Below are 72,089 nucleotides of genomic sequence, written 5' to 3' on the forward strand. Positions count from 1 at the left end.
TAAGAATTTTGCATGTCTTTTTATTGTTTTTTCTCCACAATTTATGATAAGCCCCTGATAAACAGAGCCTATGTCCCCAACTACCAGTATATATACCAGATACAAAAGGATCTTTTACAAGAATGCTGAATACATATGATGAGCAAAATTTCCAGAACCAGGTGAGAACAGTAAGTGCATGAAGCAAGTCACTTTAGATGGGAAGCAGTTCTATGCAATTAAGTAATGCATTATCAAACTGGTCTAAACATTGTGTCCCATGTTGTGTTTTATTAGGTAGGAACTGAAACAATCCAATCTAGTTTCATTGTTGCTGCTATTGTTCTCTACTTTGTTTGATAGTTGGGCATTTGGTGGTAAATTTCAGTTTAAAGGGTGATGGAAACTGGGAAAGGAGATAATGAAGCAATTCAACAAAGAATCCATTAACCAAGAATACAATATGCTAATAGTTTTAATTGCTGCTTCCAGAAGTTTTAATAGGAATTTCAATTTAATGATAATTAAATCCACTTTTTCTGAATATTAACTATACTTGGCTTGAAACATTTACAAAAATAGTGAAATAAGCTAAACATAATAAAATTATAAAATAGATCAATATTTTGTTAAATTAATTAAATGCAGAGGCCATTAGACTGATATGGCCATGGTGGCTTACCTAAGCAAACCAAAATCTAAGTCTGCAAATGTCTTGATAATACAAAATCAAAACTCTAGAAAGTTTAGTCATGAACAGTTAACTAAACTGTAAGCTATCAATGAGTCAATCAATAATTTCCTCACAGTGCTTCCACTTTTTCTCTAGAAAAGTCTCTCCTATTAAGATTTTGGCATTTTACATGGACTGTCTGAGCTACCTCTAATTCTTGTAAGAATTTTTTAACAGACTTTTGGCTTTTAAAAGTTAAATATTTTAGAATTTTATTTTTGAATTCTTTTATTCTTGAATTCCTCAACTAGACTATTTCAGAGAAGTTATATTTCTAATGATTCAAATCAGTATTAAATCTTTATATAATTTGAATTACAATAAAACCAAATTAATTTTAATGTATAATTAAGTTAAAATTATTTAAATTTAAAGAATTTGAAAAATTAATTTTCAATTATGCAAATATAAACCTAAACTTAAAATTTAGCTAAATATGATTGTTAATTTAAAATATATTTTACTTAAGTGTTGAATTTAATTATTTTTAATTTCAAAAATATTTGAAGGAAGTAGCCAGAAAACTTCTCACATTAAAAGTTACTAAATTTTGAGTGCTAGCTAACACACTTGGACTAATTTCTCTTGGTAATTAGTAGTTTCCACAAAGCTCCAACAAAGATTTTAATCACTCAAAAGAGGAAGCAAATATTTCCAGAAATAATAACAAGTACCACCACCTCAGATACACAGATGACACCACCCTTATGGCAGAAAGTGAAGAGAAACTAAAAAGTCTCGATGAAAGTGAAAGTGGAAGAGTGAAAAAGTTGGCTTAAAGCTCAACATTCAGAAAAGAAAGATCATAGCATCTGGTCCCATCACTTCATAGGAAATAGATGGGGAAACTGGAAACAGGTTCAGACTATTTTTCTGGGCTCCAAAATCACTGTAGATGGTGACTGCAGCCATGAAATTAAAAGATGCTTACTCCTTGGAAGAAAAGTTATGACCAACCTGGATAGCATATTCAAAAGCAGAGACATTACTTTGCCGACTAAGGTCCGTCTAGTCAAGGCTATGGTTTTTCCTGTGGTCATGTATGGATGTGAGAGTTGGACTGTGAGGAAGGCTGAGCATCGAAGAATTGATGCTTTTGACCTGTGGTGTTGGAGAAGACCCTTGAGAGTCCCTTGGACTGCAAGGAGATCCAACCAGTCCATTCTGAATGAGATCAGCCCTGGGATTTCTTTGGAAGGAATGATGCTAAAGCTGAAACTCCAGTACTTTGGCCACCTCATGTGAAGAGTTGACTCCTTGGAAAAGACTCTGATGCTTGGAGGGGTTGGGGGCAGGAGGAGAAGGGGAGGACAGAGGATGAGATGGCTGGATGGCATTACTGACTCAATGAATATGAGTCTGAGTGAACTCTGGGAGTTGGTAATGGACAGGAAGGCCCGACGTGCTGCGATTCATGGAGTCACAAAGAGTCGGGCATGACTGAGCGACTGAACTGACTGACTGACTCACCCTCACTATGATTACAACCACAATTATTAAATTTATTAAATATAGCTGCAAACTTTTAAAGTATCAGGCTGCTTGAAAATCACAATAATTCTTCTGCTAAGAAAAAAAAGGTTGATAAAACAAACAAAAAATGAAAAAAATTGGGCAGTCACCAGTGAAATCTTGAGCTTCCCTGGTAGCTCAGCTACTAAAGAATCCACGTGCAATGCAGGAATCCCCAGTTCAATCCCTGGGTTGGGAAGATCCTGGAGAAGGGCAAGGCGACCCACTCCATTATTCTTGCCTGGAGAATCCGCACGGACAGAGGAACCTGATGGAATACAGTCCATGTGGTTGCAAAGAGTTGGACATGACCGAGCGACTAAGCAAAATGAAAGCTAAAAAAACATGAAAGAAAAATAAAACAGAAAAGTAAATGTCAGCATTTTTATTGATAGTAAAATAAACTTTTATAACTATTTTTCAAGTATTCCTGGTGAAATTCTTATAGATTCACCTTTAATCTATTACAACATTGGTGAAATAGTAATTTGGGGAATTAATCATTTGATGGCTTGACTTCTAGCTAATTGTTTTTAGTGGATTGAACTTAGAGACAAATAATAAAAGCATAAGCAAAGGTTATGAAATTGAAATCTCAAGAAGAGCAACAGAAATAGAAATGTCAACCACAAACAAATAAATTAGTGAGATTTTAACAGCTTTGTAAAGTCTCTGAACTAATGTTCAAGTCAGAGCTAGAATACATGTGGATGGCTTTCTTTTCTGGTATCTTTTCAGCGTTTTAGTTTTTGTTGCAGGAACCAGAAAGAAGGGTAACTACCACTAATATTCATTTTTCTAAAAATTGCTATAAACTGCCCCCAGATAAGAAGAGCTGTTTTCTCTGGGTGTGGAGGAATAGATTACTTTTATTTTCTTATTTGTGCTTTCTTTGTATTCCATAGTTATTTTCAATTTGCATGTATTGTTTTTACATCAAGAAAATTCATCACAATTTATTGCTGTTAGTATAGAAAAATACTAGGAATAATACCCTGTAGCAACATATACTTACTTCATTGATTTGTAGAAATCTACATTATTGGAATTAACTTATTTGCCTGATGAGGATGTACCTTTTTGTTCATTTGCACACTTTTTGATTGCAAATACATTTTAAGTAGTAGAAGGTTATCATTTCATTATGTTTAAATATTAGTAAAATAGTATGTATTAGTAAAAATAAACTAACTATATGTGGTATAACAAATAATCCCCCAATTCTGTGACTTTATGTTCCTCTTTCACATGGATACTCCATCTGTGTGTGTGTTTTCTCTCAGAGCTGCAATGGCTCTGGTCTAAGTACCCACTGATGGAGAAGAGCTGGACAAACAAGGAGGATCTTTTCAGCCAGAAAGTGAGATCACTTGTGTTTAGTTTTCACGAACTAGAAGCCCACTTCAAAACAAGAAAAACAAGAAGAGTAGCCTTTTCAGGTTTTGAAAAAAGGTAAGTAGACTACTGGTGAACAATAGTAAGGGAATCAAATACGGTTTTTTGTCCTTTCTTTTCCTGGATTATAAGTGAATTCCAAAGTTGACTGCCATCTTGGAAAAATTACTCTTCTGTACTTTTCTTTTGTGTAACTCCAATCTCTTCTTAAATTAAAAATAAAAGGACAGTCATTTGATTCCTTTGACATCTATCAAACACTGAGGATTAAAGGAGGACAAATGAGAGATAATGTATGTAATGCACTTTGACTAGCTCAGCAGGAAGTAGCCATCTGCATTCAAAGCATTTTTTAAAAAATATGCTGATGAAAGAAGCCCTCAAAAGATAGAGCAAAGGAGAAAAGGCAAATTTTCACACTTCCTCATACCCATCACTTCCTCAAGCACCAAAAACAACAAAATTTTCTAATGTTGCCATCTCATGACAATCTATTTTCAGGAGTTGAATTCAGCACTTATGGCCAACCTCACTATATCAATAGTATCATAGACTCCACCTCTTAAATCCTTAGGACACTGACAAGGATATCATCTGCCTCAGTAACTTTAAAAGTCATCATGATCAGTATCAATTCTACCGTTGACTGGCTAGATTTGTACCATACAAATATGTAAATACTCTCCTTGTCTTAATGAAAAATGAGTAATTGGAGAATAAAAACTAGTCCCTAATCTGAACAGGTGAGATTTAGCATATGGAGTGGAGATGTAATTCTAACAGATTTTGATAATGTGAATAAATCTCTTTATAGAGAAAGACAAGAGAAAAACAACAAGATCAAAAACCTTCAACAGGGGAAGAGCTACATGTTTTACCCAAATGCTCGTGTAATTTTATTGTATTGTACAATCCTTCGTATTGTATTTGAAAAATGGATTATTTCCTGTCATATCAGTAAACAAGGATGTTATAGACATATGAGTAAACAAGGATGTCATAATCGTCAGCAATTGCAGCCCTCGAGTGTGATCTGGTGACTCCTAAGGAAACTCAAAAAGCAGAAGAATACCTACAATTTAGCAGCCATCAGATTGCAGTTACTTCCTATGGTGAGCCCTGAAGATTGATTGATTGATTGATATAGAAGGAATGATTTCAGTGAGTCCAGACTCTTGAATCTTCCCATTCATAGAAAAACACTAAATTTCTTAACTTGGGATATCTAGTTTTCTTTAATTAACAATAACTTTATATTCAGACTACCTTCCCTTTCTGGCAAAACATATAAAACCCAGCTCTATCCTTTACCTCCTTGGAGTAGTTCTCTCAGGGTTCCTTGAGATGCTGCCTCTCAAGCTTAAGTCTAAAAACTTTCTGCTGAATAAAACATAGCTCAAATTTAGGTTGTGAACCTTTTTTCAGTTGACACACTGTATTGTCTTTCTTTCTATTTTCTTAAACTGAAGATATTTCATTTGACTTTGTTTAGGAAATTCCATAATTTTTCTTTCTTTTATCTTTAAAATCTGCAAATGTAAGTATTTTATTGGATAAGCATTAATGTTTTTCAGTGATTCAGCATCCTTCATTTATATCATCACAAGAGAAGGACAATCAACATCACAAAATCAAACATTTTGGTTGGTTTTGCAGTGGTCTGCAAATTTCGAGGCCAGATTTATGCTTCAAGACAGGCTACCTATTTTGAAGGTGATGCCATAACCTCCTCATGAATTATGTGGTCACATTGAGGAATTTTATAATAGTAACAAGAAACATGTTTTTCTGTCACTGTGACTTTCTATTTTTATATATTTATTTGTTTTCCATATTTTATTTATGTTTTATTATTTTTTTTAAAACTGTGATTCTCTTAAACGACAAAGTTCTCTCTAACAAGCAGATCCTTATGTCAAACTGACTTGGGAAGGGGCATCTCTACCCATACTATAAAATACAGAAAAACTTTCTGGAAAAGTTTTATATAAAAATAAAATAAAAAAACAAGAATTATTTGAAATATTTAATAACCTTTTCCCTGGTCTTCATCCAAGGAGAGGGGAGAGGGGTGAATTATTAAGAGAGAACAGAAAAATCAGATTGACAATGTGATATCTGATCATTACATTCTTCTGGTTATAATACTAGATGGTGATCATTGGGTAAGAGTAGCTGCATCTCTCCCCCAATGACTCTCCAGATTGTATAGAATAATTTTCTCTGTTTAAGAGGTAAAAAAAAAAGTGTGTCATTCAAGAGAATCTTGGAGAATATGATTTGGGCATCATTAATTCAGAGAAGATCCCAAAGTCCCCCTTAACTCAACTGAAGTTACCTTTGACAGGTTGCATTGTATCCTGAGAAATAATTAACTGATTAAGATGAAGGTGCATTTTCTCTCATTTCCTCACATGTATCAGTTCAGTTCAGTTCAGTCACTCAGTCGTGTCTGACTCTTTGTGATCCCATGAACCGCAGCATGCCAGGCCTCCCTGTCCATCACCAACTCCCGGAGTCTACCCAAACCCATGTGCATCGAGTTGGTGATGCCATCCAACCATCTCATCCTTTGCCATCCCCTTCTCCTCCTGCCCTCAATCTTTCCCAACATCAGGGTCTTTTCAAATGAGTCAGTTCTTCGCATCAGGTGGCCAAAGTACTTGCGTTTCAGCTTCAGCATCAGTACTTCCAATGAACACCCAGGACTATCCTCCTTTAGAATGTACTGGTTGGATCTCCTTGCAGTCCAAGGGACTCTCAAGAGTCTTCTCCAACACCATAGTTCTAAAGCATCAATTCTTCGGCACTCAGCTTTCTTCACAGTCCAGCTCTCACATCCATACATGACCACTGGAAAAACCATAGCCTTGATAGACAGGCCTTTATTGGCCAAGTATTGTCTCTGCTTTTTAACATGCTGTCTAGGATAGTCATAACTTTCCTTCCAAAGTTTAAGTGTCATTTAATTTCATGGCTGCAGTCACCATCTGCAGTGATTTTGGAGCCCAAAAAAATAAAGTCTGACACTGTTTCCACTGTTTCCTCATCTATTTGCCAGAAAGTGATGGGACTGAATGGAATGATCTTAGTTTTCTGAATGTTGACATTTAAGCCAACCATTTCACTCTCCTCTTTCGCTTTCAAGAGGCTCTTTAGTTCTTTTTCACTTTCTGCCATAAGGGTGGTATCACCTGCTTATCTGAGGTTATTGGTATTTCTCCCAGCAATCTTGAGTCCAGCTTGTGCTTCCTCCAGACCAGCGTTTCTCAAGATGTACTCCGCATACCTATAAACATATATATTTCTTTTTGCTTAGTAAGAATGATTCCTTTTTTTAAAATTCAGTTCAGTTCAGTTCAGTTCAGTTGCTCAGTCGTGTCCAACTCTTTGCGACCCCATGAATTTCAGCACACAAGGCCTCCCTGTCCATCACCATCTCCTGGAGTTCACTCAATCTCGTGTCATTGAGTTGGTGATGCCATCCAGCCATCTCATCCTCTGTCGTTCCCTTCTCCTCCTGCCCCCAATCCCTCCCAGCATCAGAGTCTTTTCCAACGAATCAGCTCTTCGCGTGAGGTGGCCAAAGTACTGGAGTTTCAGCTTTAGCATCATTCCTTCCAAAGAACACCCAGAGCTGATCTCCTTCAGAATGGACTGGTTGGATCTCCTTGCAGTCCAAGGGACTCTCAAGAGTCTTCTCCAACACCACAGTTCAAAAGCATCAATTCCTTGGTGCTCAGCTTTCTTCACAGTCCAAGTCTCACATCCATACATGACGACTGGAAAAACCATAACCTTGACTAGATGGACCTTTGTTGGCAAGGTAATATTTCTGCTTTTGAATATGCTGTCTAGGTTGGTCGTAACTTTCCTTCCAATGAGTAAGCATCTTTTAATTTCATGGCTGCAATCACCATCTACAGTGATTTGGGGGCCCAAAAAATTAAAGTCTGCCACTGTTTCCACTCTTTTCCCATCTATTTCCCATGAAGTGATGGGACCAGATGCCATGATCTTATTTTTTGAATGTTGAGCTTTAAGCCAACTTTTTCACTCTCCACTTTCACTTTCATCAAGAGGCTTTTGAGTTCCTCTTCACTTTCTGTCATAAGGGCGGTGTCATATGCATATCTGAGGTTATTGATATTTCTCCCAACAATCTTGATTCCAGCTTGTGCTTCTTCCAGCACAGTGTTTCTCATGATGTACTCTGCATAATTGGCTATACCGTAATACAAAATAAAATGTTTTTAAAAAGTCAGTAGAGCCCCATCTTTCTTTGAGATGAAGAACTTAGTTTTGCTTTCAGCTCCATTTTTGCTACTGTCACATATTTTCACAATTAAGTAGAGATGTTTTTTCAGCATTGTTACAGAACCAAACATTGGGTCCACTTGCCCACCATGCAACAAAACCAAGTACTGTTATTGGGCTGTGATAAAGAAAGTAGAGCCTTTCTTGGCAGGGCACCAAGCAGTATGGGGAACTCCATGGACAGAGGAGCCTGGTGATCCATCGGGTAACAAAGAATCAGACATGACTGAAGCAACTTACCACAAGGAGTATGGGGAGGGGGAGCGTATTACTCAAAAGAATCAACCTCCCCATGGTTTTTAGGAAAGTGTTTTTAAAGGCTATATTTGGGTGTGGCTGAAGGAGGAAACAGACAGAACAGGCACCATTTTGAAAGCAGGACTCCATCTTGGGCTGTACTGTGGACTTTGAGCTGTAAGTCCAATATCTGTGGAGACTGGAAGGAAGAGCCCCAGGGCTCGTACCTAGATTCTCCAGACCCCTAAAAGAATACTTTAATTATTCTGTGTAAACAAATAGAATCATGCATTCTATTATGCTTATTGCGGTATTACACAGGCCTATTGATAATTGTCCACTCTTAACTACCTAGGCTTAAGGCATATTAATCACAACTTAATTTTCATTGTATCTTTCTTTTAATTTGTTCAGACTAGTTTCAGGGAATTTGGGGAGGAGGGTGTCAGTTCAGTTCAGTCACTCAGTCGTGTCCTACTCTTTGCGACCCCATGAACCGCAGCATGTCAGGCCTCCATGTCCATCACCAACTCCTGGAGTCTACCCAAACCCATGTCCATCGAGTCAGTGATGCCATCCAGCCATCTCATTCTCTGCCGTCCCCTTCTCCTCCTGCCCTCAATCTTCACCAACATCAGGGTCTTTTCAAATGAGTCAGCTCTTCGCATCAGGTGGCCAAAGTATTGGAGTTTCAGCTTTAGCATCAGTCCCTCCAATGAACACCCAAGACTGATCTCCTTTGGACTGGTTGGATCTCCTTGCAGTCCAAGGGACTCTCAAGGGTCTTCTCCAACACTACAGTTCAAAAGCATCAATTCTTTGGCACTCAGCTTTCTTTATAGTCCAACTCTCACATCCATACATGACCACTATAAAAAGCATAGCCTTGACTGCTGCTGCTGCTACTAAGTCACTTCAGTCCTGTCTGACTCTGTGTGACCCCATAGACTGCCCACCAGGCTCTGCCATCCCTGGGACTAGACAGACCTTTGTTGGCAAAGTAATGTCTCTGGTTTTTAATATGCTGTCTGGAAAGTCATAACTTTCCTTCAAAGGTTTAAGTGTCTTTTAATTTCATGGCTGCAATCACCATCTGCAGTGATTTTGGAGCCCAGAAAAAATAAATCCACCATTGTTTCCCCATCTATTTGCCATGAAGTGATGAGACCAGATGCCATGATCTTAGTTTGGACATGTACAATTAGGGTATATAAGGTTTTCACAAAAACTGGTCAGCCTTGGCTAAGAGGAGACTCTGTGTTGGGCCCACAAGTTTAATAAACTGAACTCCACTATCTGTATTGTCCTTCTAAGTGAGTTTGTTTCCCAGAACGTGTGGCTACAACATGACGGCTGCAGGATGGGTGTTGAAATAACAGGATGGTGTTTCAGGAATCTCCTTCATCAGCCTTCCAGTTCCAGCCATTCTAGATTCTATGCTTTTAGACTCAGTGTCCTGCACCTGGGTGGTAGAAGGCAGGAGGTTTAATTTCGGAAGAACTCAAAGATATTCCTGAGATTGTTATGTACATCTCTTGAGAAGGAACTAGAACTTTCTTTTATCACTGAACTATTGTCATTGCTTTTCCTCTCTCTGCATTTGTTCACCTCCCTAACTTGTAACTGTTGTGCCTGCTCTCTGAAACTCAGGGAAGACCCAGGAGACTACAGCCTTTTTCTACAGGCAAGAAATGGGGTATATGGAGGGGATTTTGTTCCCAGGATGCCCCCAGAGGGTCCTTCTTGTTTTCAATCTCCCCTTTTTTTTGATACTTCTCAATTTTGAGGGCAATGCTTACATTATAAGAAAGAAAATAAAAAGTTTTAGATATAGAGGTTAAGCGTAAAATGGAGGAACTCAGTTTTGGGGGGACTTGGCTTAAGTACCACATGTTTGGCAATCTTCCCCCAAAACAGAATATATGAAAAACAGAAAAGCATTGCCTTTTTCATGCATAATTGTGAAAAAGAAATTGAAATAAATACTTTCAGTGGCCAGTCACTTGCGCCTGGCACTTGATCCGTAGTGAAGTGGTAAATGGATGCACCCTTTACCCACTTCTCCTTCCTCTTATAAAGGGGGAAAACTTTACCACCTCCAAATATTTCTCACTGGCATCAGGATTTTTTTAGGCTGATTATTTTTAAGAAATAAAAGATTCAGGAAGACCTTTTACCTTTCCTTTAACTGCCTGAAAACAATTTATAAAAGAGAACAGGAAGAGAACTGTCAGTAGGGATAGCTATCTAGAACTAGCTCTGGTCTACTGGTAGAAACTAACAACGCCTGTTTGTTAACAACAAATTCTGTGTCCCTTTGTCCCTGAATGGTATGGTAAACATCTGCTTACTCTTTGCTCTTCACATTTTCATGTAAATTGTCTTTCTTCCCCTTCAAACTGTTTAACTTCAACTCCCTCTCCTTAACTCAAAAAGGCACAGAAGCCTGGATTATTTGACTGCATGTGGGCTTTGTATTCTAATAGAGCCCTCATACAGGCAACATTAATTTATTTTTCCTGTGAATCTATCTTATGTCAGTTTAATGATTAGATCATCCAGAACTGGAAAGGTAAAGGAAAACTTTTCATTCTGGATAAACATTCTTCATTAATATTTCTTTACTTTTAGCTTTTTTTCCTCACCATGTTTTGCTTAAAGAACAAGTACGGATGGTAGTAGAATGGAGCTTAAGATAATAATGGTTAGGAGTAAAATGTTTTATAGTATGCAGGAAACCCAAGAAGTTGATAGCTTGCAAGAAATTGTGCCAGCCTATAGATATTAGGACAGAGAGTTCTCTAATTTGTGACTGTTCATTCCTGTTCTTTGAAACTCAGGGAAGTCCCAGGAGACTATAGTTCTGTCCTATAGAACTCTCAGGAAGTACAGTTAGGAATGGGGAGGATGTTGAGCACCACTCCTCCTCATTCTTGCCTCTACTTCTATCAAAATACTTGGGGATTTTGAAAAAAAAAAAAAAAAAAAAAAAAAAAAACACTTTGAAAAGATGAATATTTTTGTTACTAAAAGAATATATATGTACACCTATATATGTCTATGTCTGTGTGCATGTGTGTGTATGAGTATAGTGTGTATGTATATGCTTTTAAACCACTGATTTAACCAATCTGTTCAGTTAAAAGTTGAAGAAACAAAGTCTTAAAGTTGTCTAAATAAATATGTAGGAGCCAAGACTAGAAATCTGGTTTCCTGCCTTCCAATTCTGTTTTCTCTTTTTTTCCATATGACACTGCCTTTGTTACTTGGCACTGAGCCAGGAAAGACTAGGCTGGTGTGGCAAGTTGTTCTGAAACAGAGAAGGAGGAGTAAGAAACGGTATGGAAATGGGAGAGAATGAAAATCCTAATACCTCTAGTGTCCAAAGGACTCTGTAGGTGTGGCAGAGTGACTACTCAGCAGAGCCAGAGATTTGCTCTACCCAAGTGAGAGTGGTTATTGGAGAAGTGAAGTGCTGTCCCATAGGTGAGAAACACCACAGTGGTGAGGGTTTCTTCTCAGTCAGTGATGTTTTTGCAAGAGAGTAAATGTGAATAATGGGCTGAGGGGAGCAGAACTCTTGGCAAATTGATTAGTAAACATGGGAATCCGTAATTTGAGACCAACTTCTTCTGCTTTACTACAATCCTTTCCTTCTTCCTGTATATTAATAAATGATTTTCATTTGCACCTGATTCTTCAACATTTATATAGTCTATATTTTGAACTATTGGTTCTAATCTCTTCCCTTGATGACTAGTTTCCTGAAGGATGGGCAAATTGTTGCCCCATGTTTTCAAGGCACTTTTTACTGTTCTAGTCACTGCATGGTTTCTTAAAATGTGTAAGGAAAGATTTACTGAATCTTTTTTACTGTCAATAAAATTAAAGGTGGACAATTTAAACAAGCAATTATATGTTCCACCTGTCAAAAGAGGAGTACAGGATTCATATAGACATACTGGTTTAATGGCCTCTTTGACAAAGCCTGTTAGATGTCAGGGGAAGTGGAGTTCAGTTGTCCTCACAGCCCTGGGAAAGGAGCCACATCCCTGCTTTCACAGCAGGCTGCTCCCTGTCGGTTCTCCCTGCTCCAGTGAACGCTTCCCTTTGCAGAAGCCCTATAACATTACCATGCATAACAATCTGTCACTATTATTCATGGCTTTTCTCCAGTCTCCATACTTTTGACATTGCCATTAAAGAGATTCAGTGTGCTTAGTAGCTCTTTAAAAAATAAATAATTGAAAACTAAATTATATTAAACCGGGCCAATGCTGACCCCTTCACCTCAGTCCATTGCTATCTCCTTAAATGTATTCCTTCTTAAATCATATTGTAATTTGAAGATGCTGAAGTCTAAGTTTTTTTACTCAAATGCAGTTTCTTCTGATGCATAATTCATTTTCACTTTGTTACTGGTGCTGCACACGCAATCGCTTTTTTGGCAGCTAAATGCAGGATGAAATCAACAACTCTGTAAAGGGTGAGGAATCGGAGTGGACATCTTGGCGGAAGAAATATTAAGCATGTCACAATGTTTTGTACTCTGTCTGGTGAAATGGAGACGAAAACCTCCAACACCCCCAAGTTAAAGAGAGACGATGGCATTTTACTGCTGAAAATTATCTACCACAGATGTAATGCTGATGTTAGATTGAATTATTCTACATATCATTGAAAACTGTGACTTTTGAATGTTTTTCAAGGCTCACAATTATTTGATGAGCATCATCTTGGAGTTTTGCTATCATGGAAGAGAATGCTCCCTGGATTTTCCGTCTTTATTATGTTCCCAAAGCTTTAGAATTCCCAACAAAAATGTCTAACCATAAAACAATGATAAACTAAGTTGGAATGTCTCAGAGTGGTGAGATTGTCAATGCAGACAGAAATTTGAAAGCTTTAAAAATTTAAATCTAAAATTTTTAGCTTTAAGTTATGGAGCAAAGTGACCTCATGTCATACAAACATAGAGAAATGCCATTTTATTGGGTCTTTTTAAAAAAGCATATTGTACTGTTTCTTCAAAATAGTTATGAAACCAGGAAGGCTGCTTCTGTTCCTTTCACATTGTCTTTTTTCACTAATTAAAATACACACACACACACACACACACACACACACACACACATTTTAATATGTAACATTTTGAGGACTTCCTTGGTGGCTCAGGGGGTAAACAATCGGCCTGCAATGCAGAGTCACTGAAGGTGCAGGTTTGATCCCTGTGTCAGGAAGAATCCCTGGAGCAGGGCATGGCAACCCACTCTAGTATTCTTGCTGGGAAAATCTCATGGACAGAGGAGCCTAGCAGGCTACAGTCACATAGGGTCACAGACTTGGAACACAACTGAGCAACTTCATTTTAATGCCATTTATGCTAAATGGATACCAGAAAACATTGCAAATGCCTAATATTTTAAAACATGTTGTCATAAGATACATTTAATGAGGGACTATCAACAAAAGGAATACTTTATCATATTGCCAAGTCCCCACTCCATTCCTCTTTCTTATACCTTGTGAAATGTCTGCAGTATTTCTCCCTTTAGCTTCAACCTGCTTGACAATGTATTTTCTAGGTATTATTCACCTGATTAGGACCTGAGATGTGAGCATTCTAAATGCATGAATATCTGTCTATTGGTTAGAATTTCAGGACAGATAACTATAAGGAAGATTATGTGTGTGTGTGTTTACAGTGTCAGAGTTGGAGGATATATGGTATTCTTCATATTTCTACGAATTAAATTACCGCCTTTTTCCCTTTTCCATATGTTTGCTACACTACCCCACTGTATCACTTCGGCTCTTTCTGAACACCTTGGAATAAGACAGCTGAAGACAAATTTTCAGAAATAAGAGGGAAATAACCTGAAAGGTTAATTGGTTAGAGAGATTGTTTGATTGGGGCTGATTAAACAAAGTAAATCTCTGTACTTGATGCAAGGACAATGAATGACTGAGGCAGGGCAAAGTAGGGTACATCGCCTTTTTTATTTTTCATGTATTCAGAACAACAAATTTGAGATGGAAGAGATTTATGAAGTTCAAGCATAGCTTTGGAATAAAATTTAATCAATTTTTCAACATATCACCTTGAATCTATGCAATGGACAATTCCTATGCTAGGTACCGAAAGAAGCACAGAAAACTGAAAGACAGCCTGAAACACTAGTTGAATTTTTAAAATGGTAACAAATAACTCAAATTATTGAAATAGACACTGAATATATAGTCTTAGAAATTTCAAATGAGCTCTTCAAATTGCCTACCCCATATTGTAAAAATCAGAATCCCTTTTCAGTCACATGCCTCCATTATTTTACCACATCCATGCCCTTTGAAGTTTAGTAATATAAATTCATATTTTTATTCTTTGGAGATGTTTCATGAGCCAAGAAAATTTCTCCCTCTGCTTGGGTATGTCTGGGTGTGTTTTCTGGCTTATTTATTCAATAAGTTAAGAAGGAAAAGTTTTCTTTACCAGGTTATTCTTTTTCCTGAATTTGGTGGAGAACAGCAGAGATTTCCCAGGTAGCAGATTGGTGGTAGACTGTCTTTGGCTCTTTCAATAGCTACAAAGACACAAAAGTGTCTCTGGAATGTAATGGTCCTTCCTGGGCTTCACTGTTCTGGATAGCAGTAAATTTATGATAGTTTGTAACCAATAATCCTTACTAAGAAATGGAGATTCTTGAAGAAATTTCAGAGGAGCAAATGCTTGGTCATATATTGTTTGCTGGTTATTTCCCCATCTCCTTCTCAGGACAGTCCTGCATCCCTCTTTTCTTTCACTTTGTTACATTTTCTCTTCTGCAAAGACTTCTCCAAAAGATCTTTCTGCCAATATGCCTAAGCCAAGTGACAGATAATACAGGTTATGGTGTTAATATCTTCCATTAAATATGAATTTGCAAAGAGAAAACAAAACCCTTCAAGATCTAAAATAGTAACTTGAGAAGAGTGGGAACACCAGGAGTGTGAAAAGCATTTTGAAAGGTCGTCTTATCTCATGGCTTGTAAAGTGCCTTATTCAACACAGCCTATTCATGAAGTCCAGTCCAAATACAAGTCAACTGAAGATGGGTTTATTCTCTAAGGAGAAACTACAAACACATTCTACTTGATATGAAAGAAAATAACAGGCACTTGGGACTATTTAAATTCTTTGTAGAAGGCCAAGGGTATATTGACTCTGTTTGAAGCAGAAGATAAAAAGAAAAGTCACACAAAACAAAAAAGTTAGAAAGTAACTGCATTTACTAAAAAAGTAATTTTCCTAGTAAAGTTACTTATTCTAAAGTCACCATTTTATCTCTTTAATTTTTAATGGCAATGATTCATCATCTCTCCTCAGTCTTCTTGACCTATATACAGAATAAGAATCCATTATTTTTCCTTCCTTTGGTATTTAGTACAAGAATCAGTACAATTTTTTTGAATGGCCTATACCACATTTTTTTTTAACATTTTCAAAGAGTTGTAATAATAAATCAACAACAGAAAAATACAAATAATAATAAGCAAAAGATTGACCAAAAAAGACCTGATGCAGCCCACAAAGTATAATACATTTACTATCTGGGGTCTTATTTAAAAACTTCCTCAGCCCTTGCTCTAGAGGATAGTAAACTAGTAGAATAGTAGAACTAGTGGTGGTACTAGGACTGTTTAGTCACAGTTAGTCTAGTAGGACTAACTCTATAAGTATGGATACAACTTCTGAAGGAAAATGTGATGACCAAAGTTGGAAGGCTGGTGAATCATGCTTTAAAAAAATGGCGACATTTACTCAAATGGTGACATTAGAAAAGGCAGTAGAAATAAATTCAGAAGAATTCTGACTGTCAAAGAGAGTCGTAGAATGGGAAGACATTTCAAGGCAAAGATTTCAGATATGTCATTAATGGGCTGTTTTTGTGGTACTGAAACCAACTAGGATATACCAGAAGTCATGGGATGATGGTGTTCAAAGGTCACAGTAACCCACACCAGTATTACAAGCATAAGATGCTAGACTGAGAATATGAGTCAAATTTACTGCCAGTGCAACAAGAAATCCGTGAAACTCACAAGCAATGACTGTTAAACCAGGTGATCAAAAAACAAACAAAAAAAATGGCAACTTTGCATATAAGCCCAAATGTTAAACTGTGATATCAGGAAAGCAAAGATAGGTGACCAAATTAAATCTACAGCAAACTCCCTCATAAACCTGCATATAATTAACAAAATCAAGGCATAGGAAAAAGGAGAAAAGGGAAAACATATAAAATAAAGCCTACACCTGATAACATTGACAGCTATAATATTACAGATTAAATTGATGTTCCATAAATACATGCTGGGCTCCTTCATTACACTGGTCTGCTCTCATTGTCAGCTGAGCAATTGCCTAGATGGTGAACTGCATGTGACTCTGAGGGGGAGGCATCTGGATAGGCTGACATGGATTATAGGGATGCTGTGGGCACCCAAGTCCTCCAAAGGGAAGGGAGACATATGAAAGGAGTAACAGCACATCATGTATATCCATTAAAAACAAAAATATGACACACTATTGAAATGGGCATTACTCACTCAAGGAAGAGTTTACCTTTAAAAGCTGTCCCTTCATGTAACTATGATACAAGGATTGATACCCTGCCATGGCGTCTTTTCTAATTCTATCAGGCAGGATTGAAAATTAGTCTTACTTTATGAATCTCAAGGTAGTACCTTTTTGTACTCAGATATTATTACTCAGTTTAGTCATTCACCTTCATCATTTGACTTGAGATGCTTTTACTCTTTAAAAAATGGTTGCCTCTAAGAACTCTTCTATTAGACACATTAAAAACTTTCTTCCTGACCCTGTCATACCTCTGTGCAAAGAGCCTTGTATGCTAATGTAACCTATTAGAGACAATGAAATGTAGAATCTAGTATTTCCTTTTACCTTGAAAATCAGTGGAGTTCCAGCGTGTAAGCATGAGAGGGAATTTAGGTGCATGCACTGCACTCCCCACAGGGAGGATCTCTTTTTTCACAGGACACAGTCTCTCATTTCCAGCCTTTGGAAATCAGTCCCTTTGTGTGACACCTTGCTTCTTCCAGTAGTTTTCATGTATAAAGTTTAAATTCCTTTGGACAAGTTATGAAGAATAACGTGTGTGCTTCAGTAAGGATAATCCTACTAGATCACTTCCTCTTATTATTGGGAAAGCCATAATAGCATGAGAATGTTGTCTGTCTAAAAGTGAGAGAATATGAGGTCATGACAAAAGGGTAAAAAAGGATATGGATTTTGAAGAAATGAAGAAAAATAAAGACAAAGTTCAAGGATGTCCCTTCAAGCATCTATTCTGACCTCTCCATTAACCTCTCCATAACTTTTCCTTACCTCTTGGATGTTAAGACTGGCTGATTTTATTTTCTTTTTAAAATAGTGTTCGGCAAACACCACATACGTTTGAAGTGTGAAAAGAGAAGAATGCGACAAGCTCTCAAAAAGGTGGTGGAAATTATAGGTAGCGAAAATGTAATTATCCGACTTGGAGTACTTCCAGCCTGGATCCACCTGATCAGAGACATTAGAGCAAATGCATTACACTTTTAAAAAGTCTCCTGCTGGGCTCACTGAATGAGAGTAATATCATATTGCCTATGGTTCTGGTAAATAAAAAGCATCATTAACAATAACACAATGTGAAGAGCCTGCTGAAATGATATACTGTATTTAGCCATGATGGTGCATCAAAATCACAAACCTGGCTTTGGAAATGGGCAGACGCACTGGAGGAGCAAACAGTGATGATTAAAAAATGCAGTTAGAGCAGGAGTGAACTCTTTCCAGCTTTTTCTCATAGAAATTTTCCTCTTCAAAAGCAATCATACCAGGAAACTTATTCCACTTCAGAAAAGGAGAGCTGATTGTACTGAACATGAGAAAAAACAAGTTCTTTCTATTCTGGCATGATGGCACAATCACAAAACCAATGGCCAATGCACGTGGGTCACTTACTAGGTACAGAGCCAGCAGAGGCAGGAGTGAAAAGAGGGCCAGTTTGTGATTGGAGAGTAATGTCAGTGTCATTCTCATTCCTAGCACATTCATTTCAATAAAATTCAACAAATATTTTGAAGTATCTTTCATATGCAGGTATTTCCCTTGACATTATGAGTTATGAAAGAAGTATGACATACCCCCTGTTTTCAAAATGATTAGAGTTTATTTGGGAGAGATGGCATATGAAAATTGTAACATGGGAAACAGGTTAATTAAAAAGTGTTCAATTATCAAAATAAAATAGACATGTGAAAAGGTGTTGTGGGAATCCAGTGTTATAACCAACGGATGGTATTGATAACAATATCAAGGAGGAAGTTTTATTTAATATGGACCTTGAATTTAATTAAACATAGAGCTGATAGCAGCTGGTAGGCACAAAGATGACCTTCCCAATGTCTGTGGCCACTGTCCCTTCTGATTGGGAAATGCTGTAACTGCATAGACAGCTTAGATGAACAAATACAGAAAAGGAAATGAGGGCAGTATATATGCTATGCATAATATATCTAATATGTTATGTACAGAGGCAGAATCAGATGTTGTATATAAAGATCTATAATTATTGATCAGTCACATTTATGTAATTGTGATATCTATTGTACAACTATAATATCCCTCAAACTAGCTAACATACAAGTGCCCACTATGTGCATTTTTGTCATCTCTAATTTTCACAAGTATCTATTATTCTCATTTCCAGATGAGGAAACAGTATCAGTGAGAATGTAGGGAGCTCAAGGTGGGAAGGGAGTGAAGCAGGACCCACTCTCACTTCTGCTGGACTCAAAAACCTTTTCCTACTACCATATAGGACCTATAACATAGAGAAAGCAGTTTGAACAAACATATCATTATGCTCAGTTCACAAGTAGTGTGTTTGCCTGCCACTTGGTTAAAGTTCTGTACTGTAGAAAGCAAAGGATGAAGAATAGTACCTGTACATGTCATTTGAGAGAGTTAGGAAGAACTTGTCACTAGAGTTTTATTTGCCATCACCGTCGTCTTGTATAGCAATCATACACCCCTCAGGTATTCAAATCTGCTTTTCAAAACAAATTTTTTTCTAGAAGTTAATGTGCACCAAAGTTATGTACACCTTAATAGAAATGGGTTCGGCAAATCTTCCATGATTAAAATGACTTCAGATACCATAAAAGCACTGAATTTTCTGTCTGCATATGCCTTCTTGAATGAAAAACTGAGGAGTGTAACAGAAAGAAAGAGGGTTGAAAATTGACATTTTCTTCTTCAAAGTGGATCTGTAACTCTCTGTGGTGGCAGTTGATCTACTTGTCTGATACTTCCATATTATTTCTAAGTGTAGAAATCCTAGTCAATTCCAAGTACCCTGAGATATCTACAAACAAATCAGAGAATTCTCTGCATCTTTAATCATGGCTTTAATAAAATGTGTCCTCCAGTGGCTTTACTCCCTCCTTTCAATCTTCCAAGCCATGTCTTCTTTTATAGATCCATTTAAACTACCTATTTATTTCAGAAGTGAAAAATCCAGCAAGAATTTTGGCACATCTGTTTACCCTTTCTTTATCATAGTATCCCAGACTTATCCATTACAAATTTTCATTGACTTCACTTGTCAATTAACAAATGCTTCATAATGGTCATAATGGAAACAGGTCTAAACACAAATGGCATATTGTCAGTATTTAGATTTTTATACATAAATGATTGCAAATCATCACTTGTTGTTATTGATCTTTGGTAGTGTCTGACTCTTTGCCATCCCATGGACTGCAGCACGCCGGGCTTCCCTGTCCTTCACCATCTCTTGGAGTTTGCTCAAACTCATGTCCATCGAGTCAGTAAAGCCATCCAACCATCTCATTCTTTGTCATCCCCTTCTCCTGTCTTCAATCTTTCCCAGCATCAGCTCTTTTCTAATGAGTTGACTCTTCACATCAGGTGAAGCTCCAAAATATTGGAGCTTCATCTTCATCATTAGTCCTTCCAATGAATATTCAGAATTCATTTTCTTTAGGATTGACTCATTTGATCTCCTTGCTGTCCAGGGGACTCTCAAGAGTCTTCTTCAACACCATAGTTCAAAAAGATCAATTATTTGGCACTCAGCCTTCTTTATGGTCCAACTGTCACATCCATACATGACAACTGGAAAAACCATAGTTTTGACTAGATGGACCTTTGTTGGCAAAGTAATGTTTCTGCTTTTTAATATGCTGTCTAGGTTGGTCATAGCTTTTTTTTTTTTCCAAGGAGTAAGCATCTTTTCATTTCATGGCTGCAGTCACCATCTGCAGTGACTTTAGAGCCCAAGAAAATAAAGTTTGTCACTATATCCATTGTTTCCCTATGTATTTGCCATGAAGTGATGGGACCAGATGACATGATCTTAGGTAGGATAACTTGTATTTCTAAGTATTTCTGTGTATGATGACTGTGTGTGGGCATGCGTGTGTTTGGCATATATATATATATATATATATATATATATGTATTTTTTCCTGTCTCTAGGCACTTGCAATTCAGTGTAAATAAATAAATATACTTAGAAAAACTATACAGAGGGTATCAACTGTGGGGGAATATTAGAACTCTCTCATTAACCATAGCTAACATTACAGAAACTCCAGTATTTCTTGGGTTTCCCTCGTGGCTCAGATGGCAAAGAATCTGCCTGCAATGTGGGAGACCTGGATTGGATCCCTGGGTTGGGAAGGTCCCCTGTAGGAGGGCATGACAACCTACTCCAGTATTCTTGCCTGGAGAATTCCCAGGGCTACAGTCCATAGGGTTGGAACACTTGAATGTGACTGAACGACTAAGCACAGCATAACATTACAAAAAAAAAAAAAATTAAAATATGAAATTTTGATGAAACTGATAAGAGAATGAATTCTCTCTTCTTCAGATTTGGGAAAAGAATGGGAAACCAGAGAGAGCAGTAAATAGTAAAGCAGTACAGTTACTCAGGGAGTATCAGCCATGCCCAAGAACTTGTTTTCTTCAAGTCATTGTGTTCCCTGATGTATGCTTATTAAATTAACAAGGTCTATTTGGAAAAGGTGTTAAAAGAAAAAAAAAGAGAGAGAGAGAGAGAGGGAGAGAGAAAGAAAACATAATTAAAGACTGGACAGTAATCCAGAAATGGTATCTCCAAGGAAGAGAGATGAGGTACCATGCAAGACATTAGGGGGATGTTCCTGACGAAGGGAACGTCTGTAAAGCTCCTCTAGTTGAAGAGAAACTGGCTCCTTGGAGGATCTGAAAGAAGACCAGTGTAAATAGCACTTCCAGAGAGAAAGTGAGTTGAGTAGAGGCTACTCGTGCAGGCATAAGTCAGTTCACCCAGTGTAGAGTTCTCACAATTTTACTAAGAATTTATATGTGCCGTGTAGTTATAGATGGCTTTTCAGCAGAAAGGTGACAGAATTGTTTTTCATTTAAAATCCTAACTGTTAATTTCATTCACTCATGTGGGTTTTATATTTAACATGTTAGATATTAAACTTAAAAATTAATTTATTAAAAATATAAATGTAAAAAAATCAATTAAATCCTAACATTAGCTGCTACTGCCAAGTCATTTCAGTCGTGTCTGACTATGTGCGACCCCATAGACAGAAGCCCACCAGGCTCCCCCGTCCCTGGGATTCTCCAGGCAAGAACACTGGAGTTGGTTGCCATTTCCTTCTCCAATGCATGAAAGTGAAAAGTGAAAGGGAAGTCGTCGTTCAGTCGTGTCCAACTCTTAGCGACCCCATGGACTGCAGCCTACCAGGCTCCTCTATCCATGGGATTTTTCAGGCAAGAGTACTGGAGTGGGGTGCCATTGCCTTCTCCACTAATGTTAGCAGCATATTTTAATGCAGAATGACTACTTTTTTTTTTTTTTTAAGCCAATTCCAGTGAGAAGAGCATCATTGTTTTACATTTTGTAGTTTTGTTTAGTGATTGAACAGAAGATGGCTGGGTTCTCATATGTGTTTTATCTCCAATTTGTTGCCATATCAGAAATCAAATAGCCTCTGGAAAATTCCACTGTATACTTGTGAAAGAATGAGAGTGAAGGAGAAAGATGGAATCTTAATTTTATTATGAGAACTATCTTGATCTTGCTGACCACATGAGAAGCTCTCAGAGAACTTCTATGCTGAGAACTTCTAATCTAAATGAAGCACCACAGGTTTGGTTGGAATGCAAATACAATGTGTATTCTTCGAAATGTATCTTCTACTTGTCAGAATTTCCCTTCAAGACAGGCAGAACCCAAGGCTATTGTACCTTGAGGGAATAAGGGACTTAAAACAGGACTTATCCTCAGGCTACAGAACAGAGTTGAAGCTAATTGGAGTTACACTGTCCAGGGGTAAAGCACAAATGAGCAGTCAGGTGACGTGCCAACAGAGGCTTCTGTCTGCACAAGAAATCATGTTGCAAACAACAAATAAGACACAAGGGGTTGGGTTTCAGACAGGTAGATTGGAGTCTGGCCATCCTCTTGATAATTTTCTAAAAGGAGGGTTAGAGAAACTTCCTGAGCTGCAGGACCTTTTGTAAATATTGACAAGTATGATTGTCAGGAAAATATATTTTAATTGTATGTCAAAGTACACATCCTTTAAAAATCAGTCAGAAAAATATCAATAGTCCAGAAGAAAAAAGACAAAAGTGAGCATACTAATGTAAGTATGAAAAAAAAATTTACTTGCAATTTGTTAGTAAATAAAATGTCCATCGATTTCCATGTTTCACTCATTGTATTGATCACTCTCAAATACCAGAAAATAAGTGAGGTACGCATTTTAAGAATGTCTTTACAGTTCAGTCGGTAAAGAATCTGCTTCCAGTACAGGAGATCCAGGTTCAATTCCAGGGTCGGGAAGATCCCCTGGAGAAGGAAATGGCAACCCACTCACCCATTCTTGCCTGGACAATCCCAAGAACAGAGGAGCCTGGCATGCTACAACACAAGGAGTCGCAAGAGTCAGATACAACTTAGCAACTAAACCACGACCACTAAGCATTGCAGTACACAAGTGATAGAAGTTCCAAACCTGGCTTTTCTGGAAAGTAACTTGGCTGAATTTCATCCACGAACTTCAGGAAAACTCTATCTGAAAGAAGGTTACCTGAAAAAGCCATAAAATATTCATCTCGTAAGTAAAAAATCCATGATTTATTACTGAGAGTTCAGTTCAGTTCAATTGCTCAATTGTATCTGACTCTTTGAGACCCCATGGACTGTAGCACACCAGGGTTACCTGTCCATCACCAACTCCCAGAGCATACTCAAACTCATCTCGATCAAGTCAGAGATGCCATCCAACAATCTCATCCTTTGTGGTCCCCTTCTCCTCCTGCCTTCAATCTTTCCCAGCATCAGGGTTTTTTCCAATGAATCAGTTCTTCCCATCAGGTGGCCAAAGTATTGGTATTTCAGCTTCAGCATTAGTCCTTCTAAAGAATATTCAAGACTGATTTTCTTTAGCATTAACTGGTTTGATCTCCTTGCAGTCCAAGGGACTCTCAAGAGTCTTCTACAATGTCATAGTTCAAAAGCAACAGTTATTTGGTGCTCAGCTTTCTTTATAGTCCAACTGTCACAACCGAACATGACTACTGGAAAAACCATAGCTTTGACTAGACGGACTTTTGCTGGCAAAGTAATGTCTCTGCTTTTGAATATGCTGTCTCAGTTTGTCACAGCTTTTATTCCAAGGAGCAAGTCTTTTAATTTCATAGCTGCAGTCACAATCTGCAGTGATTTTGGAGTCCAAGAAAATAAAGTCTCTCACTGTTTCCATTGTTTCCCCATCTATTTGCCATGAAGTGGTAGGACCAGATGACATTATCTTCATTTTTGAATGTTTAGTGTTAAGCCAGCTTTTTCACTCTCCTCTTTCACTTTCATCAAGAGGCTCTTTAAGAGTGGTGTCATCTGAATATCTGAGGTTATTGATATTTCTCCCTGCAATCTTGATTCCAGTTTGTCCTTCATCCAGCCTGGCATTCCGCATGATGTACTCTGCATATAAATTGAATAGTCAGAGTGACAATACACAGCCTTGAGGGACTCCTTTCCCAATTTGGAACCAGTCCATTGTTCCATGTCTGGTTCTAACTGACATTTCTTGACCTGAATACAGCTTCCTCAGGAGGCAAGTAAGGTGGTCCAGAATTCCAATTTCTTGAAGAATTTTCTATTTTTTTACGATCCACACAAAGACTTTGGCACAGTCGAAAATGCAGGAGATGTTTTTCTGAAACTCTCTTGCTTTTTCTATGATTCAATAGATGTTGGCAATTTGATATCTGATTCCTCTGCCTTTTCTTTGTAAGGAACACATAAATAGACAAATAAATATACAGATATAATGAAAGGAAAGTTCTATCTTATAGCACAAAAAGTGCTAATAAATGTAGAAAGCATGGTGGGATTAGAAAAATCACCACTTTGTAATCATCATAGACAATTATTTCATTATGAATTATCAACAGAGGCAAACATTTGATGAGGAACTGGATATTTAGATAAACTCAAACCATCTCCTCACTAAAGCATTTTTTCAAAGAAAAATAAAATTTAAATCAACATGGAAGACACACTTTAGCCAAATGATCCAAGTTAATATGACTAATAATGGGAAATCAATATTCTGTAGTGTCTAGTACTTTATTGTATCCTTGACAAGTTAGTAACCCAAATCTAATTGTGAGGAAATTCAAGTAAGGGACAGGCCAATGCTGTTTGTATTTTTTAAACTATTTGATGAAACACAAAAAAAGAGATGCAAAGCAGTTTCGGATTAAAAGGCCTAGTGAGTCCTATCATGGTACTAAATTCAAGGTATAATATGATTTAGAGCCTGGAAATAAGGTCAGTGTAAAGAATATTATTGAGATTATTGGTGAAATTTGACTATGGGCTATTGATTAGATAATATTCTTATCAATATTAAAATTCCTTGACTTACTGCACTATAGTTGTGCTTAGTGACTAAGTCATGTCTGACTCTTTGTGACCCTGTAGACTGTAGCTCATCAGCCTTCTCCAACCATGGGATTTTCCAGGCAAGAATACTAGAGTGGGTTTCCATTTCCTTCTCCAGGGGATCTTCCCAACCCAAGAAATAAACCCTCATCTTCTGTGTTTCCTACATGGGAAGACGGACTCTTTAACATTGAGCTACCAGGAAGCACTGTAGATCCCTGTTTATAGAAAGGTGCTGTGGAGAATTTCAACTTAAATGACATACTGTATGTAACTTTCTCTGAATTGTTGTAGAAAAAGTAAATATTGGGTTGGCCACAAAATTTGTTTGGGTTCATAACTTCCTACAGAAAAATCCAAGCAAACTTTTTGGTCAAGCTAAGATATACACAGGCTTCCCAGGTGGTGCTAGTGGTAAAGAACCTACCTGTCAATGCTGGAGACCTGGATTCCATCCCTGGGTCAGGAAGATTCTTTTAGAGAAGGAAATGGCAAATCACTCCAATATTCTTCCCTGAGAAATCCTGTGGACAGAGGAGTCTGGCAGGCTACAGTGTGGGGTCACAAAGAGTCAGACATGACTTAGTAGCTAAACAGCAGCATGAAAACTGACAACCCTGTAACCTGGTGACTCTCACCTTTTGAGATGTCCCAGACCCTTTCTATAGAGTGTGTATCTTCTTTCACTTTCCTATGGTCCCCTCTTGAATCCTTTCCTGCATGAAGTCAGCCAAGAACCCACATTTGACAGCTGTCCCAGGGACTCAGATGTGACCTTGGATGTGATCATGATCTCCAGCTCCATTTTTTTTCTTGCAACAATTGGATTTTTGAAAATCATTAGATTATCGGTAGCTTTATTTTCATGCATTTTACTGCATTTTTCTTTTCTTACCATGAGGATAAATTTGTTGTTGTTTATAAACAACAACAAAAAATCAACAAATGTTATATTTAAAGCTACTTAATGAAATATTAGGCTTCCCTGGTGACTCAACAGTAAAGAATCCACTTGCCAATGCAGGAGATGCAGATTCGATTCCTGGGTCAGGAAAAGCCCCTAGAGAAGGAGATGGCAACCTCCTCCAGTATTCTTGTCTGGGAACTTCCATGGACAGTGGAACACGTCAGGCTACAGTCGATGGTGTCCTGAAAATAGTTGAAAATGAATTAGTAACTAAACAACAAATGAACTATCAGATATCTCTGAGAAGTCCAGAGAGGAAAACTTAAGGCTGCATAAGACACAGTTGCATATACATAAAAGGAGATGGGTTCAGTTACAGAAATTTAACTGCTAATTTAAATATATTAAGTACCACTAATAAATTCTAAAAATGTTTATCTCAAAGGTTAATGACTTAGGCTTAGGGAAATCTGAGTGACTTGTCATGAGATAAAGTGGGATAGAATGGATAAAATCAAGCAAGATGAAATGGACTTGAACTAGCATAAGTTATAAAAATGTCACAAAAATGTGCCCTGTAAATTGAGAATATTCACTTTTGGAGGGTGTGGTGAGAGCTGCTTTAGAGAATACCATTCAGCACCTTACATCATTTTTTTTTTTTTAATACATGTCTGTTCTGTTAACAAAACCAGCAATATAATTTTGAAAATCCCATTTGAATCCTCATATCTCAAAGCTCAAGGCCTTATACTCCCTGCAGTGAATTCATTGGTATTTGTTTACTCTGTTTTTAAATAACAATGCTAATAATAATCCTCCTCTGGATTTCCACAGCCTCCAGTCCCCACCAAGGACAAATCTAGGGATTATTATGAAGAACGTGTAAACAAGAGTAGAGCTTGATACAATTTTCCCAAGGGAGACCCTCTCACCAAATTCTGGAAGTTAGACTGTGAAGGTTAGTTGTTTAAAGTCTAAGTCATTTGAGTCAAGCCTGTCAGGCCTTAACTTCATAACCCCTTGCAATTGCAGGCAATATCCTGGTTCTTAAACTCTTAACAAATATCTTTAAAGAAGCACTTTGACTTTCACATAGCCTGACTCCTAAATTTCAGTCACTTTGATTTATATTTTTTATAGCACTTTATTCTCAGTAAAATTTCACTCCATGATGCAATATTTTAGTTTATAGCCATTCTTCTCAATACTTTAATTCAAAAATGCACTCTGAATTTTTTAATATAAAAACTAAGGTAATTAATTTTGTTGAGTTAACCATTTTCTTTAAATTATTTTAAAAATACACAGTAATGGAAAATGTGGAATAAAAAAGTTATTGGGGTCATTTTAATTAGATATTCTCATAGAAAATGGTACAGTTGTAATATCTAGGAAATATTAAATATTAAAAAAAAAAACAAAACTATTACCATATATAATTTCCCCTGAACAGAGAAATACACTATTGGAATTTGGATTCATTTGCCCATCATTCCTTGACTTTAACATTAAAAAAGAAAATTAAAAACTAATAAGCAATATATGGTCAAATGAACAACAGCAACTAAAATTCAAGTGTTTGAAATGGGGGAAAAAAATAAAAAAGAAAGACTTTAAAAAAGATACAGCTTCTAGTTAAAACTACCAGTATAGGGAAACATTTCTCCTATTTCCTTCTGAAAACACAACACAATAAAATGAAGATATAAGAAGAACAAGATAGGAAATGACTTCAGACTATTGATGTCAACAAAATGTCAGAGAATGAATAACAGATGGACTACTGGAAACTGACTAAGTAGTTGCACTTCTTCTGAGGCAATAATTTAAGAAAAAAACAAGCATATCTGTATCTCAAAGCCTGGAAATACACAGGGTTAGGTAACAAATACTCCTAGAGGATAGAATAAAGAGACCCTAGAAGGCTCCCTCCACTAAACACAGGCCAGAGACAATCTCTGCTATTCTCTTGCAGGAGACAGAAAGTCAGTCTGTGGAGAAAGTACTCCAGAGAATCTCTGGAATTTGAATTCCAACAAACCTGAAAATTAACATCATATCACCAGAACTACTCTAAAACATCATAAACTAGAACTACTCTAAAACATCGTAAACTACGGCAAGTTTGGAATGATTCTGAGTACAATACACATTAAAGATTAAAAGAAACTGTAAGCTTGGATGATCCTATTATCATTTTCTTGTTTTCACTTTATTTTATGTAACTCTTTTCCTTTTCCTGTGTTTCCTACCTACAGAAGTTCTGTTAGCATTTGTTGTAAAACTGCTTTGGTGATACTGAATTCTCTTGACTTTTGCTTGTCTGTAAAGTTTTTGCTTTGATACAGTTCTATTTATTCTGGCTTCTGGTATTATTGCTAAAAGTCTGGACACTTATCTTAGTGATTTTAAAAATAATTTATTTTGAATGAGGCTTGAAATCTCTAATCCAATTCTGAGTGTGTGTATATATATATATATACATATATGTACATAAATATATAAATCTTACATTGTAAAAAAAAAGAGAAATTAGCATGCAATGCAGTATTATTAACTAAATTACAGACTTTGTTTATATTTCATAAAATTTTATGCTAGTGTCCATTATTTGTTTTCATACCTTATTCACAAGTCTACATTGTATTTAATTGTATTGATCAGCTTCAGCTTCAGGCAACAAATTTTGATAAGTTCTCTTTTTATTTTTGTTGTGTTACAAATATATTTCCACAGTGATAAGAAATTAAACTCTGTATGGTTTTAATACTTTCAGATCATGAAATTTTTGCACCTTGTTTTATGTCCCTGGATATGCTCTGGTGTCTCCTAGTTTAGAGTCTATGGTAACTTAAATAGGATTTGTATCCTACTGTTATGTGGACATTGTACAAATCTTAATTATGTTGACTTGGTTCGTAGTGATTTTCAGATCTACTGTAGTCTTCAAAATGAAGCAGGGTAAAGGCTAACAGAGTTTTGCCAAGAAAATACATTGGTCATATCCTCCTCCACCTACACAAGAGAAAACTCTACACAGAGACATCACCAGATTATCAATATGGAAATCAGATTGATTGTAGTCTTTACAGCTGAAGATGAAGACTTGGAATAGGCTGTAGTTCAGATCATGAGTTTGTTATTGCAAAATTCAGACTTAAATTGAAGAAAGTAGAGGAAAAACTGCTAGGCCATTCAGAGATGACCTAAATTATATTCCTTTTAATTATACAGTGAAAGTGACAAATAGATTCCAGGATTAGAAATAGATGTAGACGGAGCACCTGAAGAACTATGGATAGAGGGTACTAACATTGAACAGATAATGACCAAAATCTTCCCAAAGAAAAGGAAATGCAAGAAGGCAAAAAGGTTGTCTGAAGAGGCAGTACAAATAGCTGAGAAAAGAAGAGAAGTGAAAGGCAAAAGAGAAAGGGAAAGATAAACCCAACTGAACACAGAGTTCCAAAGAATAGCAAGGAGACATAAGAAAGCTTTCCTAAGTGAATAATATAAAGAAGTAGAAGAAAACAATGGAATTGGGGAAAAACTAGAGATCTCTTCAAAAAAATTAAAGACACCACAGGAAAATTTCATGCAAAGATATGCACTATAAAGGAGAGAAACAGTAAGGATCAAAAATAAGCTGAAGATATTAACAAGTGGCAAGAACACACAGAACTACAAAAAAGTTTAATGACCCAGATTGCCATGATGGTGTCGTCACTCAGCTAAAGCCAGACATCCTAGAGTGTGAAGTCTATGAGCCTTCAGTTCAGTTCAATTCAGTTGCTCAGTAGTGTCCGACTCTTTGTGACACCATGAATTGCAGCACACCAGGCCTCCCTGTCCATCACCAACTCCCGGAGTTCACTCAGACTCACATCCATCGAATCAGTGATGCCATCCAGCCATCTCATCGTCTATTGTCCCCTTTTCCTCCTGCCCCCAATCCCTCCCAGCATCAGTCTTTTCCAATGAGTCAACTCTTCGCATGATGTGGCCAAAGTACTGGAGTTTCAGCTTTAGCATCATTCCTTCCAAAGAACACCCAGGACTGATCTCCTTTAGAATGAATTCTAAAGACTTGCAGTCCAAGGAGTTTTCTCCAACACGACAGTAAACATTATTATAGACAAAACAGGTGGAGGGGATGACATTCCAGTTGAACTATTTCAAATCCTAAAAGATGATGCTGTTAAGTTGTTACACTCAATATGCCAGAAAATTTGGAAAATTTAGCAATGGCCACAGGATTTGAAATAGTAAGTTTTCATTTCTATCTCGAAAAAGGGCAACGCCAAAGATGTGCAAACTACCACACAGCTGCACACATTTCACATGTTAGAAAGGTAGTACTCAAAAGCCTTCAAGCCAGGCTTCAACATTGCATAAACTGAAAATTCCAGATGTACAAGCTAGATTTAGCGAAGGCACAGGAACCAGATATCAAATTTCCCAATATCTTTTGCATCATAAAAAAAGCAAGAGAATTCCAGAAAACATATTTACTTCTGCTTCATTGATTACATGAAAACTTGTGACTGTGTGGATCACAACAAACTGTGGGAAATTCTTCAAGAGATGGGAATACCAGACCACCTTATCTGTCTCCTAAAAAACCTGTATGCAGGTCAAGAAGTAGCAGTTAGAACTGGACACGTTACAAAGAGCTGGTTCAAAATTGGGAAAGGAGTAAATCAAGAATGTATATTGTCATCCTGCTTACTTAACTTACATTCAAAATATATAATGCAAAATGCCAGGCTGGATGAATCCCAAGGTGGAATCAAGATTAAAATATCAGCAACCTCAATTGTGGAGATGATATTACACTAATGCCAGATGGTGAAGAGGAACTAAAAAAAAACAAAAAACAAAAACAAAAAAAAACCTTCCTGATAAAGGTGAAAGGGAGAAGGAAGAAGCTGGCTTAAAATTTAACATTCTAAAAACTAAGTTCATGGCATCTGGTCCCATCACTTCATGGCAAATTGATGGGAAAAAAAAAAACAAATGAAACAGTGGCAGATTTTCTATTTTTGGGCTCCAAAATCACTGTGGACACTGACTGCAGCCATGAAATTAAAAGATGCTTGCTGCTTGGAAGGAAAGATATGACAAACTTAAGCAGTGTATTAAAAAGTAGAGATATCACTTTGCTGAAAAGGTTCATTGACAAAAACTCAAAGCTATGTTTTTTCCAGCAGTCATGTAAGGATGTGAGTGCTGCCCTGTACTTAGTCTCTCAGTCATGTCCAACTCTTTGTGATCCTGTGGATTGTGGCTTGCTAGGCTCCTCTGTCTATAGGGAATCTCCAGGCAAGTATACTGGAGGGGTCTGCCACACCCTTCCATAAGGGAATCTTCACAACCAAAGGATCAAACTCAGGTCTCCTGCATTGGACCATAAAGAAGGCTGAGCACCAAAGAACTGATGTTTTCAAATTTTGATGCTGGAGAAGACTCTTGACAGTCCTGTGGACAGCAAGGAGATCAAACCAGTCAATCCTAAAGGAACTCAACCCTGAATACTCATTGGAGAAACTGATGTTGAAGCTGAAGCTTCATTACTTTGGTCACCTGATGCGAAGAGCTGACACATTGGAAAAAACCCTGATGCTGGGAAAGATTGAGGGCAAGAGGAGAAGGGGGCGGCAGAGGATGTGATGGTTGGATGGCATTATCAGTTCAATGGATATGAGTTTGAGCACATGTCCAGAGCACATGAGCACATGTCCAGAGTGCTGGGAGGTAGTGAAGGACGGGGAAGCCTGGTGTGCTGTAGTCCGTGGGGTTGCAAAGAGTTGGACATGACTCAGCAACTGAATAACAAATATCGTTCTACATTTCTGACTATTCATTTTATTAAATTTTGAGAGTTTGGTATTGAAATTCCAAATAAAATTCTTAATTTATCTACTTAAATAATTCTAATATATAATGGAATGATATGCACCTTTTTGCTGTATTTTTCAAGTGTCTTGTAAATGTGTTAGCATACTTTCATAATTTAAAGAAATAAAAATAAAAGCAAAACTGAAAGCTTAATAGATCCAGAATTGAAAATGTAGCTAGAATGAAATGATCTGAATTGTATTTAGAAAAAATCAGAGACAGCATCAATATTTGTAATAGGAGGAATAAGCTAATAAAAAATATATTTTTTTGAGCACAGTAAACAAGGTAAAATGTGGCTTGATTGAGATGCTAAGTTCTCTTATTATTGGATTTGGACTCTAACATGATAATATCCATAGATCAACGCAAGAGAAATTGGAGAAACCATTCCCACTTAATAACTGTTCATCACTTGTGGTTATAAAATAGTAATTCAGGAGGAACCATTCATCTGAAGCCTAATATGCAGAAAAAAATATTTCTGTTATAGTCTCACAGATTTAGATCTTAAAAACAGAAGGAATTTTAGATATCACTTAGGCTTTTTTTTTTTTTTTTTCCTACTTAAAAAGTTATTTCTAAAATATTCTTGAAAAGCTGCCATTCAGAGTATACTTGATCACTTTTAGTATCTACCACATCAGCCGTCTCTTCTTGGGCTTCCCTGGTGGCTCAGATGGTAAATAATCTGCCTTGTAGTGCAGGATACCTAGGCTCTCTACTAGGATCAGAAAGAACCCATGGAGACGGGAATGGCTCTTCACTCTACTATTCTTGCCTGGAGAATTCCATGACAGAGGATCCTGGTGGGCTACAGTCCATTGGAGTCACAAAGAGTCAGACACAAGCGAATGACCAACACTTTCTTCTTATTTTATCTGGCTTTTCCTTACCAGCACCAACTTTGTATCTTTCTAATGTTCTGTCTAAACAATTACATTATTCTTTTGGTAAACAAGTATCACTCTTTTTTATTTTCTTATCAAAATGTTTCAATTTATTCTTATACAACAGAATTTCCAAATGTTTTACTGTCAGGATTTACCTCATCTAAATTATTCCTAATGTTATTTTTCTTTAAAACTGTAATGGCCCAAGAACAAGGAAAAGTTCCAAGTTGATCTATCTAGTGTCATTAAATTTCCCTATTTTGGACACTTAAACTTTACCTTTATTTATACAATTTAGAATTTGTTAATTATTTTAAAAGTTAAATCACATTCTAACCTCTTCTAATCTTGGAGTCTCCAAAACTTCAAGATGTCAAGAGACATCCCTAACTCTGGTTTTAAATAGATTTTCAGATTTGTATTTAACCTTATTAAATAGTTTGTTTTCAGGTATGAAGCAACATTCTAGCCTAATCTTTTTACCCTGAAGTCTTTGATGTGATGATTTAATTATTCACTTGACTTTGTAAAATCTAATGATTTAATAATAATTTTCTATTTCTCCATCCACTTTTTGATAAGTCAAACATATATTCTCCATGAAGGCAAAGGAGGGCCTGCCTTTGCCAATAGGGATCTTTCTCTCTGCTGTTTTCTCAAATTCTAGCACACAGTAGGCATTTGACACCTACATTTTGAAAGAAGCAATACAGCTCTAAAATCTCTCTGGATAGACATTTATCCTTTAAGAAACAAGGTTCAAATAGGCACTGACTTTATTCAAATGCTCTACACAACTTTGATGAAATCTAGTAATGCGTTGAAACAGTGATTCTGGTGGCTCAAATGGTAAAGAATCTCTCCACAATGCAAGAGACCTAGGTTTGATCCCTAGGTCAGGAAGACCCTCTGGAGAAAGGAATGGCAATCCGCTCCAGTATTCTTGCCTGGAGAACTCCATGGACAGAAGTCTGGCAGGTTACAGTCCATGGGGTAGTAAAGAGTCAGACACGACTGACTGAGCATAGACACACACATTGAAACTTCCAGATCCTGAAGTCTAGCAAGAGGATTAAAAATAAATTAAAAGATTACTTTAGCAAGAGTTATTTTTTTTTGATGAAAAAACAGTTTCTATTTTTCACTTCTTGATATATTGGATACAGACAAATCAATTACTGAATAATCAATTAGATAATCTTGCTAGTTACAATTCAAAACCTTTGAGCTAAAATTTTCACAACCTACCCTTTTCTCCTTTTTGAAAACTGATGAGACTTTTGCATTTGTTTTCTAGTACTTCTCTCTTCCATTTTTAATTGATTATAATTCCACATGACTCTGAAATCATATTTGCAAGTTTTTCTTATTTGAAATAGCCAGGTTTCTTCTTAAATTATCTTAGGCTTCTGTAGGTTTCATTTTTTTTTTTTTTTTAATGACGGCCTAGTTATTTTGCTTATTACAGTTGGAATCTTTTTCTTCTCTAATGAAGATGGAAAGCTATGTATTTCTTGCAGGTGAAGATTTTCAGATCGTGGAATCTGAAAGTGGAAACAATACGGAGTGGCATTTTATTGTTTGGAAGTTCTCAAAAAAGAGGGCAAATGCTAGGTTCCAATTTGTAAGCCGATTCTGCCTGTGAGCAGACACATGAGTTGGTGATAGACTGGCACTTCTAGAAGTGCGTGTCCTCCCTACACTGGGTTCCCTTAACTTCCTCAGTTAACAATCTCATTCATTCCTTCTTCATACCCGTGCACATTTTGGGTGTCCACTAAAGTATGAGCAGCTGTGAAAAAAGTCTTCAGCACAGCACCAGGATATTTTTCCTTGACTTATTCTCCTTCTTCTGGCTTTCCAGGAGATTTTCTTTCTGGTATTCAGAAAGGTTTAAAATCAAACAAACAATTTTTTTTTTTTTTTTTTTTTTTCTGTACTTCCTTTGACTGAACCTCTGGGAATCTTGCTTCTGATGTTCTATGTTTTCTATGTTTTGCTGTGTTACCTGATTACCTGGATGGGTTGCATTTGCATTCCCAGCAGCTTTCACAGGCAGGGGAGTTTGATCTATTCCTGATTTTACAGTTATATTAGATGAGATGTCCCTGTAAGCTAATTACTTTGACAACCAAGGGGGCACCAAGTTTTCTCTCAGGCATCCATAGGGGTACCTTAATAGTATTTTAAACAGTGTGTACAGAAGGGGTTAAAGGTTACACAGAGAGGAATAGAGCCTGAGGGGAGAGACGCTGCAGGTGTGTGGTTAACAAGGAACTAATTGGGTAACCAGGCAGGAGGAGAAGCAAGCATAAAGCTGGTCAACATGCTTGTGCAGAATTCCAGCAGTTAGCTAGTGCTGAGCCCTTGAGGAGTTGAAATAAAGACAAGTTGAAGCTGGAGTCTATTTTTTGCTGTGATCTTTACTAGAAACTGCAAATTGGGACTTGACAGCTTTCCTTGCTGCCTGTTGCTTTATTTCAGATGGTAGTGTTTTGAAGCAGCTAAGAGCTGACATTCTGGATGCCTAGCTCTGGTATCTTGCATCCAGGCAAGAGTGTGTGTCAGTTCTTCAAGACACGCTACTCTTTCTTCCGTTCTTAATGATCTCAGTATTGTGAGAAAGGTGGAGGATAGTGAAATAAGTGTTGTCTTAGCACTCAGGAGACTCGATTCTAATCCCAAGTGTCCACTCAATAGTGTCAGCTTCAGCCAGCTAACTGCCTACCAGGTCTTCACAGCTTTTCAAGCTGTCGAAAGAATGAGATTGTGTGTTTCTTGCCAGAATTTCTTTGAGACTTAGGATTCTTTATTTTAAAATTTGATCAGTTTTATCTATTAAACTTTGATCAAGTGCCTAAAAGTAGACTAGACAATGTGGAAAATATCCTGAAATGGGGCATGTGTTTACTATCCTCAAGAATTCTACAAACAGAAAAACACAGGAGTGCTAAATGCTATGGTATAAACGAGATGGGGGGTGAAGGTCATTTAGGGGAAGCTGGCAGGAGAAGACTCACCAGAAAGCAGTGCAGCTTTCACAAGGAATGGGTGATGGGATAAGCCTCCTAGAGAAGTAGACTTTGAGGCAACAGTCAAGGAAGTTGTTGGAATCCTGCAAAGTATGGCTTAAGGTTGATAAGCATATGGTAGGTGGTACAATAAAGCAATCTATCAGACTGAAGCAGAGGTCAGTTAATGGGAAGCAATAAAAATTGCTTGCTCAGGAATATTTTGAAAAGCAATTATATATATATATATTTTTTTTCTGCTGTTGAGTAGCATATGCAACTATCTCAATTCCCATTATCATTTATCATATATCTTCAAATAATAATAAAGTATATAATATATTTTAAAAGTGCTGTTACAAAAAAATAAGTTCCCAAAGCAAAGGAAAATATCTGTATACTTTAGTTCAAGATGTAGATCTGTATTTTCTCTGAGCCCAAATGAACTGACATAAAAGAATATACAAAATAAATGACTTGTCAGTGGTTTAAAGTAGAACTTCTTCCAATACACTTTCAACATAAATATTGAAGGAGCTAAAATAGTCAATATGATATATCACTGGTATATGGTATGATCTCAGGGCATGAAGTTAGATACCCAATTTCTTACACCTGTGAAATATTTGCTCAGTGGACAACTGATGCATATGGGGTTGTACTTTCTGGCAGCTCCAACATGTGCTGTTGCTTCATATCTTTCCACTGAATTCATTAATGAAACTTTATGGCCCCTAAGAGCTCTTCCAGATATAATCCCTGGTTAGAATGGGCACTACCACTATGTGAGCCACATCCTTGCTGTCCATGTAAATCTCTGGCTTCTACAGTCACATTTGAAAAACGGAGAGTGTTTGATAAGAGTAGCTGTAATTTCTCTTCTAATTCTAAAGTTCTGCAATATTTAGCAAGAAATAACATTTTTCTAACATGATAATGTGATATGACAGTTTGGAAAGAAAGGAGAAAGGAAACTTTAAAATACCAGATTAATGGAATGCAAATTACAGCTATATAACTTTTAGTTTAAAGAAATTACCTCATTTGTGCTGATTTTTCTGAAGAACTGAATCACAATTCTTATAAGAATTTGCAAAATCAGTATCTTAATTCCTGGCATGTCTTTCTCCACCCACCTCCATTCAAGTTTCAAGGTAGAGGAAAGAAAGAACATTTTTAAAACAGATTAGAATTAGGCTCAAACAGCAAGCTCAGTAGTTTGAAGACATTTTACTCATTTTAACAATAGCTGTACAAATGCTTTATGACTCATTGAGATTGGTGATTCCTTTAAATTAACTACAAAAAAAAAAAAAGTTCAGCTTCTGAATAAAACTGGCTGGTTGAAATCTTTATAAAAAATACAGCTATTTCACAGAATTTTTAATACAGTATTTCCAGTTTCCAATTTCTTCTTCTTAATGGGCAGTATCATCAAGAAAAACTGACATCTATACAAGTCTAACACACATCTATATTGTTTCTATAACTCAGTCTTGATTAATTGCTTTCTTATCTTTGGTATGAGTGGAAGCTATAACCTACTGATTTCGTATACCACCAAAGACCCATTTTTCTCATTCTTTTAAATTTTTTCTAGCTAAATTCTTCAAGTTTCAAAATTGAATCTTAAACAGTATTCAAATAATAAGGATTCAGTTCTATTTATTAAAAATTTTCTCATCTTATTTTCATTGTTTCATTAAGGTTTTTCTTTGTTTCTAATGGTTGGGCAAGGAGTATGTAAATAAATGACTGAAAATACAGTGTGAGAGATTTCTATAGTGATGTATAGACAGGTTACAATGGGAAGCCCACATTTTCTCCCATATTTCTCAAATAATGGCCTCAGAATTAAATGATCATTTCCAATTATAGTGAATGTATAGTTCCATAGTTGAAAAAAGTGTATTTCCACAATTTTAAAATAAAAAATCATTCAATGTTCTAGACTTAGATATTTATCTCTCTGCTGAAATTTTCTCTACTTCTTTGAATATACTGATGATAAATGCAAATGTATCATTCTCCTTTAGGTTTCCTACTATTCAAGAGAAGCTTTAAAAATATGATGACACTTGCTATTTTTAGTCAAAAATTATAAAACTTGAATTTATAGAATGAAATAAGCTCGTTATCCACGTATTTATTCATTCTACCTTTTTTGAACACTTTTCATATGTCAGACATTATACACAGGCCAGAAGACAGTGATCTTAAAGACAGTTATGGCCTTTGTCATATTAGAGCTAATATTGTGCAGAGAAAAGCAATACATAAGGTAAAAGGAAAAAATTGCACAAAATTCTGAGAGAAAACAGTTTTGTGATAGCTAATAAAGAATATTGTAGTATTGGGAGCTATCTGCTATCTGAGACTGAGTGGTCAGCAGAGAGAGACATCTCCGAGTAGGTGATATCCAAATGAAATCTATGGTAAAGGAACCAGTCATGCAAAGACCCATGGCAGAGTCTATAAAGTAAAAGGGTTAAAACCCAAAGGCAGAAAAGAGATTGGAGATTCTTAGAAGAGGCTAAAAAAATGAATGATTTTTATGAGGAACTAGATTAGAGTGTGCAATACTATATATGGTATGAGACAGGATGGGAGAGGCTGAATGGTATCATGTTACAATGAGACAGATAAGACGTTTTGAGGAGTCTGTAATTATTTTGAGACTAGTTAAAAGATTTTCACCAAAATATTGCATTTTATACCAACTACTCTTCCTTTTGGCTGCAAGAAATGGATTGGAAAGGAACAAGAGTAAAAACAGGAAGTCTGCTGAAGAAAAAGCCATAGAGCAAAACTGTGGATGTTCAAACAAAACTGATTCTATTAGAAATGGAAATGAATAGTCAGGTTGGTAAAACATTTTGAAGGGACAAAAATCAAGACTTGTAATTACATGATCTGTAGAAAGGAATTGAGGAAGAATTTTAGATGTCTGAATTGAGAAATTGATTACTGCACAGTGTCATTTGCTATGAATGAGAAGACTGAAATAATTTGGTTATGCTTACGTAACTGGGCCCATGTGTGTGTAAAGGATTATAGTTATATGTATGATATCTATGGAATATCTTTTAGGAAAATATGTTCAATAAGAATCTGGATATAGTTGTTTCAAATTTTGTGAAGAATTATGACCTAAAGACTTAACATTGCAAGTCCTTAGAACGTAGATTGCTTTGAAGCCAAGAGATCAGAGACTACCTTTGGAAAAGTTTTTTAGATAGTGAGAAAAATAGAGACAAGGATGAAGAAATACTCAACACATAAACACATGGCTAGACATAAAAGGATTCAGAAAATTTGTCATGAAGCACAAATTTTCTGAATATTAATCTCCATTAATCTTCATATAAAGAATTATTAATAAGATGCTTGTATTTTTTTTGCTTAGTATTATCTTTAAAATCTGTTGTGTAGTTCTTCAGCACTTTCAATTCATTCCAGCAACATTTTAAGTGTTCAACAATCTCATGTGGTTTCTGGCTATGGTCAGAGGGCCAGAACTTTCTATACGAATGATTTGGTAGAAAAAGAAACATGAAGCAAATATTTCATCTAAAATGTTTTTCTTTTCAAAAAATATTTAAGAGGTTAGTACCTAGGGCATAATGGGCTGGGGATTGCTCCTTGGAGGACTGGAACATTCTCAAATGTAATAGAAATTAAAAAAAAAAAAAAAGACAAAGAGTTGTAGATAGAATAGAACTGCTCATGGCAATACCAAAGAAGTCTTTTTTTTTTTTTTTAATTTTATTGACATATAGTTGATTTACAGTGCTGTTTTAATTTCTGCTATACAGCAAAGTATACAGCTTCCCTGGTGGCTCAGATGGTAAAGAATCTGCCTGCAATACAGGAGATCCAGGTTTGATCCCTAGGTTAGGAAGATTCCCCAGGAGAAGGGAATGACTACCCAGTCCAGTATTTTTACTTGGAGAATTCCATGGACAGAAGAGCCTGGTAGGCTACAGTCCATGGGGTTGCAAAGAGTCATTACTAAGTGACTAACATACATCAAAGAGATTGAATTGTGCATATATATAATATTTTTCATATTTTTTGTTATGGTTTATCACAGGATATTGAATACAGCTCCCTATGCTCTCAGCAGAAGCTTGTTGTTTATCCACCCTACACATAATAGTTTGTATCTGCTAATCTCAAATTCTCAAACCTTTTCACAGATACACCCCTTGAAATATCAAAGTCTTATTTAGAAAAATTCTACTTTCTTCCTCAAATACATGGCAAAATCAGCCAAGTGACATGAGGATCTAGTTCTCTGTTTTCAACAAGTTTTCTAGAATGTTGCTTACTACAAATTCGTTAATTTGTGTTTAATATGTGGCATCTGATAACAGTACAAGTTGGCTATCAAAATTCCTCCATGAGCCCTCTTCATGAAATGTCGAATGGGCATAAAGTGTATATGTGACCACCTTCTCCCTCCTTTTCCTTCCCTTTCTTCTGGGCAAATCTATTTGCTACCTTAGAATTCTTTAGAATTCAACCTCAGGCTTTCATGATCCAGAGGAGTGTGTCACTTCAATTCAAATTAAACAAAATGTTTTATTTTGTCATTTGTAGCTTTTTGATGTGTGTATGTGGCTGTGTTTAACCAAGCACTACAATGTGTACTTTGGAGTCATGGTAGCTGTGTGCCTACTGAATCATGTTATTGGTGTGAGCTAAAAATTCATAGAGAACAATTGATGGAGCTGCAGGATTTAACTACTTCTCAACCTTGGCTTCAAAATCTCCAGCGCTGCCTCCACATATTTAAACTCTTTGAGTAGAAAAGAAAGAAGCCAGAAAAACATGAAATCCAGGGATGGAGCGAGATCAGGATGGATGGCTGTCTTGTGTTGAGAAAAGAAGGACAGAAGTTGAGAAGTTGGATTGTATAAAGGTTTCTGCTTTGTATTTTAATTTAAGGAGGAGGAAGAGGAGTGAATAATGAAATAATAGAACCATTCTCTTCCAAGAATGCCCAGGCTTTTAAATACAGGTCACTCCAAATCAAGCCATACTGTACTCCCTCCAAATAAAGAAAACACTAAAATGGCTTGATGTAATTTATTCGTTCAGATCTTGTGGCAGACAGAGCTTTCTAAAGCTACAAGCTTGGAGTCCTTCATTTAATTTTACTTTTTAAGCTATATATCCCACTCATTTAACCCACACTTTCTATTTTTAGCTTTCTCTTTCTGACGAAGCCTTGCAGATCACGAAGATCACTTTCTCTGAGCAAGGTTAGACTACAAGATTATCTTCCTGTTCAGTTTTCTCTTTAGTTGTTTTTTCCCTTTCTGTATCTCAATGTTACCTTGGTTCCATAAATACGGCACAGACTTTTGCTGTAATTTCTAATGTACTTTGTCGTGCTGTATTACAAGTTGAATAAGGGAAGGCAAGAGGAAAGAGACAAAAAGTGAAGGCCAGGATTTTATATTAAATATTTCCAAATTATGTTGGTTTATGCTTTTCTACTCCATTATGCATGCTCTTTAAATTTGCTCTCCCACATCTTAGGCTTGTTCTTGACAACAAGTCATTACTCAAATTGTCTTCCCCCTGCTTTTCACCCTTGCTGCTAATGAGACAGCTTATTCCTGAAATGCCATTCAATTTCTACTCTATCAATGGCCATCCAGGATACCCAAGACATTTTCCTCTTTTTTGAACTCTTATTTTTTGAGGAATCCTGAAACAGGTTAGGAGGAAGCTATGATAAGATTAGGGGAACTCTAGTTAGGTAAGCCTCTGTTTGAATTTTTGTTCTAAATTCTCAGAGTTTTCCAAGTTGATAAGCAATGTCAGATTCCTCATCTCTAAAATCAATAATTCCTCAAAGTAATGTGACAAGTAGTAACGTGTTGTTTTCAAATCAAGGTATGTATTGCCTCACTTTTTAGCCAAAGTAAACCATTACTGGGCTTCCCAGGTGACTCAGTGGTAAAGAATCTTCCTGCCAAGCGGGAGATGCAAGTTCCATCCCTGGGTCAGGAAGATACCCTGGGGAAGCAAATGGCAGTATTCTTGCCTGGGAAATACCATGGACCTAGGAGCCTGATGGGCGATAGTCCATGGTGTCTCAAAGGGTTGGGCATGACATAGCAACTAAACAGAAGCAGCACCAAGCCAATACCACTCCATGAGTTATAATAATGACAGTGATAGAAAGAAATGAAAGAGGACTTAAATATCACTGTGCATAATTTTTTAACTAAGGATCTTGAGGATATTCTACTTTATAGATCACAGCCTTGCCATGGTGAAGGGGCTTGCATAACTCAATGAAGCCATGAGTCATGCCATGCAGGGCCACCCAAGATGGACAGGTCATAGTGGACAGTGTTGACAAAATGTGGTCCACTAGAGGAGAAAATGACAAATCACTCAAGTATTCTTGCCACAGGAACCCCATGAATAGTATAAAAGCATAACATAAAGATATGACACCAGAATATAGCTCCCCCAGGGCAGAAAGTGTCCGGTATGCTACTACAGAAGAGCAAAGGACAATTACTAATAGCTCCAGAAAGAATGAAGAAGCTGGAGAAAAGCAGAAATGATGCTTAGTTGTGGATGTGTCTGGTAGTGAAAGTAAAGTCCAGTGCTGCAAAGAACAATATTGCATAGGAACCTGGAACATTAGGTCCATAAACCAAGGTAAATTGGATGTGGTCAAGCAGGAGACAGCAAGAGTAAACATCGACACCTTAGGAATAAGTGAAAAAAATGGATGGGAATGGTGAATTTAATTCAGATGACTTGTATATTGAATATACACAATAGCAGGTAAGAATCCCTTAGAAGAAATGGAATAGCTTTCATAGTCAACAAAAGAGACTGAAAAGCAACACTCAGCTATAATCTCATAAATGGCAGAATGATCTCAGTTCATTGCCAAGGCAAGCCATTCACTATCACAGTAATCCAAGTCTTTTTGCCCCAAGAACTAATGCTGAAAAAGATGGAGCCGACTAGTTCTATGAAGACCTACAAGACCTTCTAGAACTAACAACAACAAAAAGATGTCCTTTTTATCATAGGGGCTTTGAATGAAAAATAGGAAGTCAAGAGATACCTGGAGTAACAGGCCTTGAAGTTCAAAACGAAGCAATAAAAAGGCTAGTGAAGTTTTGCCAAGAGAACACACTAGCTCAAACCCCCTCTTCCAGTAACACAAAAGATGACTCTACACGTGGAATCACCAGGTGTTCAATACCAAAATCAGATTGATTACATTCTTTGCAGCCAAAGATGGAGAAGCTCTATACAGTCAGCAAAAGGAAAAAAAAAGAAAAAAGAAAAACAAAAAATCTAAAGCTGACTGGCTCAGATCATGAGATCCTGATTGCAAATTTCAGGCTTAAATTGAAGAAAGTAGGGAAAATAACTTGGCCATTCAGATATGACCTAAATCAAATTCGTTAAGATTATACAGTGGAGGTGATGAATAACTTCAAGGGATTAGCTCTGGTAGACACTGTGCCTGAAGAACTATGGACAGAAGTTCATAACATTGTACAGGAAGTAGTGAACAAAATCATCCCAAAGAAAAAGAAATGCAAGTAAGCAAAGTGGTTGTCTGAAGAGGCATTACAAATAGCTGAGAAAGGAAGAGACACAAAAGGCAAGGGAGAAAGAAAAAGATAAACCTAACTGAATGGAGAGTTCCAGAGAATAAAAAAGAGAGATAAGAAAGCCCTCTTGAGGGGGAGCAAGATGGCGGCAGAGTAGGTGGATGTGAAGTACATGTCTCTCCATAGATACATCAGGAATACACCTTCAGACACAGAAGTGCTTGCAGAACACCAGCTAAGAATGGGCAAGAATCCCTGGCCAAAGGGAAAGAATGTATAGAACCACACAAAACTTGGTAGAACAAAGGAGGTGGGGGGGGGGGTGGGAAGAGGAGAGCTAGTGGGAATGTACCTGCCCTCAGCAGGTGGGGAAGTTGAAGCAGGGGTCCAATCCCTATATCAAAGCAACAGTTTGGTTCAGAAGAGAAACATTTGAGGCTGAAAGTAAAGCAGTTGATCTGTGGCACCCTAAATGGAGTGAGAATCAGACAATCCTTGACACAGTCATACATACCCTGTAAAAGTATGTGGGTCCCCTAAAAGGCATAGTGGCTGGGAACTGGACTGTAGGGATTATGGAGCCATCCCAAGGTGAGGTTTGCTGCTGACTGCAAGGAAATGGCCCAAGGGAATGTCAGGGAAGAGACTGTGATGGGAAATGCCTGTGAAGGAAAACCAGACAGCCATTGGAAGCAAGGGGATACTGCTTAGTGCCTGACATACCAAAACCCAGAATCAGACCCCAGCCATGGGGGCCCCTTTATGTACCTGACATGCCAAGTAACAGAAAAGGGCCCCAGTCAGAGGAGCCCTCTAAGTGTCTGAATGGTTGGAGTAACAAAGAAGGACTGGACAAACAAACCTTCTGATCACCAACTATCAGAGGCTAGAAAAAGCCAGTCCATGTGCCTGCACACTTGACATTGCCAGGGTTCCCATGACCTAAGCAGTTGTGGCACCTTCATGTTCAATCCTCACTGGGGCAGAGCTGCCACAGGCTAGAAAAAGTTCTGCATCTGTGCACATGGGGTCACTTCAGTCATATCCAACTCTTTGCAACCCTGTGGACTGTGGCCTGCTAGGCTTCTCTGTCCAGGGGATTCTCCCGGCAAGAACACTGTAGTGGGTTGTCATAACCTTCTAGAGCACCATATTTACAGCTGCCCAAAATACCAGTTTCCCTGAGTACCTGCTGCTTCCAGGGCCCCTGTGACACAAACAGCTGCACAACATCCACACCTAGTTCTCACTTGGGCAGAGGCAAGACCTTCAGACAGCCTTAGGAGCAAACCTCTGTGGACAACCCACAAGCACAGGTAGAGATAAAATCACAATCGAAACCCAGGGTTAGTGTGACTAAGGAAGAGGACATAAAACCTTCCTTCCCACCAGGTGTATGAAAGTGAAAGTGAAGTTGCCCAGTCATGTCCGACTCTTTGTGGCCCCATGGACTGTAGCCTACCAGGCTCCTCCATCCATGGGATTTTCCAGGCAAGAGTACTGGAGTGGGTAGCCGTTGCCTTCTCCAGGGGATCTTCCAGACCCAGGGATCAAACCTGGGTCTCCTGCATTGCAGGCAGATGCTTTGCCCTCTAAGCCACCAGGGAAGTCCCCTTTATGTGCCCGATGCACCAAGTAACAAAAAAGGACACCAGGCAGGGAAGCCCTCTAGGTGCCTGAATGGTCGGAGTAACAGAGTAACTAGACAAAGAGGCCTTCTGATTACTAGCTGTCAGAGGCTAGAAAAAGGCAGTCCATGTGCCTGCATGGACTACATGTGCCTTAGGGTTCCCATTACCTAAGCAGTTACAGCACCTTTATGATCATACACCAGGTATATGAACTGCAGATTAAATCCACATGATCATATAGGCACACTTTGTGTCTATGAAATATATAAAAGGGCATTGTGCATTCTCATAAAAGAAAACGCACTAATTCTGAGAGTGGACATTGGAGGCAAGAACACACAAGAGTAGGACCAGATGAGAGCCTGAGCTTCCCCTACAGCAGGTGCAGAGATCACAGTCTGAAGGACATCTTAGGGAGGCAAGGTTGACTATGAATCCCAGCGAGGGAAAGGACACTGACAGCAGAGACTCAAGAAAAGCATTTATCATTCTTACATTTTGACTTGTTCTGTAGTTTCTTCTGGATTTTGCTTGTTATTTGTTTGCTTTCTTTCTTTACCTTCCCTGCCCCCATTGTTGTAGATTTTATTAGTACTATTAAGTCTATTTAAGCCTTTGATAATATTTTTTTCAATCGCACATTTTTTTCTGCTATAAAATTCTGCCTCTGTGTTGGCCTTTTACAGTTCTGTGGAGTTTTCCTTTCTTCTTTTTCTTCTTTATTTCTCTTTTTTAATTTAAATTTTTAAAATTTATTATTAATTTTTCTATATTTATTTCTGTTTGCTTTTCCTACTGTTCTTTTCCCCTTGCAGTTAATCTTTAATATATATAAGTCTTCTTTATCTACATCTATTTAACTTTGCATTTCTATTCTTACTTTTCTTTCTTTCTTTTCTTTTTCTCATCATATTTTCAGTTTGCTTTGTTTCTGTTGCTTTTTTCCCCAGTTGGCACATTTCTTTAGTTTTATTTTCCAGTTGGTACTTTAGTTAATTTTGTTCTTTAGCTAGTTTTGTTCTTAGCTGGTGGATATCATTTTGGTTTCTTTTGTTCACCAAGTCAATCTATTGTACCTTATTATTTTTTTTTTGGGGGGGGGCTGTTTTTATTTTGCTTATGGGTATATATGTATATGTGTATAATCCATTATTTTAGTTATTATTTGCCTGATTTTTAAATTGCCATTTTCCTGGGGTACATCTTTTGTTTCTCATTTTTAGGTATTTGTTTTTATCCCATTTAATGTCTTAACAAACTACCTGTGGAATCTCTGTTTTCAGCCAGAGATCAAACCCTGAGCCTTTGGAGTGGAAATGCTGATATCAAGACCCTAAACTCTTAATCCTAGGGAATATCTCCTAATCCTAGGGAGATCTCCTAATCATAGGGAGTATCAAAGAGTGAGAACTCCAACAAAGGCAACCACTTGTATATAAGACCCAACATCAACCAACTGCCAGTAACACCCTGTGCAGGATACCTCATCCAGACAGCAAACAACAAAATAATACAAATAGACAAAGCAGTCTTGAGAAAGAAGAATGAAGCTGGAGGAATCAATCTTCCTGACTTCAGATTATACTACAAAACTTTAGTCATCAAGACAGTATGGGACTGGCACAAAAACAGAAATATAGTCCAATGGAATAAGATCGAGAACCCCAAAACAAACCCACGTACCTATGGGTACCTTATTCTTGACAAAGAAGGTAAGAATATACAATGAGGCAAAGATAGTCTCTTCAATAAGTGGTGCTGGGAAAAATGAACAGCTACATGTAAAAGAATGAAATTAGAATACTTCCTAACACCATATAAAAGATAAACTCAAAACGGATTAAAGACCTAAATGTAAGACAGAAACTATAAAATTCTTAGAGCAAAACATAGGCAGAACACTGTATGACCTAAACCAAAGATTGATCTTCTATGACCCACCTTCTAGAGCTATGGTAATAACTACAAAAATAAGCAAGTGGAACCTAATTAAAATTAAAACCTTTTGCAAAACACAAGGAAACTCTAAACAAGGTGAAAAGACAACCCTTAGCATGTGTGAAAATGATAGCAAATGAAACAGCTGACAAAGGATTAATTTCCAAAATATACAAGCAGCTCATACAAGTCAATACCAGAAAAACAAACAATCCGATCAAAGTGGAAAAAAAAAAAAAAACCTAAACAGACATTTCTCCAAAGAAGATATACAGATGGCTAACAAACACAGGAAAAGTTGTTCTACTTTGCTCATTATTAGAGAAATGAAAATCAAAACTACAATGAGATATCACCTCACACCAGTCAGAATGGCTGTCATCAAAATCGACAAACAACAAATGCTGGAAAGGATGTGGAGAACAGGGACCACTCTTGCACTGTTGGTGGTAATGTAAATTGATACAGCCACTATGGAAGATGGTATGGAGATTCCTTAAAAAACTAGGAATAAAACCACCATATGATTCAGCAATCCCTCTACTAAGCATATACCCTAAGGAAACCAAAACTGAAAAAGACACATGTATCTCAGTGTTCATTGCAGCACTATTTACAATATCTAGAAGGAGGAAGCAACCTAGATGCCCATCAACTGATGATTGGATAAAGAAACTGTGGTACATATATGCAATGGAATATTACTCAGCCATAAAAAAGAACACTTATGTCATGGCAGAAAGTTCTGAGAAAACGTAGTCCACTGGAGAAGAGGATGGCAAACCACTTCAGTATTCTTGCCTTGACAACCCCATGAACAGTATGAACAGGCAAAAATTATGGCACTGAAAGATGAACACCCCAGGTCGGTAGGTGTAATATGCTACTGGAGAAGAGTGGAGAAATTACTTCGGGAAGAATGAAGAGATGGAGCCAAAGCAAAAACAACATCCAGTTGTGGATGTGACAGTTGATGGAAGTAAAGTCTGCTGCTTTAAAGAGTAATATTGCATAGGAACCTGGAATATTAGGTCCTTGAATCAAGGCAAATTGGATGTGGTCACACAGGAGATGGCAAGAGTGAACATCAACATTTTAGGAACCAGTGAGCTAAAATGGATTGAAATGGGTGAATTTAACTCAGATTACCATTATATCTACTACTCTGGTCAAGAATCCCTTAGAAGAAATGAAGTAGCCATCATAGTCAACAAAAGAGTCCCAAATTCAGTACTAAGATGTAATCTCAAAAACAACAGAATAAATTATTCATTTTGAAGGGAAATCATTCAATATCAGAGTAATCCAAGTCTACACCCTGACCAGTAGTGCTGAAAAAGCTGAAGTCAAACAGTTCTAAGAAAACCTACAAGACCTTCTAGAACTAACACCCAAAAAAGATGTGCTCTTCATTATAAGGAACTGGAATGCAAAAGGAGGAAGTCAAGAGCTACCTGGACTAACAGGCAAATTTGGCCTTGGAGTTCAAAACGAAGCAGGTCAAAGGCTAACACAGTTTTGAAAAGAGAAGACACTGGTCATAGTAAACACCCTCTTCAACAACACAAGAGACACACGTCAACACATGAACATCACCAGATGGTCAATACTGAAATCATATTGATTATGTTCTTTGAGGCAAAGATGGAGAAGCTCTATACAGTCAGCAAAAACAAGATCAGGAGCTGACTGTGGATAAAATCATGAACACCTTATTGACTAATTTAGACTTAAATTGAAGAAAGTAGGGAAAATCACTCTGCCATCCATGTATGACTTAAATCAAATCCCTTATGGTAATACAGTGGAAGTGACATATAGATCCAAAGGAATTTGATCTTATAGACAGAGTGCCTGAAGAACTATAGACAGAGGTTTATGACATTGTTCACGAGGCAGTGATCAAGACAATCCCCAAGAAAGAGAAATGCAAAAAGGCAGAATAGTTGCCTGATGAGGCCTTACAAATAGGAGAGAAAAGAAGAGAAGCTAAAGGCAAAGGAGAAAAGGAAACATAACCAATTTGAATGCAGAGTTCCAAAGAACACCAAGGAGAAATAAGAATGCCTTCCTCAGTGATCAATGCAAAGAGACAGAAGAAAACAATAAAATGGGAAAGACTAGAGACTCTTCAAGAGATAGAGACACCAAGGGAATATTTCATGCGAAAATGAGCACAGGAAAGAACGGGTATAATACGGACCTAACAGAAGCAGAAGATATTAAGAAGAGCTGGCAAGAATACACAGAAGAACTATACAAATAAGATGTTCACGACCCAGGTAACCATGATGGTGTGATCACTCACCTAGAGCCAGACATCTTGGAATGTGAAGTCAAGTGGGCCTTAGGAAGCATCACTATTAACAAAGCTCGTAGAGGTGAAGGAATTCCTGTTGAGCTATTGCAATCCCTAAAAGATGATACATGAAAGTGCTGCACTCAATATGCCACCAAATTTGAAAACTTAGCAGTGGCCACAGGACTGGAAAAGGTCAGTTTTCATTCCAATCCCAAAGAAAGGCAATGCCAACGAGTGTTCAAACTACTGCGCAATTGCACTCATCTCACACACTAGTAAAGTAATGCTCAAAATTCTCCATGTCAGGCTTCAACAGTAACTGAACCTTGAACTTCCAGATGCTCAAGCTATATTTAGAAAAGCCAGAGGAGCCAGAGATCAAATTGCCAACTTCCGCTGGATCATTGAAAAAGCAGGAGAGTTCTATGAAAACATCTATTTCTGCTTTATTGACTATGCCAAAGCCTTTGACTGTGTGGATCACGGAAAACTGTGGAAAATTCTTAAAGAGATGGGAATACTAGACCACCTGCCTCCTGAATAATCCGTACACAGTTCAAGAAGCAACAGTTAGAACTGGGCATGAAACAAAAAACTGGTTCCAAATTGGGAAAGGAGTACACTAAAGCTGTACATTGTCACCTGCCTATTTAATATATATACAGAGTATATCATGTGAAATGCCAGGCTGGATGAAGCACAAGCTGGAATCAAGATTGCTGGGAGAAATATCAACAACCTGAGATATGCAGATGACATCATCCTTGTGGCAGAAAATGAAGAACTAAAGAGCCTCTTGATGAAAGAGAAAGAGAAGGGTGAAAAAATTGACTTAAAAAACTCAACATTCGGAAAACTAAGATCATGGCATCTGGTCCCATCACTTCATGGCAAATATATGGGGATACAATGGAAACAGTGACAGACTTTATTTTCTTGGGCTCCAAAATCACTGCAGATGGTGACTGCAGCCATGAAATAAAAAGATGCTTGCTCCTTGGAAGAAAAGCTATGACGTTGACAGCATATTAAAAAGCAGAGATATTACTTTGCCAACAAAAGTCCATTTAGTCAAAGCTATGGTTTTTCCAGTAGTCATGTATGGACGTGAGAGTTGGGCTATAAAGAATGCTGAATGCTGAAGAATCGAAGCCTTTGAACTGTGGTGTTGGAGAAGACTGTTGAGTGTCCCTTGGACTGCAATGAGATCCAACCTCTCTATCCTAAAGGAAATCAGTCCTTAAAATAATTAAAAGGACAGATGCTGAAATTCCAGTACTTTGGCTACCTGATATGAAGAACTGACTCCTTGGAAAAGACCCTGATGCTGGAAAAGATTGAAGGCAGGAGGAGAAAGGGATGACAGAGAATGAGATGGTTGGATAGCATCACTGATTCAATGGACATGAGTTTGAGTAAGCTGTGGGAGTTGGTGATGGCAGGGAAGCCTGGTGTGTGTGGTCTATGGGGTCACAAAGGGTCGCACACGACTGAACAACTGAACTGAACTGAAAAAGGAACATGTTTGAGTCAGTTCTAATGAGATACATGAACCTAGAGCCTTTTATATAGAGTGAAGTATGTCAGAAAGAGAAAGATAGACATTGTATACTAACATATATATATGGACTCTAGAAAGATGGTACTGATGAACTTATTTGCAGGCAGCAATGAAGAAACAGAGAATAGATTTATAGACATGTGGGTGGGAGGAAGGAGAAGTTGAAATATACGGAGAGAGTAACATGAAAATTACATTACCATATGTGAGATAGTCAATGAGAACTTTCTGTATGACTCAGGGAACTCAAACAGGGGCTCTGTATTAACCTAGAGGGGTGGGATGGGGAGGGAGACTTGAGAGAGTTTCAAAAGGGAGGGGACATAAATTCATGTTGATGTTTGACAGAAAACAACAAAATTTTAAAGCAATTATCTTTCAATTAAACAATTAATATATTAAAGTAAGAGAAAAGACTCAAGTGAGCAATGCAAAGGAAAAGAGAAAATAGTTGAATGGGAAAGACTGGAAAATCTCTTCAAGAATATTAGAGATATTAAGGGAACATTTAATGCAAGAAAGTGCACAATAAAGGACAGAAAGAGTAAGTAACTAACAGAAGCAGAAGAGATTAAGAAGAAGTGGCAAGAATACACAGAAATACATATTAAAAAAAAAAAAAAGTCTTAATGACCCAGATGACCACGATGGTGATGTTACTTACTGAGAACCAGGCACCCTGGAGTGTGAAGTCAAGTGCACCTTCAGAAACATTAGTGTGGACAAAGCTAGTGGAGGTGATGGAATTCCAACTTAGCTGTTTTAAATCCTAAAAGATGATGCTGTTGAACTGCTGCACTCAGTATGTCAGCAAATTTGGAAAACTTAGCAGTGGCCATAGGACTGAAAAAGATCAATTTTCATTCCAATCTTAAAGAAGAGCAATGACAAAGAATGTTCAACTGGCATAAAGTAGATTCATTTCACATGCTAGTAATGCAATGCTCAAAATTGTTCAAACTAGGTTGCAGAAGTACAGGAACAGAAAACTTCCAGATGTAGAAGCTGGATTTAGAAAAGGCAGAGGAACCAGAGATCAAATGGCTGACATTCATTGGGTCATAGAGAGAGCAAGGGAATTTCAGAAAAAAAAAAAAAAAATCTACTTCTGCAACATTGACTACACTAGAACTTTGACTCTGTGGATCACAACAAACTGTGGAAAATACTTTAAGAGATGGAAGCACCAGACCATCTTATCTGTCCCCTGAGAAGTCTGTGTGTAGGTCAAGAAGCAACAGTTAGAACTGGACATGGAAAAATAGAGTAGTTCAAATTTGGGAAAGGAGCACAACACAGCTGCATATTATCACTTTGCTTATTTAACTTCTCTGCAGAGTACATCATGTGAAGTGCCAGGCTGGATGAATCACAAGCTGGAATCAATATTGCTGGGAAAAATATCAATAATCTCAGTTATGCAGATGATACCACTGCAACAGCAGAAAGTGAAGAGGGACTAAAGAACCTCCTGATGAGGGTGAAACAGAAGAGTGAAAAAGTTGGCTTGAAAACATTCAATAACTAAGGTCATGGAATCCAGTCACATCACTTCATGGCAAACTGAAAAGGAAAAATTGGAAAGAGTGACAGATTTTCATTTCTTGAGCTTAAAAATTAATATAGACAGAAACTGCAGCCATGAAATTAAAAGACACTTGCTCCTTAGAAGGAAAGCTTTGACAAATCTAAACAGCATACTGAAAAGCAGAGATATCACTTTGTTAGCCACAGTCCATATAGCCAGAGCTATGATTTTTCCAGTAGTCATGTAAGAATGTGAAAGTTGGACCATAAAGAAGGCTGAGAACTTAAAAAGTGATGCTTTCAAATTGTGGTGTTAGAGAAGACTCTTGAAAGACCCTTGGACTGCAAGAATATCGAACCAATTAATCCTAAAGGAAATAAAACTTGAATATTCAACGGAAAGACTGATGCTGAAGCTGAAGCTCAATACTTTGGCCACCTTATGGGAAGAGCCAATTTATTAGAAAAAAACCCCAATGCTGGAAAAGATAGAAGACAAAAGAAGGGGGCAGCAGAGGATGAGATGCTTAGACTCAAAGGATATGGATTTTAACAAACTCTGCAAGATAGTGGAGGGAAGAGGAGCCCGACATGCTGCGGTCCATGAGGTGGCAAACTTGAACACAACTTACAGACTGAACAATAACAAAATTTTAGGATATTAATTTTCAGTTCATTTCAGTTCAGTCACTCAGTCATGTCCGACTCTTTGCTACCCCATGACTACAGCATGCCAGGCTTCCCTGTCCATCACCAACTCCTGGAGTTTACTCAAACTCATGTCCATCAAGTCAGTGATGCCATCCAACCATATCATCTTCTGTCATCCCCTTCCCTCCCACCTTCAATCTTTCCCAACATAAGGGTCTATTCCAATGAGTCAGTTCTTCAGCATCAGTCCTTCTGATGAATAGTCAGGACTGATTTCCTTTAGGATTCACTGGTGTGATCTCCTTACAGTCTAAGGAACTCTCAAGAGTCTTCTCCAACACCACAGTTCAAAAGCATCAATTCTTCTGCACTCAGCTTTCTATAGAGTCCAACTCTTTCATCCATATATGACTACTGGGACAACCATAGGTTTGACTAGACAGACCTTTGTTGGCAAAGTAATGTCTCTGCTTTTTAATATGCTGTCTAGTTTGGTCATAGCTTTTCTTCCAAGGAGCAAGTGTCTTTTAATTTTATGCCTGCAGTCACCATCTGCAGTGGTTTCGGAGCCCAGAAAATAAAGTCTGTCACTGTTTTCATTGTATCCGATATATTTGCCATAAAGTGATGGGACCAGATGCCATGATCTTAGTTTTCTGAATGTTGAGTTTTAAGCCAACTTTTTCACTCTCCTCATTCACTTTCATCAAGAGGCTCTTTAGTTCTTCTTCACTTTCTGCCATAAGGAATGTGTTATCTGCTTATCTGAGGTTATTGATATTTCTCCCAGCAGTCTTGATTACAGCTTGTTTTTCATCCAGCCTAGCAGTTCCAAATGTACTCCGCATATAAGTTAAATAAGCAGGTTGACAATACAGTCTTGATACTCCTTTCCCTATTTGAAACCAGTCTATTTTTCCATGTCCAGTTCTAACTGTTGCTTCTTGACCTGCTTGCATATTTCTCAGGAGGCAGGTCAGGTGATCTGGAATTCCCACCTCTTTAAGAATTTTCCACAGTTTATTGTGATCCACACAGTCAAAGGCTTTGACATAGTCAATAAAGCAGAAGTAGATTTTTTTTTTCTGGAACTCCCTTGCTTTTTCGATGATGCAGCAGATGTTGGCAATTTAATCCAACTGGTTCCTCTGCTTTTTCTAAATCCGGCTTGAACAACTGGAAGTTCACGGTTCAGTTACTGTTGAAGCCTGACTTGAAGAATCTTGAACAGTACTTTGCTAGAGTGTGAGATGAGTGCAATTGTGCAGTAGTTTGAACATTCTTTGGCATTGTCTTTCTTTGGGACTGGAATGCAAACTGACCTTTTCCAGTCCTGTGGCCATTGCTGTGTTTTCCAAATTTGCTGGCATATTGCATGCAGCACTTTCACAGCATCATCTTTTAGGATTTGAAATAGCTCAACTGGAATTCCATCACCTTCACTAGCTTTGTTTGTAGTGATGCTTCCTAAGGCCCACTTAACTTTGCATTCCAGGATGTCTGGCTCTAGGTGAGTGATCACATCATCATGGTTATCTGGGTCATGAATATCATTTTTGTATATTTCTTCTGTATATTCTTGCCAGCTCTTCTTAATATCTTCTGATTCTGTTAGGTCCATGCCATTTCTGTGCTTAATTGTGGCCATCTTTGCATGAAATATTCCCTTGGTACCGTTAACATTCTGGTTTCTTATGGCCCCCTAATTATCAATAAGAAAAGGCACTGTTAAGAAGCTGTTTCATACAGTGAATGGAGAACAATATTTTTAGTCTGAAGTTTATTGAGTCTAATCCCACCCTGAAAATGTCTAAATAATGTGACCATGTTTATTTTTTTTTTTTTAACCATTCTAGCCAACTTCATGCTAGTATATACTTCATAGGAACTCATTTGGTTTTCACAAAGCATTGTTTTTGCTGTTTAGTCACTAAGTGTTGTCTCACTCTTTTAGGACCTCATAGACAATATCCTGGTAAACATGAAATTTTTCAGACAGAAATAGTACAGTAGTTTGCCATTTCCTTCTCGAGGGAATCTTCCAACCCAAGAATTGAACCCACATCTCGTGCATCTCCTGCATTAGCAAGTGGATTTTTTACCACTTGTGCCACTTGGGAAGCCCTTATAAAGTATATTTCATATAAAATAATTATCAGGTTATGATATATAGAAGGTGCCAAAATAGTGAGGAAGAAGAAGAGCACTTTTCAGAATCAAAATTCAGAGAACACTGTGGGAGAAAAGAAGATAGGATGGGGGTAAGTGTGTTTTTATACCTAGTAATTCCATGTGTCTGAATGACCTATATTGTTTTCATCTGGGGAGCATACTCAGAATAGTTTTAAGAGCAAATTGTGAAGAATATCAGAAAGCATCAGCAAAGAAGGCTTTATATGATAAGATTTGGGTTTTTATCCATCTTCTCTTGAAATGTGTTTACATTTATATTTAGAGAATGATGTATAGTTACTAAATTTAAAACTCAGGTAAAACTTTAAATAGAATTTCTCTAAAATAACTTCTGAAAATATAGGCTGTTTTCAATACTGGAACAAAACAGTAGGTATCCAGTGTGTGTGTGTGTGTGTGTGTGTGTGTGTGTGTTTGGAGCAATTCCATTGCATTTATGCCAACTGTATACCTGTATAATTTGTCTAGAAAAAAAAAAAAGTTTTGACATCTATGGCATTGTTTTTCTGTTTTCCACCAGTTTGAGTATTGTTCTTCTTTCGCTTGTTTAAATATACACATGTAATCCATTCTAAAGGAGATCAGTCCTGGTTGTTCATTAGAAGAAATGATGCTAAAGCTGAAACTCCAGTACTTTGGCCACCTCATGCAAAGAGTTGACTCATTGGGAAAGACTCTGATGCTGGGAGGAATTGGAGGCAGGAGAAGGGGATGACAGAGGATAAGATGGCTGGATGGTATCACCAACTCGATGGACGTGAGTTTGCGTGAACTCTGGGAGTTGGTGATGGACAGGGAGGCCTGGCGTGCTGCAATTCATGGGATCGCGAAGAGTCGGACATGACTGAGCGACTGAACTGAACTGAACTGAACCGAATGCACTAGAATTGAACAGTTTGATTTTGAACCAGTTAAAGCTCCATTTTACTTTGTCTTTAGCTTCTATTCTTTGCAAGTGTTTTTTTTTTTTTTTTTTCCCGTTTTCATAAACCAAACACAGTTGACTGTTAATTTCTTCCTGGAAGATATTGAAAGATGGCTCCCAAAATGAATGGTATAAGACAAGTTTACTAACTGTCAGGCTTTGAAGTGAAAATTAGTGGGCCATTCTTCGTGAAAAGAGCAGAGCACAGAACGGACTGAGATGTTGTGAGAATCTCCCAAGGAAAAATACATATTTTTAGATGAGAGGACAAAAGCTAAACAATTTTTTTTTTCACCTACTTCCCAAATTCTGTCAACACTTATGCTCACACACAGACCCATACACAATTGAGAGGGTTTTCCAGCAGCAAAATCTTTAGTATTCTAAGGACCAACAGCCATGGGAATCCAAGTCAAGTAGGAAGATTTAGAAAGATGGGCTAATATTTTCAAATGGAATAAAATATTGGTTTCATTTTCAGGCTAAAATTCCAGTGTCAGTAAGACTTTTGTACTGGCTGCAATATGGGGGTCTTAGAATTTTAGAACTGTAGTTAAATCAAAAATTATGAAATGCAATATTTTCATTGTTTAAAGTGGCAGAGGATTTGGAGTGCATATTGTGATTAAGTAGGTTAATTTGCAGTCCACACTTGGCTATTCTTTTTAGTGAAATTTTGAACAATTTAATGAGTCTTAGTGAGCCTAAATTTTACATAGCTGAAAACGGAAAATTATAATCTAAATTCAAAGTTATGAATGAGTTGTAAGGATTTGATTATATAGTAGATTTATAGTGCATGGCACACTGTTGGCATCTGTAAGGAATGAGATGGACTTATGCTGATATAAGAAAACTAAGACAACCATCTTGGAAGCAGAATCCGTTCTGGGGGATGAGGTGGGATCTTCTTTTCTGAAACAGATTTCATACTGGGAATATATGAAGCTTTTCCTACAGATAACTGGGCACCAATAATTTGGGGAAATAAATTTTCATATCCTCAATTTTATACATGTATTCTTCATTCAAAAATAGATCTTCCCAAGAAAGCACCTGAGGTCAGTTCTCCTTTTTGCCAACTACTCTTCTCCCACAAGAAAATTATATTCTTCATAGCACAAAATTTAAAATCTTCTACTACTACTAAGTAACTTTAGTAGTGTCCAACTCTGTGAGACCCCATAGATGGAAGCCCACCAGGCTCCCCTGTCCCTGGGATTCTCCAGGCAAGAACACTGGAATGGGTTGCCATTTCCTTCTCAAATGCATGAAAAGTGAAAAGTGAAAGTGAAGTCGCTTGGTCGTGTCCGACTCCTAGCGACCCCATGGACTGCAGCCTACCAGGCTCCTCCGTCCATGGGATTTTCCAGGAAAGAGTACTGGAGTGGGGTGCCATTGACTTCTAGAGATAATTTAAAATGTTTTTATTCTTGAAGGAGGAGAATAGACTTTTCTTGTTATACTTGTTTTGCACATATTTCTGTTAAGGACAAAGTGTGGGAATGGAAATGTGATATTTTGGCTTAAGCTGAGATGTTCTAAGTTCTGATATATTGTAGGATAAAGGATGTGATAAGTTTTATTTTATGATTTGGCTCAAACATCAAATTTCTCTAAAATAGTACACTGTTACTAAAGTAGGGTCCCGTGAAAGCAAAGGTGAGAGTGCTTGGGGAAGAAAAATTGAATGACAGGATGCCTTATTTCATCCAGACCAAAAATTCATATCAATACTATTTTCTATACATCTAATCATCTATCTACCTTGTATTTATCTCTTACCCATTAATATATCTATCTGAATAAAAATTTAGAGTGAAAAGTGAAGTTGAGATAAATATGAACACTTTAATTTATATTTAACAATAAAGTCAATTTTTTTTTTTCTAAAAGCAGTATGGTTATTTTCCAGCTGATTGTTTTGACATCAACTGTTCTATGTAAGCCTTGCATTCCCCATTAGTTTAAATGGTACTCACACCTTTTTAAAAGATAATAATAAGGAAAATTGATGATAAACACTATCTCATTATATTGATGAGTAATATTCATCCATGAATTCATGAACTATGGTGAAAAAATAAAATCAAGACCCATCTATCTCATTGAGAAATGCATTTCCAACAAATTTTGCAGTTTGTGTCTAGTATTATTCATTAAAATTTATTATATATCTATGTTATTTTGATCAATTGTGTACTAGTGGTAATTATAATAACTCAACAGGAGAATTTTTAATTCTTGGAATTCCATAATCAGAGAAATAAAATATTGTTACATTTTACATGCATAATTTTACTGCAGAGAAAGATGATAGGATAATCAATAAAATACTTTCAAGCATAGAGCTATATTAAAGGAAAAAATATTGTGAGGAATGTAGAATGGAAATATAAGTTCATAGAGAGAAAAGAAACTGGAAAATCTAATATTGCAATGGAAATTTATGTCATTACTATTTTCATAATGATGATGACTTTCAAATCACAGCATTTAGATTCTGTTAGATACATTTAATAGAAAGATTTAACCCTTTATATTTAAATGTCAATATTTTAATGCATTTGTTTTATATCCTGTATCATAAATATAAACATATAATAAAAACCTTTCATGTCAATTTAAAGTATGTGAGAGAGTAAATAGTGTGTCAGAAGTCTCTTAGTAGTACATGAACAAAAATGTTTAAGACAATTGTCATAAATTATTTACTAAGAATCTTTAAGAAGTGCAGAAAATCCTTAGGAAACTTCTGTATGCTTTCTGCTATAGAACCAAACATGGTTTATGTACCTATTTATTCCTTATTATTTTAAAAATATTTTTATAGAACAATTAATTTTTAACTGCACATATTTAAAATAACATCAATTCTTTTTTATAATAAAAAAAAACAAAGTTGGGTAGAATTGAACATATAATAAAATTATTACAATGCAACTGTAACCTGGGAAGTTACATGGTGGTGTTTTAGTCGTTAAGTCGTGTCTGACTTTTGCAACCCATTGACTGCAGCCTGCCAGGTTCCTTTGTCTATGGGATTCTCTGGGCAAGACTACTAGAGTGGGTTGCCATTTCCTTCTCCAGGGGATCTTCCCAACCCAGGGATTGAACCCAGCTCTCCTGCATTGCAGGCAGATTCTTTACCAACTGAGTAATGAGGGAAGCCTTATTTCTGTATAGTTGCCCTGGTCAGGAACCCTTCTCTGTAATTAAAAGAAATATGTTCTACATCACGCCAAATAATGATGAAGTCCATAGTAAAGTTTTCAGGTTTTAGTGTCTTGATAGATTCTCTATTTTGGTGAACATTTTTATATCCATGTAATAAATTCTTTCACTGTTTAAGTTTCCAGTTGTTTTGATGGCTTGTCCTTCACATGACCATTGCCTCTGACCACAGCACTAGAAGAGGTGCATATAACCTCTCAGTGAAGTCTGGAACAGGATGCCCTATCTTTCCTCTCTGCTTGAATTCAGAAATACCTTGTTTTATGTTCAGTTTAGTACTGCCAATCATTCTAAAACTTGATTAGACTCCAGTTGTTCCCATTAGACTGTTTCATTTATGTCATTATCTGAAATTCTATTGTACATCTTCATAAAACTGTACTGTTTGCCACTTCACTGCTCCATATTTTTACAAAGGATTACACTTCACCTTTCCTTTAAAGCAGAAGTCACTAAAGAAAAGGATGGTTTTAAATGTTTTTAAACATTTCTAATCTTTCATAATATTTGTCAGTAGATATTCAATAAATCTCTAATAATGGATTGTTTGATCCTATTTGCAATAGTTTTTTCACTGAGCCTCCTCCTAAGTAATTATATTTACTTCCTCTTTACTGTTATCAGAAACTTAAGAATGAATCATTTAAAATGAAATTACTATGAATAATAATTTATGTCTACTGTCCTTTAAGAGACTGGTTTTTCAGAAAGATAATTTATGTCCAAATAGTACAATTAGAGTTGCTTCAAATTGGAAGTGGTATTGGACAAAATTAAATCTAACTTCCTCATTTTATGGATGAATTGGAGGCCTTATGATTCACGAGCTCAAGGTCACATACCTAGTTAACTTGAACTAGATTGAAGACTAAAACTCAGACTCCTGACTTTTGATTAATTGTTCTTGCTATAATAGCATACTGCCTTTCAAAGTACTGGAGTTTCTTTTTTTGTTAGTCATGCTCTGAAATATATACTTTAGTGTCACTTGTATTGCGTTGGCCAAAAGATTTGCTCTGTTTTTGTGTAATATGGCTCAAGTAGTAGTAGTGCTTAGTTGTCTTTCAGTTCAGTTCAGTTCAGTCGCTCAGTTGTATCCGACTCTTTGCGACCCCGTGAATCGTAGCACACCAGGCCTTCCTGTCCATCACCAACTCCCGGAGTTCACTCAAACTCATGTCCATTGAGTCAGTGATGCCATCCAGCCATCTCATCCTCTGTCATCCTCTTTTCCTCCTTCCCCCAATCCCTCCCAGTATCAGAGTCTTTTCCAATGAGTCAATTCTTCTCATGAGGTGGCCAAAGTACTGGAGTGTCAGCTTTAGCATCATTCTTTCCAATGAACACCCAGAACTGGTCTCCTTTAGAATGGACTGGTTGGATCTCCTTGCAGTCCAAGGGACTCTCAAGAGTCTTCTCCAACACCACAGTTCAAAAGCCTCAATTCTTCAGCGCTCAGCTTTCTTCACAGTCCAACTCTTGCATCCATACATGACCACTGGAAAAACCATAGCCTTGACTAGACGGACCTTTATTGGCAAAGTAGTTGCCTTTAGCCTTATTCAAAACAATTTTGTTAGATTGTATTGTAACACCTATCATATCAGTGTTCATTCAAAAAATATCAACATTTTTGTGTAGCCATTTTAACATTGAGATGGAAGACAAAAGAGAAAGGACTTTTGGAATATTATGCTTCATTATTTCATGAAAGGTAAAAATGCAATTTAAATGCAAAAAAAAAAACAAAAAAGATTTGTGCAATGTATAGGAAAGATGCTATGATTGATCAAAAATGTCAAAAGTGATTTTCAAAGTTTTGTACTGGAGATTTCTCACTAGACAATGCTCCATGGCCAGGTACCAGGTGAAGTTTATAGTGATCAAATTGAGACATTAGTTGAGAGATAGTCAGCATACTCAAAATATCCAAATCAAGCATTGAAAATCATTTGCACCAGTTTGGTTATGTTCCTCACTCTGAAGTTTGGGTTCCACATAAGTTAAGTGGAAAAAAACCTTCTTGACCATACTTGAATCTTTTTACAATGCGGGAGACCTGGGTTCAATCCCTGGATTGGGGCAATCCCCTGGAGAAGGGAAAGGCTATCCACTCAGATATTCTGGCCTAGAGAATTCCATGGACTATATAGTTCATGGGTTTGCAAAGAGTCGGACACAACTTAAAAGACTTTCACTTTCACTTTTGACCATATTTACCATTCAATTCTCTACTTAAATGTAACAAAAATGTTCCTTTTTTAAAACAAATTTTGATAGGTGGTGAAAAGTGAATCCTGTGCAATAATGTGGAATGGAATAGTTTTGGAGACAATCAAAATGAATGACCACCAATCATAACAAAGGCCAGTCTTCATCCAGAAAAGGTTATGTTATATATATGGTGGGATTGGAAGGGAGTTCTCTATTTTGAGCTCCTTCTAGAAAACCAAAAGATTAATTCCAACAAGTACTGCTCCCAGTTAGACCAACTGAAACCACTTAATGAAAAGCATCTGGAATTAGTCAACAGAAAATGCATAATCTTTCAGAAAGATAATGCAAGACCACATGTTTCTTTGATGACCAGGCAAAAGCTACTACAGTTTAGCTGGGAAGTTTTGATTCATCTGTTTTATTCACCAGACACTGCAACTTTGGATTTCCATTTATTTCAGTCTTAGTAAAATTCTATTAATGGAAAAACTTAAATTTCCTGAAAGACTGTAAAAGGTACCTAGAACAGATCTTTGCTCAACAAAGATAAAAATTTGGAGAAGACAGATTTATGAAGTTGCCTGAAAAATGACAGAAGGTAGTGAAATAAAACAATGAATATGTTGTTCAACAAAGTTCTTGGGGAAAGTGAAAAATGTGTCTTTTATTTTTAACTTAAGAAGGAATTTTGGTGCCAACCCAATGCATCCCCTTAATCTTTTAGCTTTTCTGTGAGTAATACAAAATAGGTTATGAATTTGAAAAATCTGATACATCACAATCAGTTATTACTTATACATAGAGAGAAATTTCACTGTCACACCTTGGAAGTCATGATAAACTTCCTTTTGTTTCCTTTTCAGTTCTGTTTAATTTATGGAAGATCTCCAAATATGAGTTGAGACAATTACTTTTTTACTAAGGTACTTATTATGAAGGATGTAGCCATCTTTCTTACAGAAAACTCCACAAAGACTAGAACCTTCATAGATCAAGAGGTCATTTTCCAAACCCGAGGGCAAGTCTCGTAATAGTTATGACAGTAGAAATATTTGGCAATTGAAGTAGCAGCAGTGGACTTTATCATTAATGATAATATGCAGAGTGAGAAGAAAAGAAAAATGGTACTCAATGGAATATTAATGTGAAAATATTGCATAAGAATTGTAATTGAAATGAGAATGCAAAATTTTAAACGAATTTTAAGAAGAATTTGGAATGAGTCAGTGCAGTTCAGTTCGTTCACTAAGTCACGTCCAACTCTTTGTGACCCCGTGGACTGCAGCACGCCAGGCTTCCCTGTCCATCATCAACTCCGGGAGCTTACTCAAACTTATGTCCATTGAATCAGTGATGCCATCCAATCATCTCATCCTCTGTCATCTCCTTTTCCTCCTGCCTTCAATGTTTCTCAGCATCAGAATCTTTTCCAATGAGTCAGTTCTTCAAATCAGATGGCCAAATTATTGAAGTTTCAGTTTCAGCATCAGTCCTTCCAATAAATATTCAGGATTGATTTCCTTTAGGATTCACTGGTGTGAATCTTGCAGTGTAAGGGACTCTCAGAGTCTTCAACACCACAGTTCAAAAGCGTCAGTTCCTTACTGTTCAGCTTTCTTTATAGTTCAACTCTCTCACCAAACAGGAGTACTGGAAAAAAACGTAACTTTTTTTTTTTTTTTTTTTTGACTGGATGGTCCTTTTATGGCATAGTAATGCTTCTACTTCTTAATATGCTGTCTAGGTTGGTCATAACTGTTTTCCAAGGAGCAAGCATTATTTAATTTCATGGCTGAAATCACCATCTGCAGTGATTTTGGAGTCCAAAAAAATAAATTTGGTCATTGTTTCCATTGTCTCCCCATCTATTTGCCATTAGTGGTGGGCCTGGATGCCATGATCTGAGTTTTCTGAATGTTGAGATTTAAGCCAACTGTTTCACTCTCCTCTTTCATTTTCATCAAGAGGCTCTTTAGTTCTTAGCTTTAAGTTTTAGTTTTTTAGTAAAAAAAAAGTGGAGAGAATCCAGGTACATCCTGGAAGAAGAGAAGGAGGGACGGAGTGAGTATTGGTGGAGCCAGACAGAGTGGCAAGACTTTGACTGTCACAGACTCCAGAGAAATTCTTCTGGATGTATGTTAGTTTCTAAGGTTGACTTTTATTTGCCTTTGCTGAGGTGGAGTTCATGTTGTCTTTCCCTTATACCCTTTCTCTGTAGCCTCTGATGAATTCAGGTGTGATACAATAGCTTTAATCTATGTGCTCTTCAGGAGGAACTGGAGAAAATTAGAGAAATGGATCAATTCAGTTCAATCACTCTGTCGTGTCCAACTTTGCAACCCCATGAACTGTAGCATGCCAGGCTTCCCTGTCCATCACCAACTCCAGGAGCTTTCTCAAATTCATGTCCATCATGTCAGTGATGCCATCCTACCATCTCATCCTCTGTCATCACCTTCTCCTCCTGCCTTCAGTCTTTCCCAGCATCAGGGTATTTTCTAGTGAGTCAGTTCTTCACATCAGGTGGCCAAAGAACTGGAGTTTCAGATTCAGCATCAGTCATTCCAGTGAGCTCTCCCTCTGAAATTATTTTTCTAAATGTGACTCTGTCAAAAAATTTGAGGGTACTACATTAACAATATCTGTTTCTGCATGAAAACATTTTAGAGGAAGCAAATAAAAGCAAGACTGTAAGACATGAAAGGAAAGTAATCAGAATGAGGCACTTTTTTTTTTTTTCTTCTTGCTCCTGATCAACTAACAACACAGTTTTCACCCTCTAATATTATAACTTAGCTAAATGTCTAGGGTGGGAAGAAAGGAAAGCTAAAGTGCCCTCCAATCCAGAGAGTCCAATAGCAACTTTTTTCTTTTTTAAATAACTTGTTCATATTGTCGCCTGCCCAGATACTTGGCATTCTACAGAGAAAGTAGTAAGGCTGCTTTATTAGAAGTTTACTGATCTTATTAGATAAATGAGTTGAAAATTTAAGACTAAAAATAAGAGGTATCCAACATGGAAGTGGTTACCGAAATTTAGATTTGAGCAAATAAACAGAAAAAAATCTTCAATCTAATCTTTCCTCAGAGTGTTTAGAATAAATGGTTTAATATTTCAAAAAAAAAAAGAAAAGTTGTTTTTTCAAAGCAACTTCTCACTCATTTTCACTTTTTCCAAAGGTCTCGCACTCAGTGTTCATCTGGTGTCAACAATTTTGACCATTAAGGAAAAAAAAAAAGCTTCAAAGAACACATTGCTTCAATTTGAGACACATTATCTTTTCTTTTAAAAAATCTGAGATTTATAAGGAAGGGGAAAAAATCCTAACTCATACACAAAGGCAAAGGTTTACAATGAAAATGCACATTCTGTACACAGGGAACTATTTTAATAAGAAGCCTCTCCCTGCTAGCTTGCGATTAAACTAAATTGCCAGCCTAAACTTTTCCGTACAGAATTTCAAATGTCAACACATTATATTGCAATTTCTCTTAATTTCTCACAAAGAAAATGCAAAATGAATTCATTATGCTGGAGTAAGTGGAAAAAAATGATGAGTTTCTCCAGAAGAGTATGCAATGGGGAGAGATTGGGCAGGACGATTATATTGAGATATTTGAATAGCTGGCCATTAGCAAGAGCATCCCCATTACTCTGCTGATAATTATATATCTCTTCTGCTATGGCTTCCCAGTGGAATAATAGAATGTTCCCAGTGCAGGAGTTAATGAAAAATACCATTCAGGTGGTACATATATGCCAAGAATGGAATGCAGTATATCTTTCTTTCCTGGATTTTGCTCCGCCTTAACCCCTGAATCAGTCCCAACTCCTTGTATCTTGTCACTCTAATGGTGCACACCTTCGCAATATATGTTAATATGTGTTTGCTTGTTCATCGCTGTGTATGGAGAGAATAAATGTATCTTGAAAATGAAGATGGCAACGGAATATCATTCTTCCAACATAATTATCTCTTGTGTTTAGAAAGCCTGGTGTTTTGCTGAGTACATTTTTGTTAGCTGTTATGTAAATGGCTTTAAAAAACCAACTGTGGTTCAGAGTGAAGGCTTTGGATGGAATCTTATATGGAAAAAACTCTTTTTTCTTTGCAAGAAAGAAAAAAGGTTGCATATTCTTCTAATTAATCCATTATTGTGCAGACACTTTTCATTTTAGCAAATCAAGTGAAATTAAACAAAAAGGGAGAAAAAAGGAGATAAAATTATAACACCCACTCATTTTCAATAACATTTCCCTCCCTTTCTCCAGGTTTTTCTCCTTTCTTTTTTCCTTTTTATCCCCCTCATTTGAATGATTCACAAAATCTTTCATGTGTTATTACTACCTTATCATAGCATGGCATTTTTATTGATGCTTATTTTCATTTTGGCGAAATCTTCCTTGGTATGGCATGTCTTCAAAATTTCATTAATTTTACAGAAAACACAATTTGAATCCCCCTACACACACACACCCTCCTCTGCTCTGCTTTTGTTGCTTTAAATTCTAGATCCTTGCTAGAGAATCTCATTTTCAAATGATGTACAAGAAGTAAAATTCTCCAGATACAACTTATATTTGAATCCTGCAGAGGGCAGTGGAATGTTATACAGGTTTTACCCTCCATCAGGGTTAAAATGAAAACTGATCACTTTTTTAATGAATTTTGGCACTCATTGGAAGTCAAGACAAAGGAACAGCTAAATTACCCAAGGATATAATTTTTCCCCTATTAAATTTATACTTATGTTTAAATCACAGATATACTTTGCTGTGTGAATGTTTACCGGCTAAATATTTACCTGGGAATGTATTCAGAATGCATAAAGCTGTAATGTATAAGGACAAATGGCTTTGACTCAAATCACGTGCAAACAAACACCACATGTGTTTGTGGTGTCAGCAATAGAACTCATACTCAATATTTAGTTAAAATCTGAGCATAGACAAAGGATTGGTTCCTATATTCAAAGCTTACTGGTGATCTAACAAGCGATTAGAACGATTACTAGTACGGAAGATGTAATTTACAAATTCTAGTCACATACACAAAAATTTTAATTACGACTATTTACTTTTGGCATGTTTTACCATCAATATTGCATATTTCTTAGGATCTTAGTATAATGGTGTGCATTATCCTAGGAAATTTAATAATTAAATTACTTGTACATATTTTAGGAAATGCCTAGTTCCAAAGAAAATTTAAAGTATTTTGTCCTATTGAACTCTAAACTAGACAAAATTCATTCAGTATAAGAAAAATAACTTGGCTGGTGTATATTATCTACGTATGTACATATACTATTGGCTACTGGATTCTGCTTGTTCGTTTTACTCAATACACAGTGAAAAATGTGATGATATAGCTCAATGTTTTCTCAATATATCTCATATATCTAGATTTTTATTTTTCAAATCTTAAATCAAAATGATATAATCCATGGCATTAGTGACTGATTGCAATGTATACACCACACTCTAACATATATTAGGAAACAATCCCTAAATTTTAATAATCTTTATGTAACAACACAGTCCTATTTAACTATACTCTGGAATGAAATACCTTAGTTATCGCCTGTGTTTATTCTCCTCTTTCTTTCTTAATGACTTTTCATTACATTTCCAAACTACAGATGACACTTGAACAACACAGGTTTGAATTTCTCATGTCCAATTATAGGCAGATTTTTCTTTCAATAGTAAAATCTACTGTTCTGTAATATCCAAGGTTGGTTGAATCCGTGGATAGGGAACAAAGGCTCAAGGGAACCAAGGGCACAGAACACTCACTGTCTGTAGGTAATACACAGGATTTTATTTAAGTGAAAACATTGAATTTATACTTTATTTCTTGCATCATATAATCTTCTGTGCCTCAGTTTTTTCAAACATCCAGTTTTTAAATATATTTCTTATTGAAGTATAGTTGAAATACAGTATTGTGTTAGCTACTGGTATACAGCAAAGTGACTCAGTTATACATATATATATATTCTTTTTCACTATGGCTTATAACAGGATATTGAATACATTTATCTGTGATTTACAATATAACCTTGCTAGTTAACCACTCTATATATAATAGCTTACTTCTGCTAAAAACAAACTCCCCATCTAGCCCTCTCCCATCCCATACCCCTTGACTACCCCCAGTTTATTCTCTATATCTCTGATTCTGTTTCATAGATAAGTTCATTTTCATACTTATAACTTTGTCTGGACAGAAGGTCTGGGCCCCTAACTTCACTTTGTTCAAAGAAAACTGTATTTTCTTTTTTTCTTGGATATGTCAGGACCTTTAAGAGTTTCCTCTTGTCTGTCTTCAAAGAGGCCTTAGAAAGCATCACTATGAACAAAGCTAGAGGAGGTGATGGAATTCAGGTTGAGTTATTTCAAATCCTAAAAGATGATGCTATGAAAGTACTATACTCAATATGACAACAAATCTGGAAAACTCAGCAGTGGCCATAGGACTGGAAAAGGTCAGTTTCCATTCCCATAGCAAAGAAAGGCAATGCCAAAGAATATTCAAACTAAAACACAATTGTACTCATCTCACACGTTAGCAATGTAATGCTCAAAATTCTCCAAGCCAGGCTTCAACTGTACATGAACCTTGAACTTCCAGATGTTCAAGCTGGGTTGAGAAAAGACAGAGGAACAAGAGATCAAATTGCCAACATCTGCTGGATCATCAAAAAAAAACAACAGAGTTCCAGAAAAATATCTACTTCTGCTTTACTGACTACACCAAAGCATTTGACTGTGTGAATCACAACAGACTGTGGGAAATTCTTAAAGAGATGGGAATATCAGACCACCTGACCAGCCTCCTGAGAAATCTGTATATAGTTAGAACAGTTAGAACTGAACATGGAACAACAATCTGGTTTCAAATAGGAAAAGCAATACATCAAGGCCATATCTTGTCAATCTGCTTATTTAATTTATATGAGGAATACATCATGGGAAATGCCAGGCTGGATAAAGCACAAGCTGGAATCAAGACTTCTGGGGGAAAGTTAATAATAACAGAAATGTAGATGACACCATCCTTATGGCAGAAAGCAAAGAAGAACTCAAGAGCCTCTTGCTGAAAGTAAAAGAGGAGAGAGAAAAAATTGATTGAAAACTCAGCATTCAGAAAATGAAGTTCATGGTATCTGGTCCCATCACTTTATGGCAAACAGATGGGGAAACAAGGTAAACAGTGACAAACTTTATTTTTGGGGTTCCAAAATCACTGCCGATGGTTACTGAAGCTATTAAATTAAAAGACGTTTGCTCCTTGGAAGAAAAGTTATGACCAACATAGACAGCATATTAAAAAGCAGAGACATTACTTTGCCAACAAATGTCCATCTAATCAAAGCTGTGGTTTCTCCAGGAGTCATGTATGGATGTGAGAACTGGACTATAAAGAAAACTGAGGGCCAAAGAATTATACTTTTGAACTGTGCTGTTTGAGAAGACTCTTGAAAATCCCTTGGACTGCAATGAGATCCAACCTCTCAATCCTAAAGGAAATCAGTCCTGAATATTCTTTGGAAGGACAGATAATGAAATTGAAACTCTAATACTTTGACCACCTGATGTGAAGAACCAACTCATTGGGAATAGACCCTGATGCTGGGAAAGATTGAAAGTGGGAGGAGAAGGGGACGACAGAGGATGAGATGGTTGGATGGCATCACCGACACTATGGACATGAGTTTGAGTCAACTCCAGGAGTTGGTGATGGACAGGGAATCCTGGCATGCTGCAGTCCATGGGGTTGCAAAGAGTCAGACAGGACTGAGTGACTGAACTGTACTGACTTGAATTCTCCAAAATTTCCTCATATTGTCTTCAGTAACAAAAACCAAAAGTCTTTACAATTACTTCTTTTCCAACTCTAATCTCCTAAGCCTCCGATGGCTTTTTCAGAATTTGAATTTACAGAATTCAGCTAGTCCTGTTGCTGTGTGACTTTATCATAGTCTGAGGTGCAGTTATTCAGTTTAGTTCAGTTCAGTCGCTCAGTCATATCTGACTCCCTGTCCATCACCCACTCCTGGAGTTTACTCAAACTCATGGCCATTTAGTCAGTCATGCCATCGAGCCATCTCATCCTCTGTCGACCCCTTCTCCTCCTGCCTTCAGTCTTTCACAGCATCAGGATCTTCAAATGAGTCAGTTCTTCACATCAGGTGGTCAAAGTACTGGAAGTTCAGCTTCAGCATCTGTCCTTCCCATGAATAATTAGGACTGATTTACTTTAGGATTGACTGGTTGGATGTCCATGCAGTCCAAAGGAATCTCAAGAGTCTTCAACAACACAGTTCAAATCATCAATTCTTTGGCCCTCAGCTTTCTTTATAGTCCAATTCTCTCATCCATACATGACTACTGGATAAACCATAGCTTTGACTAGATGTCCCTTTGTTGGCAAAGTAATGTCTCTGCTTTTTAATATGCTGTCTAGGTTGGTCACAACTTTTCTTCCGGGGAGCAAGTGTCTTTTAATTTCATGGCTGCAGTCACCATCTGCAGTGATTTGGAGCCCATAAAAAATAAATCTGCCACTGTTTACATTGCGTCCCCATCTATTTGCCATGAAGTGATGGGACCAGATGCCATGATCTTAGTTTTCTGAATGTTGAGTTTTAAGCAACTTTTCCACTCTTATCTTTCAGTTTCAGCAAGAGGCTCTTGAGTTCTTCTTTGCTTTCTGCCATAAGGGTGGTGTCTCTGACGTTATTGATAAACTGTTAGTTTGTAAATAGGCTCACTAATTATCATAAAGGACTTCCCAGATGATAATAGTGGTAAAGTACCTGTCTAACAATGCAGGAAATATGATATGTGGGTTCCATCCCTAGGGTGGGAAGATTCCTTGGAGGAGACCAGGGCAACCTTCCCCAGTATTCTTGCCTGGTGAATCCCATGGACAGAAGAGCCTAACTGGGTACAGTCCATAGAATTGCAGAGTTGGACACAACTGAAGCAACGTAGCACAGCACCCAGCACAATTGTCATAAAAACAGAATTATAAAATTCTAGCTTTTTAAAATATTGTATTTATTAAGTATAGAGTTGCCAAAAACTATCAATATCCTTTCACATGATATTGAGGAAAGAGTATCTGTATTTGAAACTTTGAAAGAAACAAAGATCTGTCAAATTTCATTAGAAAAATACTGCTACAAGTTTAAATTCTATCTCCTTTTAATTATTAAAATGTAATATTTCAATATTTTTATAATATAATTTCAGAAATTTGGCATTTATTAAGTTATATAAAATTTTTCATACTTAGATATCAATTAAATATTTTAAAAATACCTTTAACATATGGATACCTGAATAAATTGTCACTTTGTGGAACATAATGTCAATAAAATGACAACCAAACATTTGAACATATGTGAGAGAAGCTTCATTCTGTTTAGAAAATATCTATTTTCTGTATCATTAATTATTTTATTTAAAATCTATTTTTTATCTAGCTTTATTGAAGTGTAATCAACAAATAAATTTCTTAGTTTATTCATCTGTATAACTAATTACTTTTTTGAAGATTGTTTTTACTAAGTAAAATAATTTAAATTCAATCATTACATGCTTACTTTTTACACTTGAATTTTCATATTATATAAAATTAACTGAAATGTACAGTTATAATGAAACAAATAGAAAACCAATAGCAAGATAATAAAGTCATGTTAATAATTATATTAAGAGCAATCAGGCTAAATGAAAATAAAAGAGATTTTCAGATTAGATAAAAAATAACAGTGAATTGTACATAATTTTCAGGAAATAATTTTAAATTTTAAAATATACTTAACTTCAACATAAAATATGGAGTGAGAGATACCATGATAATCATGATAATAAGAAAGCTAGAATAGTTCTGTTAATTAATAAGAAAATAATTCTTGAGACAGGAAATATGACCAGTAATAGAGTTGTATAACATGAAAATATCAATTAAACATCTTAACATAAAAACTCTAAATGTCTATTCACCTGATAACAGACTTTTGAATAAAGTGAATCACTTGAAATAATATAGGACTTCCCAGGTAGCACAGTGGTAAAGAATCTGCCTGCCAGTGCAGGGGGTACAGGAGCTGTGAGTTCAGTCCCTGAGTTGGGAAGATCCCGTGGAGAAGGAAATGACAACCCACTTCAGTATTCTTACCTGGAAAATCCCATGGACAGAGGAGCTTGGTGCACTATAGTCCATAGGGTTGCAAAGAATCATGGACGACTGAGCACCTGAGCATACATGAAGTATATAACAAGAATATGAGGCAGGTGACATGTTTATATGGTTCTCAACAGAAACTTAGATTTCATAGAAGTTTGATTTATTGATTTAAACCAAAAATTGCAA

This window comes from Budorcas taxicolor, chromosome 22 (genome assembly GCF_023091745.1).
Source record: "Budorcas taxicolor isolate Tak-1 chromosome 22, Takin1.1, whole genome shotgun sequence".
Taxonomy (NCBI): Eukaryota; Metazoa; Chordata; class Mammalia; order Artiodactyla; family Bovidae; genus Budorcas; species Budorcas taxicolor.